At 38.1% G+C, this 66,425-nt stretch overlaps 1 protein-coding gene and 1 pseudogene across 1 annotated transcript; one reads left to right on the plus strand and one right to left on the minus strand.

Moving 5' to 3' along the window:
- Positions 1-37,668: 37,668 nt before the first annotated feature.
- Positions 37,669-38,475, plus strand: LOC132304983 (uncharacterized). Its single transcript, XM_059802677.1, has one exon. The coding sequence runs from the start codon at positions 37,669-37,671 to the stop codon at positions 38,473-38,475; it is 807 nt and encodes a 268-aa protein (XP_059658660.1).
- A 12,426-nt stretch (positions 38,476-50,901) lies between these two features.
- LOC132305808 (small nucleolar RNA R71) lies at positions 50,902-50,999 on the minus strand (annotated as a pseudogene).
- Positions 51,000-66,425: the final 15,426 nt, after the last annotated feature.

Below are 66,425 nucleotides of genomic sequence, written 5' to 3' on the forward strand. Positions count from 1 at the left end.
ACCAACACAGTACCTAAAAATCCAAGTTTAAGGTTCTGGAATTTTCAAAACAGGCCCTAGGGGTATTCTGGTAATTTCCAGCAGCTGTAGGGACCCCACACGCGCCCTCACGCGCCTCCCAGAGCCTCCCCACGCGCAGCCCAACCTTCCCCACTCTCCCACGCGCCTCCACGCGCGTCTGGCATCAGCCACGCGCTCCCACGCGCGCGCACGCGCTGCCACGCGCGCACTAAGGGTGCCTTGCTGACGTGTCACTTCCTGGTTGGTTGGCTGCATCCGGACTCCGTACTCGCGTCACACCGGATCATCTCACCCTATCTTCCCTCCATCCAGCGCCCACAAATCCGGGTGTACCGCGGTATCATGGACCGCGATGCACCGGATCAATCAGACTCCACTAATGGCCAGGATGCGCGCGTACACCCTCCTATGGTGCGCCGCGTTGCACCGGATCACTCCGGTCGTCTCCCCCACTGCCGGCGACCGGAAAACTCGCCGGAAGGTCGCCGGAACTTGCAGAAAATGCCCGGAAAAATCTAGAAAATTCTAGAAAAATCCCTAAAGTCTTATTTAATTATTTTTAGCCATTATTAATTTCATAGGACATTAAATAAATATATACCATCCTATATAATTAAAATTCCATTAATTTAATAAAATAAAATAAATAATTTATCAACCTCCTAACCTTGGCTCTATGCATAAAAATAGGCTAAACAATTAATTTATTAATTCAAAGGGGAAAAGTAGATAATAACTTGCCTTTTTGGATTTAAACTAAATCCGCCGGTCTGCGCGTAGTCGGGTAAAATTGCCTACACCGGTCCAAGCTTCTTTCTCTTTCTCTTTTCCTTTCACTCTTATAAAATAGCTCTCTAGAATTTATACTTTGCTTCTAACTCCCTTTTTTTTTTTTTTTCTAAGGCAAGCTAGTTAATTTATACACAAAATATATAATATAAATATTACAAATATCTAATTTATAATAACTTCTCACCCATTTCTCATATTCCTACCTATATGGCTTTAATTCCAACCATAACCATTGATGCAATCCTATCCTAATCTCTAATTTCATCATGACTTTGGTTTAATACTATTATTATTATTATAAATATTATTATTATTATTACTAATATTATTATTAATAAACTTTTATAATAATAATTATTATTATTATATTCTTATTATTATTATTATTATTAAACTAATATAATTATTATTATTACAAAATAATACATTATATCATCATAATACTATATAACACAAATATAATACTTTAATTAACTAATAATGATTAATATAAGCATAACCAACAAATAAAATTATTATTAATAATACATGCATAATTAAATGAATAAATTTACTATTTTAACATACACAATCACTTTACATGCACAATTAAATGAACATAATATAATAATGTAGTATGCACAAATAAATAAAATTAATTAACCTAACACAAAATTAATTTAAATACATTCTTTAAAATTACGGGGTATTACATTCTCCCCCCCTAATAAAGGAATTTCGTCCCCGAAATTCACTACATACCTGTATTAAAAAGTCCTGGATACTTGGCACGGATAATATCTTCCCGTTCCCAAGTAGACTCTGTAGCATTATGATGACTCCACTGTACACGTACTAATGGAATAGTCTTTGTGCGCAGTATCTGATTCCTACGATCGAGAATACAGTAAGGTTGTTCCAAATAGGTTGCATCGGGTTGCAACTCAATCTCACCCACATCAATGTGTTGGTATCGATCTTCATCCCGTAGAAATTTTCGCAGCATAGATACATGAAAAACATTATGTACCCTATGAAGATTATCTGGTAGAGCCAGACGATAAGCTACTGCCCCAATCCGATCAGTAATCATAAAAGGACCCACAAAACGAGGCGATAACTTACCCTTTGACCCAAACCGCATTACTCCCTTCATAGGAGAAACCTTAAGCAAAACCTGATCACCAACCTTAAACTCCAAAGCACGAGTTCGACGGTCAGCATAACTTTTCTGTCTGCTTTGAGCTGTACGCATCCGATCCCTAATAATAGCGATCTTTTCTGACGTGTCCTTAATAAATTCAGGACCCAAAAAGCTGTTCTCACCAACTCCAAGCCAACAGACAGGAGACCTACACGGTCTGCCGTACAAAGCCTCAAATGGTGCCATACCAATAGTTTTCTGATAACTATTGTTATACGCAAACTCTGAAAGCGGCAAATATTCCTCCCAATTGCCCTTAAAATCAAGAACACATGCCCGCAACATGTCTTCTAAAATCTGATTAACTCGCTCAGTCTGTCCATCTGTTTGAGGATGATAAGCAGTGCTAAGATATAGTTCTGTACCCAAAGCCTGCTGAAAGCTCCTCCAAAATCCCGATATAAACTTCGGATCTCTATCTGATACGATGGACAATGGTACTCCATGAAGTTTCACCATTTCTGCAATATACAGCTTAGCATACTGTTCTGACGTAAAGTTTGAACGAACAGGCAGAAAGTGAGCGGACTTGGTCAATCTATCAACAATGACCCAAATAGAGTTGTGATTATGCTGTGAAGTAGGTAATCCCTCTATAAAGTCCATGGAAATACTTTCCCATTTCCATTCTGGTATGGGAAGTGGCTGTAACGATCCTGGCGGTCTCTGATGATCAATCTTAATCATCTGACAGGTGCTACATTTAGAGACAAAGAGAGCTATATCTCTTTTCATGCCGGCCCACCAAAACTGGCGTTTCATGTCCTGATACATCTTATCTCCCCCTGGATGTACCGAGAACTGAGAAGTGTGTGTCTCTCTCATCACAACATTTCTCAAATTGTCAGCTGAAGGCACAATTAAACGTCCCTTGTACCTCAATCCTCCATCAGTCCCTATAGAATAAAAAGGAACATCTCCGGAGGCTAACTCCGAAACCCGATCAATACACTGTTGATCTGAGAGTTGCGCTTGAATGACCTGATGAATGATAGAAGGAGTTACTACCACACATGCCATAAAAGCGTCTGCTAACTCATCAACAGTCTTCAAAGCATCCCACTCTGTTGTAAACAAAGCTGAAAGGCTGACATATGGTCGGCGGCTGAGTGCGTCTGCTACAACATTTGCTTTCCCTGGATGATACTGTATAGAGAAGTGATAGTCTTTCACGAACTCCAACCATCTGCGCTGTCTCATATTCAGTTCCCTCTGTGTGAACAAATACTGTAGACTCTTATGATCGCTAAACAATCGAAAAGTCTCCCCCAAAAGATAATGTCTCCAAATACGCAAGGCAAAAACCACTGCGGCGAGCTCTAGGTCGTGAGTCGGGTAATTAAGCTCATGAGGCTTAAGCTTCCTAGACCCATAAGAAACTGGTCGCTCTTCTTGCATCAACACACAACCCAAACCCTTCAGAGAAGCGTCGGTAAATACTAAATACTCGATTCCACTCTGAGGTGTGGCTAAGACAGGTGCAGAAGTTAACTTGCTCTTCAATTCAGCAAAAGCAGTCTGACAAGAATCATCCCATACAAATGGTACATTCTTCTTAGTCAGATGAGTAAGTGGACCCGCAATTTTGGAAAATCCCTGGATGAACCGGCGATAATACCCCGCTAATCCCAGAAAACTGCGAATCTCTGTCGGTGAGGTAGGCTGTCCCCACTCCATAACGGCCGCAACCTTGGCTGGATCTACTGCTAACCCTTCTTCTGACACTACATGTCCCAGAAATTTGACCTCTTTCTGCCAAAATTCACACTTCTCAAACTTCGCAAACAACTGATGTTCTCGAAGTGTCTGCAATACTGTGCGTAAATGTCTGGCATGGTCCTTCTCCGACTTGGAGTAAACCAGAATATCATCAATGAAAACAATGACAAACTGATCTAAGTATTCTCTGAATACTCTATTCATCAAGTCCATAAAGACAGCTGGAGCGTTCGTTAAACCGAAAGGCATAACACGAAACTCATAAGATCCGTACCTCGTGAGAAATGCTGTCTTTGGAACATCTTGTTCTCTGACTCGTAGCTGATGATAACCAGACCTCAAATCGATCTTTGAGAAGTAAGTAGCTCCCTTCAACTGATCAAACAGGTCATCAATTCTGGGCAACGGGTACTTGTTGCGAATAGTGACCTTGTTCAGTTCTCTGTAATCAATACAAAGACGAAGAGATCCATCCTTCTTCTTTACAAACAGTACTGGTGCTCCCCATGGTGAAGTACTCCTGCGAATAAATCCCTGGCTGAGCAACTGTTGAATTTGATCTTTCAACTCTCGCATCTCCACTGGTGCCATTCTGTACGGCACCTTAGCAATAGGCGTAGTGCCTGGAGCTAAATCAATAACGAAGTCTATCTCTCGACTCGGTGGCAAGCCTGGAATTTCCTGGAATACATCCTGGAATTCCTGTACTACCGGGATGCTGTCAAGAGATACCGCAGTCGCTTCCTGTGAGTCCTTCTCAAGAACGAATAAATAAGTGCTAGGCCCTCTATCAGGTTGTGGTACAACAAGAAGATACATCTCCTGTCCTGGTATAGAAAATACAATAGACTTTTCGTAACAGTTAACCTGAGCATGGTACTGAGATAACCAGTCCATCCCAAGTATAACATCATACGAATGCATATCTAACACTAACAAATTTGTAAGAAATCGAAGCCGGCCCATATCTATAAGGATATCACCGCTATACTCTCGTAAAATTGCGCCAACTCCCAATGGTGTATAAATATTAAGAGGTTGGTCACATAACTGAGTCGTCATACCAGATAAGATAACAAAAGATCTAGACACAAAAGAATGTGATGCACCAGTGTCAAACAGTATACGAGCAGTTCGACCATGTATAGAAAACATACCCTCAATAGCCTGAGGAGCCTGCGCATTATGTGGCATGAAGTTATAAACTCTGCCATGATGCAATTGCTGTGGAGGTTGTCCCGGAGGAAATGGTGGTGCTGGAAGTGCCGGAAAATTCTGAACTTGCCCACGTGGCATCGGTGGGGCCGGTAGAGGTAACGGCTGATTAGGTCTCGGCTGCCCATACTGTCCCTGTTTAGCTTTGGGACACATCTTGGCCGGATGCCCAATCTCTCTACAGTGATAACAACGTCCCGTAAAAGGACCTGCCTGCCTTCTCTGTTGATTTCCCGACCACTGTTCCTGTCCGGTCTGAGGTATCCCACCTTGTCTACCCTGATTAGGGACTCCATCCCTTTGCACATCTGGGTTTCCTTTGTTTTTCTTCCAAGGTTGATGTCCTTGAAATCTGCCCCGATCATTGGACTTGGCACCACTGCTGCTTCCTTTCTCCCCTGTCTGGTAGTCTCGGTTAGTCCGCTTATCTCCCTTGGACTTCCGGTAATCACTCCTCATCTGGCAGTGCTGTAAGGCGGCATTAACCACCTGGATATAAGTAGTATATGCCGGACTACCTAAGATCACCACTTTAATCGGCCATATCAACCCCTTCACAAAGCGGTCTCTCTTCTTTTCTTCCGTATTGACCTCCTCTGGTGCAAATAATGACAAATTTATGAACTTCTGTTCATACTCAGCCACAGTCATATCTTCCTGTTGCAGATCCAGAAATTCGGTCTTCATCGCTGATCTTACTGACATAGGAAAATACTTGCCGTCAAAGCGAGTCTGAAATTCGGCATACGTCAATCTGGTCCTCTCATCGACAGTAGTAATAGACTCCCACCACTGCAATGCATTGCCTATCAGCATAAACGTAGCCAGCATCTGTTTCTGCACTTCGGTACAGATTACCATCCGAAGATGACGCTCGCTCTCCTGTTTCCACTGATATGCTAACAGGACATCTGTGGACCCCGCAAATGTCGGTGGATTTCCCCGGATGAACGAGTGACGAACTTTGTCCCATGACATTGGCTGTGCCACTGGTTCAGGAACAGGTACTATCGGAGGAGGTTGCTGGTTTCGTAGAGCAGATGCTACTCCTGCTGCCACCGCTCGTGCAATGATATCAGCAACTTGAGGAGAAAATTCCTGATTCTCATTATGAGTTGGGGAAATACTGCGATGACGGTTCGCATTCCTTGTCCCACGCCGAGACATCCTTCTATTAAATTTAGAAAAATCTAACGTCAGTACATTATAATGGACCGACTAAAAGAATACAAAGAACCCTAATACTTAGGCTCTAATTATCAGAATACACAACGCGGAAGTATAGTAATCACAGATCCCTAAGACACTCGAACCTGGAATGCTCTGATACCAACTGTAACACCCCCACATTTTCCACGCATAAGTTGATCAGGCTTATACACGAAAAACGAGGGATATCAAAAACAATTGGCAATATACAAGCATGGAATACAAAATGATGATAATAAAAGAATTTAGACCGGAAAGGAACACTAAATAATACAACATCCATCCATCCTTTATTTAATACAGTACTTCATTACAACTTGGAAATCCTACGTCAGGGATCCCTAAATATAACCCTGAGAGTTCAACGTCAAAAGTAAATAAAAATTGAAACTGAAGTATTACATAAAACTTCTACCCTGCACTGGATCGTAAGAGTAGATGAGTTCGGATGATGGTCCCACACTGCTAACCTCAGCCTTGAAACGGATACTGACCGTATCCTGAAATAACAACAATGGTGGGTCAACCCCACGAGCAAGTCCTCTCTACTATGACCCAAATCAGAGAATCAAATAAATTAATCATTATGAATCGGATGAGTACTATATCTGTATACATCCTACGGGAAGTATCCGATGTATAACATGACCTCAACCAGAATAGACGGTGATCACTTAGACTCACACTAGGTGGTTAAGTGTCGCCTTTCCCTACCCGGGAAATCAGCTATTATACATGGTGCACGGTACTGACAACACAGACTATAACGAACTACACAGTGATAACACCTCGCAAAGTACTGATGAATATACTGAGCATATAAATTAGGCAACACATGCCAACAATATTAATAAATATACCGAGAATGTCAATTTAGGCAACACATGCCAATAATATTAATAAATATACCGAGTATGTCAATTAGGCAACACATGCCAATAATATTAATAAATATACCGAGTATGTCAATTAGGCAACACATGCCAATAATATTAAACCACATACCCCGACAGCCACACATCTGTCTATCGCAACGAATGCATAAGGTATAAATGAGTCTAAACTTATTAGTCAGCTCACATGGTTCTATATGGCAACACATCCATATAATATAAATGCGACATAATAAACAGTCCATTTATTCCCTGAAATGCACACAGCATAATAATCATGGTTTATATATCAATTAACAGTATAAACATCCCATAAGATATCATGGATAATTTATCTGACTACAACCATGGCCTTATTTAATTTTATCAGTAATGGTTGATACCATTTAATAAGATAATAACACTATTTATATTTAACAATGTCGTTAAATAAATTACATTAGTATCTGTACTGTGAACGAGCCAATAAATGCTTAGAAAAGATTAATCGGTTATAAGAATAAGTAACGGGTGTTAAAATAATAATTTCGTGGCCCGTTAAACCCGTAATTACCAACACAGTACCTAAAAATCCAAGTTTAAGGTTCTGGAATTTTCAAAACAGGCCCTAGGGGTATTCTGGTAATTTCCAGCAGCTGTAGGGACCCCACACGCGCCCTCACGCGCCTCCCAGAGCCTCCCCACGCGCAGCCCAACCTTCCCCACTCTCCCACGCGCCTCCACGCGCGTCTGGCATCAGCCACGCGCTCCCACGCGCGCGCACGCGCTGCCACGCGCGCACTAAGGGTGCCTTGCTGACGTGTCACTTCCTGGTTGGTTGGCTGCATCCGGACTCCGTACTCGCGTCACACCGGATCATCTCACCCTATCTTCCCTCCATCCAGCGCCCACAAATCCGGGTGTACCGCGGTATCATGGACCGCGATGCACCGGATCAATCAGACTCCACTAATGGCCAGGATGCGCGCGTACACCCTCCTATGGTGCGCCGCGTTGCACCGGATCACTCCGGTCGTCTCCCCCACTGCCGGCGACCGGAAAACTCGCCGGAAGGTCGCCGGAACTTGCAGAAAATGCCCGGAAAAATCTAGAAAATTCTAGAAAAATCCCTAAAGTCTTATTTAATTATTTTTAGCCATTATTAATTTCATAGGACATTAAATAAATATATACCATCCTATATAATTAAAATTCCATTAATTTAATAAAATAAAATAAATAATTTATCAACCTCCTAACCTTGGCTCTATGCATAAAAATAGGCTAAACAATTAATTTATTAATTCAAAGGGGAAAAGTAGATAATAACTTGCCTTTTTGGATTTAAACTAAATCCGCCGGTCTGCGCGTAGTCGGGTAAAATTGCCTACACCGGTCCAAGCTTCTTTCTCTTTCTCTTTTCCTTTCACTCTTATAAAATAGCTCTCTAGAATTTATACTTTGCTTCTAACTCCCTTTTTTTTTTTTTTTCTAAGGCAAGCTAGTTAATTTATACACAAAATATATAATATAAATATTACAAATATCTAATTTATAATAACTTCTCACCCATTTCTCATATTCCTACCTATATGGCTTTAATTCCAACCATAACCATTGATGCAATCCTATCCTAATCTCTAATTTCATCATGACTTTGGTTTAATACTATTATTATTATTATAAATATTATTATTATTATTACTAATATTATTATTAATAAACTTTTATAATAATAATTATTATTATTATATTCTTATTATTATTATTATTATTAAACTAATATAATTATTATTATTACAAAATAATACATTATATCATCATAATACTATATAACACAAATATAATACTTTAATTAACTAATAATGATTAATATAAGCATAACCAACAAATAAAATTATTATTAATAATACATGCATAATTAAATGAATAAATTTACTATTTTAACATACACAATCACTTTACATGCACAATTAAATGAACATAATATAATAATGTAGTATGCACAAATAAATAAAATTAATTAACCTAACACAAAATTAATTTAAATACATTCTTTAAAATTACGGGGTATTACACAAATCCTCCATTGTTGAAGCTTGAAACATGATTTTATGTGTATATATATGTGTGTATATATATTTGTATATATTTTCGATTTTTGATTCGATTTAGGAGTATGGGTCATGTTTGGGTGACTACTATTGTTGATTTGATGTGTTGTAGGGCCCACGAACACGTTCGTGTGGGCCCCATGCTTCCATCGTCACAGATCTGTGACTTCTCAGTTTTCATCGTCGCACATTTCAATCGATCGAACTTGTCTCAGATCGATCGAAGTAGTGAGATCGATCTCACTTATCTTCGATCGATCCAACCTTTGTGATCGATCTCACTTCTTTTCTGATCGATCGAGTTTTACAGATCTCATACACACACTTCATTCATCATATTTTGTATTCAAGCTATTTTATTTATGCCCAATGCCTGTGATATTCCACATTAGATGCATTCCATACTTATATTGCTTAGCATGATTCATATCATATCACCTGCATAGATTCATGTCATTTTTGTTCTGTCTATCTTATTCAACATGCATGTTTCTATTTTGTGCTTTTAATTCTTTATCGTGGCACTAACTTCCATTGCAAGTGTTTCTCTTTCTTTGCAGGCCATGACTAAGCAAAAGACTGTTGCCAATAGACAACATGGACCTCCTAGATATCAGAGACAGCAGAGGCATGTCAGGCCTAGGACAGAGGAGCCAGTACAGGCTACCCCACCTCAGTCACCTGTTCATGATGTTGAGGATAATCATATTGCTTCTACATCCCAGGCGTAGCCTATATTCACACCATCTCCCTCTCGATCTCATGCTGAGGTTGAGCATTCACCATTATCATCTCCACCACACCAGCCAGCTCAGCCAGTTCGAGAGCGTGATAGGCTTACGCCTCAATATGAGAGTATGATAGTGGACCATAAATCACTGTTTGATACAGATTTCTTCTCCAGATCGGTGCTGACCTGATCAGCTTACCATGACATTATCCAAAGGGGCCTTGTAGCTATTCTTGCCCCAGTTACTGAGCTCGTCTATCCGAGGCTAGTACGAATGTTCTTCCAGAACCTCCGACCATCTCCGCGTCATACGGCAGAGCTGATCACTTTTATCGATGGCTATCAGATCACTATCACTGTGGACACACTTTCCAGATCATACCACAGTCCACACAGATGCCCTCCGGAGCTACATGTTCTATATCCGAGGCTATACAGGCCTTTTGATGCCGACATGGCAGTTGCTTTGACAGGTCACCATGCCGATGGCGAAATTTTTGCCACCCGCACATATCTTCCAGATGACCTGTGGTTTATTGATTCCGTTCTCTTTCGGAACATTTATATGTCTGGCCACAAGATTCAAAGGAGAGGAGACTATCTGGCAGCCCTCTGTGCATTTCTATAGGATGTTGGGTATCTATTCCTGCGCTCATTTGGAGCGTGATGAGGAAGCTATATGACGACTATGTTAGCAAAAAGAAGCCCGGAAGGGCTAAGTCTCTTCCTTTTGGCCACCTCATTACCCAGATCTTGATAGATCAGCGCTATCCATTTCAACCTCAGGAGCACCCTGAGAGAGGTTCCTGTCTCTTCTTGAAGAAGGATTGGGATAAAACCTACAATGCCATTATCACGAGACTGCAGGACCATGCTGTAGTGGCTGCAGCAGAGCTCGAGGCAGAGGAGGCAAAGGCAGCCCCAGCAGCAGCAGATCCAGCAGCAGACGACACACCAGTCGATCCGGCTACCGAGCGTATGGACATAGCTTTAGAGCGACCTGCAAAGGAGGCAGAGCAGCACTCTCCAGCTAGGTCGCCAGTACACAAGCATGAGCAGACTCAGGATTCTCATTCTTCTGATTCTTCTATACCTGAGTCTCCAAATCAGACCCCTGGCTTTGGAGTACGCCTGCAGACTCTTGAGGATGCTGTTGTTGCTATACGAGCCGATCTTACAGCCCACAGAGACGATCTTACAGCCCACAGAGCTGATTTTGCTGCCTTCCGCACGGATGTCACGACTATGTTTCGAGATCTATCCAGAGATATCCGCGGAGCCCGACCTGCCCGTCCTTCCTTTTCCTCCTGATCTCTCTATCCCTTTTCTCCTATCATCTTTTATATCTGTGATATCTGCTACATTTTTGTTACTATATATATTATTTTTGCAGCCGGTCTGTTGGCTTTGATACTGGATATCCTGTACTTTATTTTTGATATATATGTGCTTTTGTTATGGATGTCATTCATCATATTCTTATATCTGTCTGTTTGACTCCATCAGGTGTATCACAGTGACTTCAGTAAGAGAGTGCTATCCAATTTTCAGGACCACCCTTATACTTCTCTCACTTCTTTATCTGTTTATCCCATTTACACTTACATGTCCACTGTGCACCGATTATCCCATTTTGTTATCTGATGAGTTTATCCAAGTGCCAATTTTCAGGACCACAGTTGATCCCAAGTTTGGGGGGGCATACCACCCACTTCGGACACTTCAAGTCCCGATCGTTCTATGTCTTAGTTGCACTGGTATACTCTATCATTTGTTCTTTTTGCACATTGAGGATATTGTGCCATTTAAGTTTGGGGAAATGGTGTTTTGCAGTGTTAGCTTTAAAATTCAAAATTTTGAGCATGACTTGTGTATTTTAGGGATATTTCTATGATTGGTCCATATCTAGTTATGATTTTGATCTTTTGAGAACTATATTGCTTAAAATTTATAAATTGCTTGACTTGAGAGTCCAATACTCCTTGTATGCCCTTTGAATGTCATTTTGGAGTAAATTTTTTGAAAGATTGATATCATGCTTGCAATTGTGGTCCACATCATCCTGACTTTGTGATTGTTTTGAGATTCATTCAAGTTTTCTACACTAGCACAGGCGTACACTAGCATTCATTTTGTGAGGTACATGCTTTGTTGATTATTGAATTGGTTGTATCCTAATTGGGCTAGTAGTGCATTGAAAGCTTTCATTCTTGATAAAGGTGGATAACGAACCCTTTTCACTAAGTACCCGGGATTCTAGCCTCATCAAGTATTGAATTTCTCGCGCCAAAAGGTGGAGGGCCCAAACTCTAGGTTAATAATTTTATTAAAAAAAAAAAAAAAAGTTGCAAAAGCAATAAAAAAGTGAGGACTTCTCCCAAAAGGTGAGAAGTGGGAAATGATTAGATGATTGTTATCTTGATTTGTAGCCTAGTTGATTTGAGCTTGTAAGTCCGTAGGGGTGTTTGAACACCTAGTGCCCTAAAGCCTTCTGGTTTGGGAGTCATTGACCTAACGCTCGACCTCATGAATCGCTAGAAAGCTTAAGAGATCAACACATTGCACTATGCTTCCATCTTTGATCCTATAAAAAAAAAAAAAGAGTGATAAGAATAAGTGCACCTAGATCAATAAAGCTTTAATAAAAGGTCCACTATTTTGTCTTGATGATCGGGACTAGATTTGTGTGCTGGTTTGAGGGTAAGGATGTGATTAATTCTTTAGTTGGCTTAGATAGCAACACACTTGATGCCGGTCCACTCAAAAAGGATTCTAGAGTTGTTTTGATTTGCATGATCATTTTCTTGATGTGTGGAGGACTATATTTGTTTGCTTGATTTTGAATTTTAGGAGATTGCTTGGAAATGTTTGAAAAATTGCATAGTTGAGGTAGTTTTCTCCCAATGCTTGTTTGCAATATTGGTGCCTCTTTTGAAAGATTGAGCTTAATGTTTGTGGGTATCATTTTTGGAAACCCTCACGAGACTTCACTCGTCCACTAGGGGTAACCTAGGGGTTTAAAAGGCTTGTTACATATGCTAAATGCAATCGTGTTCCCTACGAAAGTGGCGTTATCATTTTATTGCTTTCTAGTTATACTTGTATAGTTGTTCATTTCATTCCTTTACTTTCTAGTTCATTGCTAGGGACTAGCAATATTTAAGTTTGGGGGTGTGATGAGCGCTGAAAAGTGCGCATTTTAACCCATTAAGCTTAGGTATATTAGTACCTTTATCTATCTTACTTTACCGTTTTAGATTGATTTCGTGTTATTTCCATTTTCAGGCACTTATCCCAAAAATAAGCTAACTCAGCCAAATAAGAGCTTAAATGAAGCAATTCTGGGATTAATCAAAGAAAGGAGCAAAGTGGAGAAAGAAAGAAACAAGAAGCCAAAGGTGGGAAGCAACAATTTTCGATCGATCAGAGATGAAGGTTCGATTGATCCAATATGGATCGATCTCAGCATTTCAAGATAGATCCAAACCTTGACCCAAAGCAGAAAGCCCAAAGTTCAATCAATCCAACCCCATACTTCGATTGATCGAACACCTTGTCCTCATCCAAATGATTGATCTTATCTATTTGTACCACCCCACCAACCACTTTTGTCCTTTTCCCAAAAATATCTCCGAAATATCTCAGATTTGTTCTTATCCAAAAAGCAGAGCCGAATTAGATCGATCCAGCCTTAGTTCGATAGATCTCAGCCAAGTTCGATTGATCCAAGTCCAAGGTTCAATCGATCAAACTTCCTCCAGAGCGAAAAAGTTAAATTCCCAGCTCATTGAAAGTTGTTCTTATCCAATCATTGGGGAATATTTTGTGCACGACCCTAGCTCATTTTGTGTGTCACTTGACCTACCTATATATAGAATATGATACACTTTTTGAGAGGAGATAACATTTTTGGGTAGAGGCAACTTTAGAGGCTATTCTTAGGGGAGAAGAAAAGAGGAGGAGGCTAGAGACACCATTGGAGGCCTTTCATCTTCCAAGGAGCAGATTTCTTCCATGGAGCTTGCCCTTGAGGGTTGGAGGAGCATCACCATGAGTGGCTAGACATCCTCTTGGGGCTAGAGTTAGCCCCAAGCATGCTTTCTTTACCTTAATCTTGTGTATTATTGAGGGATTAGTATTCTAATATATATTTTGACACTATGATATACATAGATCTTGGTTATTCAATGATTTATGTGGTTTAATGCTTTTAATTGATCATTTCCCCTCTGTTGACCTTAAGGACTCCATCCAAGGACAATCTAAAGGTTTTGATGATAACAAACCATTAATGATACTTAAGGACTAATGTTTACATTGAGTGTTATAGATTATTCACATTCAAAGGATGACCTCGATGAAGATCATAAAGACCATTCCAAGAATTCTATTACTTAAGATCACATCTATGGAAAGCAAAAGAGACAAAAGGAAAATGAAGTTGCAAAAAAGCAAATGCAAAGTCCATCCAAAGATAACTTGAACTACAACGAGCAAGAAAGCAACTCAAAGAAAGGAAGAAGCGAGTCTACCTAAAAGCCTACACGATCATGGACAAAGCATGAAGAAAGGGGTGATAGGATAGTGAGTGCTTAGGATTCAATGTCAAAGTATTTATGAATCCATTTGAAGCTCATCTCTATAGGACCATGCATATTATATCATCATTCATATGGTCCTATATCTATTAGCAATAGACTATGCAATTCATTCATATATTACACATGAAGTCATTGCTAAAGAGTGAGTTAGTTCAAGCTTGCATAAGCTTTGAAAGAACTCATCACTTGTGCTAGAAATGCTAAGACCATGCACATCAATCTTATAATTCATATTGGTCAACAATTAAGGCATAAGAAGCCTTCATTACTATGAGTTGGTAACGGACATTAGGACCCCAGAATGGGCGTCATGAAAAACTGTGTTTTTGCCTAAGTGTGAAAAATGGATTTTTGAAATAATGATTATTTCAAAATAATTTTTCCCGGTAATAACTCTTTATACTTAAACTATCCTAAACTGATTTTATCAGAATTTTTAACCAAGTCTACATTGGTCTACATAAGGATTCAATTTTACCAAAACAGTCGGAAATCCAAATTTGTACTAAAACTGAATTTCTACATTTTGATTTAGTTGGATTTCCATTTTCTAGTATTTTTTATTGAATCCAAATGGGGGGTACTTCCTTATTTACATTGTAAACACAAGGGTGTTTTATTTCGGTCGACCGAACCTTGCCCAGATCTGAATCAAACGGCTATTTCCTCTCGGGCGGTGTGTATAACAGATCTATTTTTTGAATTGGCTGCTAAAACTCTATAAATAGAGTAAGGGGACTTTGGGATTAGTTGTTGCTACCATTGAGAAACATTATATAGCATCCAAAGAGCTTTTGTTATTCATTTTATATCATACTCTCTCATCCCATATCATTCATAGAGTATTGAGCTTCAATATATTCATTTATACTCTAGAGTGAGCTGAAAGTTGTGAGCTTCGATTTGCATATCTATCTTTGAGAGATATACTTGTATGCAACAAATTTGATTTTCATTTGTAAGGGCTGGTGTGGCCCAAGAAAGAAGAAGCAAGCTAGCTTCAATTTGTAAGGGTTGGTGTGACCCAAAAGAAGACTAAGAGAGGTTGTCTCTTAGCAAGTTGAAGCAAGGTGTTGCTACATGTAAAGGTTTGCTCTCCACCCGTAAGGAGAAGCCATAATGGATTGGGAAGTCTCAAGAGAGGTCTTGAGTCACGGAGTAGGAGTTTCCGAACCTCGCTAAAATTGACTTGCGAGTGTTTACAATCTCTCTTCCCTTATCTCCTTTATATTTATGCTATTAATTGTTTATGTTTATATCTTGATCATAGCATAATTGTTAGAAGGTAATGGTAGAATTTGCAAATCCGAAAAATGGGCCATTGTTTGCCGAAGACTCTATTCACCCCCTTCTAGAGTCTATACTTGGGCAATAACCTCTATTCATATGTCTATGTATGCTAGAGTAGATGTTCATATGCTTGTCTCTAGATTTTGTGTTATTGATGCATGTCTATGTGTATTAATGCTATAGATCTAGAGATTGTCAAGATATAATGCTTAATGGAATGCTCTTGTGATTTTCTTGATGGTTCATACTTATTCCTTGATGGATTGTGCCTCTTCCTTAGTTTAATTTCATGCTAGTAGTGTAGTTGTAGTGTAGTGTTAAATGGGAGGACAATCCATGCTTGTTGTTTGATGTTCCATGCTTTTGAATGCAAGTAGCATATATCTTTAACCTTGTGGTGTATTTGGATTGTGAGCTTAATGAAAGGATTAATGACTTGTTTTGATTTATTGTGCCTTTCACATGTTGTTTAGACAATATATGCTTCATTGCTTGATATATTGTGCCTTTCACATGATGTTTAGACAATACATGCTTAATTGGTCATCCTTGCTTATTGAACCAACCAAACACACACACACCAATATTGTAACACACACAATTTCCCTCATTAGTCACTTGTCAATGGTATAGAAATGCATTGCTTGGTGGTGATCTCTAAACCCCAAGATCTCTCTCTCTTTTACTTATTCTTTATTGTATTCATTACTTAGTTTAATTTAGTTGCTCTCTAGTTTAAACAACCAACCAACTATTGTTTAATCATTCGACCTATTAGCCCTAATAGCGATTTCATAACCAATACGACATCAATCCCTTGGGACAATCCCTACTCGCCCTAACTATATTTTTAGTGAAGGTAGTAGAGGCTTTTATAAATGTAAAACTTGGCCCTCGCCTAAATTGCGCACTCAACAAGCTTGGTGGCGACCGACGACGCACCCGGCCATGTTACTTGATTCCAAAACTAGGTAGCAACAGCCTGCACCATTCCCTCAATAACCAGCAACTCCTCCTCCAAAATGTACTTGGCAACACCCTATACGATGACGCCATAACTTATTTTGCTTACTCAATAAAATCAATTTAATATAGGACACCATACTGGTAGTATTTCCTTCATGGATAAGATCAAAATCTCCTTCATACTCCATCAAAATGGTCACCTTATGCATTTTGACAAATGAACAAACAATTAATTATCATGAATGTTGTTGTATTCATTCGAAAAGCAGAGATATATTAAAAGAAATTCAAGCTTGTCTTTGTTGATGCAAAAAAGAGCTTAGTTCACAAGTTCATAATTATTTGTGTTTAGCAAATATTCATTAGGTTAAGACAATTTTTAGGTCTATTAATATAATTTTTCCTATTGTATGTTCATCTATACTTAAACCGGAATATTTGTTATTATGGCAGTACCTGTGAAAGATGATGAGTTTCATGAAGAGTGTGAATTGTGTTTACCTACTTTCATTCCAAGCAGCGCCTAAGTCACCCACTCTCAAAATCTTCATTATAAATACACCATTGACATCAATTATCTCCTTCTTCAACATTGGCAGCCTTATACAACTCCTCTCGAACTCTATTCCTCGGATGATCCAATAGTTGCACAAGGAACTCAGAACGCATTGGCTTGGACTGTACCTGCAATATAAAAAAATGTTACTGCCAAACAATAGTACAACTTGTACCTTACATATTTTACACATACATATAAATAATAATGATAACACTACTTACACAAAATTTATCATTGAAGTTAGTGCCATTCCAGAACTGCATGTACCTTATAACCATCACACCACAAGTATTCCTGATATGCAAACAGTATTTAAGTGATGTACTCGGCAAGGGATAGTATTAGATTTAAGATACGGTGAAAGAAAAAATAATTATGCACTTGTATTGAAATATATGTTTACATACGGATCATCCTGCCGAGGGATTTTATGGTCTGTCTTTGTTATGTAAGCTGGCCAGTTCTCTTCCCCCAGGGCAACCGCAACAAACTTATTATGTCATACACATCAACCTGAAGTAAGTATGCATTTTTCATAAACAAAACTTTAACAAATCGGGTTGATTTCATTAGATAGATGTCTACCACACAATCCCCAAATGCTTTATATCTGTGCGGTCGTCTGATTCCACATAGGTAGTCCACTACTTTGTTGGGCCGGTTGATAACGAGTAGAAACCAATGTTTGTCAATGATTCCAGGGAAGCATAACTATACAGTAATGAATATAAAGTTAGGGACAACAAAACATATTGGACAAAAATAGGACGATTCATTCATTCGTACTTAAAACATCTTCACATTACTGTAATGCACAACAAATTACTGTAAAATCATAAAACTAACCAACTCGGAATCCTTGAACACTGTCGAATCTTGAAGCTTACATACTCGTTTGTATTGTTCCCATACTTTTTTTATCAAAGGCATGCGCTCCTCTGCAGTGTTATATTTAATAACATTGTGTTGATTCATACACTGAACAACGCAACTATCAAAATAGTAGTGTCGCAGCTTCGCTCCTTGCTCTTCGTTCAATAGCATTACCCAGAATTTGACCATCTAAATTCAGAAATGAAACTGTCATAGGTTCATCATATCATAATCCTAAAAATACATATCAAAGAATTGAAAAAGCACGCACCAAGTTCGAGATCCAGTTCGGGTGAAATAACTCGTGTATGTCCGTTGATAAGCGCCGAATATTGCATATTCAAGCGCCCTAAATTGCATTAGTTAAGTCCATTATTTGATTTTACTATGTAGAATATCTTCATTTATGCATTTTTGTTTATTTTCAGGTTCATTGGCTTAAAAGAAGTAAGAATGATGTTTTGTTGAAATTTTGAATGCAAAGGCACAATGCTGAAGCTTGGCAGCAGTGGAACCTGACTTTTGTCGCCATTTTCGACCTAGCAAACTCAAGAAATGGACTTCCATCATAACATGAAATATTTAGAGCTCTGAATTAGCTTTCTAAATCTTTGAACGGTTTGTCATTCGGAGCTCAGAGCAGAGAGTTATGGCCTTGTTACCAGAGGTGCGCAGAACTGCCTGGCAGCAATGAAATTCTGCCTTGATCTTCATTTTCGACCAACCATCCTTGAGAATTGGATCTCTACCAAAACATGAAGTATTTTAAGCTCTGAATTAGCTCTCCAAATCTTCAAACATTTTGTCATTCGGAGTTTAGATCACAAAGTTATGGCCATTTCATCAAAGTAGGTCTGGGCGGAGCAAGTGAAGCATAGAGCTTTTTACACTAAATTCGAGTGCTCGAGGCCTTGATTCGAGTGCTCGAATTTTGGGCAGATTGTTGTTCGGGAATAGCCCATTTCAGCCACTTGCACTCTACATTTACCAACTTTGGATTTCCCTATTGAGGAGGTGGTTGAGGATGTCTTTTGGGGGAGAAAGAGAGGCCTTATCTATAAAAGAGAAGAGAAGGGAGGCCACACAAATTCATTAATCTACATTTTTGCTAGATTCGTGGAGAGAGAAAGAGGAGCAAGAGAAGGAGAGTTCTTGGAGTTCTTGAAGGCAACAATGGAGTCTTCTTCTTCTTCTTCCATTTTTGTATCCATGGATAACTAAACCTCCATCTAGGGAGGTGATGAAACTCCTTCTTGTAAGCATGTCTAGTTTTTTATTTATTTTGGGGAATGAAATGTGTATTTGACTAGTTCCATAATCTAGAGCATGTTACATAATGTAATGGATGTTTTAATGTTCTAAAGATCATGTTGCATTAAATACTCTTGTCTTAGATGATTTAATCTCATGGTTGTATGGCTTGTAGTTTCATAGTGACAATGGAGCTAAGACTATGAAATGGTTTTAATGGCATGATTTTGAGTAGCTTGTTAATTCATTGCTTAAGAATTTCTTTTGATGGATTAACCTTGTGACTTGTTATCATGTGCTCTCATCAATTGATTACTTGTTTGATAATCTCTAGCTTAGTGAGCATGTTGAGGATTGCACCATAGTTTAGGTAATTTAAGCATGTGGAGCTTTGATAGGTTGTTCTTAAATTTTAATTAATTGAATTTCTTGAAGATGTTATAGTAATCATGAATTGCTATTCATCAATGTCATTTCTACATTAATTCCCCAAATTAATCACATAATTAGCTTGTGTAAAGGTTTGGAGTGGATTCACTTCCCTAGACTTCCTTCTCTATATCTTTTCTTTTAATCTCCTTTAATTTATTGTTTTATGCATTCTGAATTTGTAGTTTAGTGACAAACAAAACAAACCCTCTATGAACACCCCTTATCACTCTAAAATGACTCTAGACACTTAGGTTGCCATAGATTAGTGCAGTCCCAGTGGTTCGACTTACCCGACCAATAGCCTTATTTTACAATGATTTGTGCTATTGCGAAGGTTGATGTTTGATTGACCAACCGATCATCCGTCCGATTAAGATGCATATCGTACATGGAAACCAGAATTTCACTACAAAATGTACATCATTCTTACAAATTAGTATACGTTTTGTAATACAATTGGTTTTAGTAAATAATAAGACCCAAAGGACAATACAATGAACAACAATATATAGACTTAGGAAATTCAGAAATGTAGGTTACACTTACCCTTTATCTTGATCACCACCTCGCACAGCAGCATAACTCAATAATTTCTTCTGCTTTGGAGTCAATTGAATTTTCTTAGTATCCCTCGATACCCATGGAGAGAACATGTATGCTGCGGGGTTTCTGCTCCTGCTACCTCTTCTGACTTCTCTCACTGCATCCTTCCCTTTACCATGTAAAGTTTGGGACGAAATATCAATGACTGGACAACTGGGAGTTATATGTGCTGCTCCTACGTTCTCCTCCAAAGCCATGGCCACAGCGTCATTCAACTCTGTCCTCTCATCCTCATTCAGTATGTCATTGCTACTGGGAGTAAAGTGGGCATGATCTGTACCACAAAATTCTAGTGCCTCACCTGCGTCAACAGGAGCGTCAAATGTTTCCCTCCCATCTTCATTTTCAGAATTTTGTGCCGCATCTTTGTCCTCCACGGACGCTCCCCTATCTGCTGTACAAACAATCGGTTTTCCTCCGGCCCCTTTCACTTTTTCCTCACCAATCTCTCCATTTTCTCCACCTTCCTCTTCAATGTTTTCCTGTTTTCTACTTTTCTTTCCATTTCGTTGCGAATTTCTTTAACGCAATGCTGCATACAAAATTTTAAGGATTAAACACTAATCAATTGCATATTCAGAATTTCATTCATACTCATTAACCGTAAAGTAATATATCGTTACCTCAACCTCACTTTCCGAACAACTACCATTGTCTTTTTCACCTCCACACCACGACGATGACGGACAGTGGGACACATTCACCTTGAGAGGAATTAACTGTTCCATATAAATATTTCGAACCAAATGTACGTAAGCAAGGAAACGGTGTCATATATAACATAAATTGGGAACTTTCAAATACTTGTAAAATTTAGTGCCATACCTCACCCATTCCAAAACCTCCCATTTTCAACTCCCATTTGAAGCGTTCCCGTACTAGGGTTGTGTCCCAAAACTGAAGACTGCTTATTTCGCCCGTGCTGGGATAACAGGGGTATTCCACTTTACACCTCATCAGATAAAGAAACTGATTTAAAAAGTACCGACTTTAATCAGTAATGATTCATAGTAATGACATAAATTATAAAGTTAATTGCAAATTATAAGTAACTTATGTTATTTACCTGCAAGAAGAGCACGCATCCGATATACTCGTGCTTCATTTTTCCACCTCCTTTAGATTTACCCAAGTGAGCCACCAAAGTTTCAAGCACGTAGGTACACCAGTTGTACGACTTGATTTCATTGACATTATCCACTGCCTTTAATTCTTTCACATGCGCACTATAACGCCCATTGGGCTTTAGAAAAGCCGCACATGCAAAAAGAACAAAAGCTCTTTTGAAATCATCGCCAGGCTCACATTGTTGTACCCTTTCCATCAGATCATTTACATGCAGCCCACTTCGATATGCACCTTCAGTTACCCAATCGGCTTTAAAAAGCTGACATGTAGGAACGTCCTTAATTCCAGCGGGTAAGCCAAAGATTTTCTGGACATCAACAGCATTTATTGGCAGATATTGATTATCTTCAAGTTGAATGCGCCATTTCTTGATGTCCAAATGCCCAATTATATAATCAAAGAGTGAGGTAGACAAATGGTCACATTTTAGGTTCAGCAAATTGCCAAAACCTATATCTGTCACATCCTTCCTCTTTTCGTCTCCAAGTGTACATACCGTGTTAATAAATTTGGAGAGTGAGCATTTGTTCCACCCACTTTTCACCTTGTATTGAACCTGCAACTTCCCAATAAATTTAACATCACATTACAAATTTCATTTTACTAGCAGTAAGGAACCATCAATTGTATTCTTTTATACTTCATATTATGTTATGAAAATAATAACAAATTATATTAAAAATTTAATCAAACTCTCCAACTTACCTTTTCCTTCTTCTTTTTGTTCACTAGTAACCCTCCACGGCTTTTGAACTCCGAATCACGCAAACTTTTTTCGTCATAATATGGACGCTTCTCCACCATAGTCATACCATTCCATGCTTCCTTGCATTTCAATTCGGATATTTTTTTATCCCCACCCTTCACTAGCCCATGGACTTGTTCACACTCCTTCATGAAAGCAGCCCTCATACACACAATATCATATAAAATATCAGTAAATCAACATTAGCATTTCAATTCAATAGATATACTTCACAACTTATTTCACAACTTATTTGACAACTTATTTCACAACTTATCATTTCAAAGATAAACATGTTGCATCAAATATTTACTAAACTTTCAGACAACTGAAAATTATTTCCAAAGGTTTGATTAAACGTCGGAGAAGAGGAAGCTACAGTGACAAAGTTATTAACATTTCAATTCAATAGATATGCTTGACAACTTATTTCACAACTTATCATTTCAAAGATAAACATGTTGCATCAAATATTTACTAAACTTTCAGACAACTGAAAATTATATTTGCTCAACAGAGGACCATAATTGATACAAATGCTATTCTTAACATTAATACTAAAATGAATGTATACTTACTTGAACAATAGATAAACTCTTCCTCCACGACGCATATTATTGACTGATGGGCTACTGCTTGGCTGCGCATCATAATTCTCTTCGTCCGCCCGAACATTATAATCTTCATCACGAGTACAACTACGAGTACGAGTAGGACTAGATGATTTAGGGGGGGGGGGGGAGGTGTACAACCCGCAGAAGAAGATTGATTCCGCATCCTTTGCATCATACATTAAAGGGTAGGAGAAGGAGGCGGATCAACAACATTGTCCGTTTTTTTTTTTTTTCCGTATAGGTAATTTTTTTCGTAAAGGACCTTTCTTGCAAGCTATCGACTTCTTGCGACCCATTTCTAAATCAATCTTTAAAGCGCAGCGAAGCACACTCTATTATGCATAAATAACCTTTCCACCAATTGTCAGTCAACAAAATTTTAAGAAAATTCCCCCAAATTTTAAATATATGCAAGTATAAATACATAGTATAATATATACATACACTAACATATACACTAACAATGTCAATAGACATGAGAAGATGCCCGCTTTCAAATCCAAATCACTGTTACAACTAACAACAACAGAAGGTTGTGGTAAAAAAAATCTGAATTCGTTCTCCTTCACTCTTTTATTAATATATATATATATATATATATATATATATATATATATATCTAATTTACTCAACAGGTTAATTTTTACTTCATTGTTTATTTGTTTCATAACTTTTCCCACTCGTGTAACTGACAATGATGAAATGTGGGAGCATTACTTTGTGGGAAATCATGGGAAGGTCTTCGCCTTATTTTCAAAAACATTACAACCATGTTCAGTTATTTATAATTAACAATCATAACTCTCAATACAAACTTACATTTCATACAATGAAAAATTTATTCTAACATATTAAATTGGAAGTGTAAAACCTCCATTTCTTATTATACAAAATATCCCAAATATATTGTAGTATTTATCACGATTAAAACACTACATTACAGGAATATAATGGGAATTTTATTCTAACATCTTAAATTGGAAGTTTAAAACATAACATATAATATAGAATATAACAACTTTTTCACAATTTATTAATATAATTTTCACAATTTCTGATTCAATTTTTTACAATTTCTGATTCAATTTTTCACAATTTAATAACACTTCAAGAATAACCAAACAAAACTAATGAAACACAATGTCATACGATTCACAAATTCACTTACAAAACCAGTACACTGTAGCTTCGTCTTCCTCAGCCTTAAATCAACCACACGACACTGCACCTTCCTCTTCCCCGCCGTTTAATCAAACCTTTCCAAACAAATTGTAATTTTGGAAAGTAGAAAATTAACGAAAGCTGGGACAATGTAAGAAAGACCAATTTATTTCTTTCTATATTTTAGGAGAGAAGAACAAAGAAGATTCAGAACAGGCACTATACCTTCGTCACTGTAGCTTCCTCTTCTCCGACGTTCAATCGAATTACCTTGTAAATTTGGAAAGACAAATCGGGAGAGAAAAACAAGAAAGAAAATTACATATTTCGAAGAGGCGATTCGTCACTGTTGGAAAGAAATTGTAAATTTGGAAACAAGGAACATAAATTGGGCGAGCAGAATAAGAAAGAATATTAGAAGAAGTGGCGCGGATAAATTCAAAGTCCTCCAATCGCCCTTCAATCGCTCCTCAATCGTATTTTCTAAGTCCTCCTTCCGACCTAGAAAATGAAGGATAATTTGGTATATTTTTGAATGTCAAGGATATTTCAGTAAATTCCCCCAAATTTTAAATATATACAAGTATAAATACACAGTATGATATATACATACACTAACATATACAGTAACATATACACTACATACACTACAGTAATCACTAAGGTAACTTTTTGTGGGCCAAATTTTTTTAATTGACGTGGCCCAATCTGGGCCACACATCCGAACCGGCGGGAACAGGAATAGGAGAGGATTCCGTCCCCCCTCTTATCTCATTCACCTTTCATTAAATAAGTATATAATATAACAAAATTAAATAAAAATTCAAAACCCATTCCTTATTCTCTTCCATTTCACTGCTGCCCGCTTCCTTCATCACAAATATAATATATATATAAAAATACATATATTATATAATAAAACTAAAATAAATTTCAAAACCCACTAGTTTTTAATAAATAAATAATTTAGATAGTCTAAAAATCATAAAATAGTTAAATTAAAATTTCAAAAATTTAGGTTATCACAATCTAACTGAATACTCAAGTCATACCTACAACCATGACTACCATCCAACACAATGGAATGTTCACATCGATTTCATCTAAGTTGTGTGCCCGTAGCTCGCTCAGTATGGTAGCCTTCTGGTGCCACCTGCACACGCTCACACACACCCGCCCATAAGACCACAAAACAAAGAAATCAAATAGAACAGGCCACCAAGCCCAAGAGGTTACTCCTCGTCCTGGCTCAACACAATCTGTGACCAACACTCTATGGTCACCAAACAACATCACCCTTAGCTTCTGCCTTCCTCACTGGAAATCATAACAAAAGGTGTAACCTACTCATTTCGTCGCCAACTCAAGATCAACCTCCACTTTTACTCCCAAAACAACAATCCAAGAAACAATTCGCAATCTTAAACATTAACAAACTTCTAAATAAAAATCCAAATCCAAACCTTGCTCAATCCGCATAATACCTGAACCTCACAAGTTATACACTACATACCACCTCACGTCCTGTGACATCTAATCAACTTTGCTTACGTGAAAGGATCCCATGACTCACACGCCATACCCTATTAATCCATTATCCTAAGAATCCACTCACTACACTAAGGAAACACAACACAAACTCTTGCCTGTGCAAAGAAATGAGGACTTCCGTCCCGGAAGACACCTAAGATCAAATCCTTTCACCATTGTCGGTCTTTAGGAAAAAGACTCCTAATGGAACGACGCGTTCAAATCAAACCAGACTCAAAAGATCGTGCTATGTACATCACCCATGCTCACAATGCTGATACCTTCCCTAGTTATAGGTGATAACTTGCAGAACTAATACAACATAGAAGCGCGCATGCAAAACAATTGCATACTGAAACCATAACACTTACTCATGGATCATCTAAGTCAGTACTACACACATATAACATATATACATGTAATCAAGTAAGCAAATAAGCAAGTTTGCAAGTGAGCATGCTTTTCAAAACTGTAAACACATAAGCAACTAAACAAGTGTACTTCTCAAAACGATAAACACTTTAACATGCAACACATCCAAATTTATTCAAGTCCTACTTAGGTCAACCCTACCCGTTGTCCTTAGGTTTTCGAACCTAAAGCCTGATACCATTCTGTAACGACCCAGATCCACTGGATCCAGATCATTAATCGGGTCCTTATCCGACCCAAAATCATCCAAGAGTAATACGGTTCTTTCACATTAAATTAATGTATTAAAGTCCAACAAGGACGAAATGGTCATTTATCACAATTCCATTGGTTTAAGACTCCAAGGGTATAATGGCCAATTACTCGTAGTATAAAATAATTAAGATAAGGTTCCCGGGTAATATAGTCATTTCTGTGGTTAAAATATAATTATTGAATTTTATTGGGTCATAAAATAAATATTCACAACATTAAATAGGTGTTAAAGAGTAATTATCTTGGAAACTAAACAAAAAATGTATATAACAGGAACCGGTCGACGTATGCTTATTACACGTTAACTAGTTTGGGTCACGCACAGTGACATAGCTCACTGCCAGGATACCGGTCGACATGTGGGAAGCTACACGTCGACTGGTTTGGAATGTGTACAGTAAAAAGACTCATTGTCAAGATACCAGTTGACGTGTGGGATGCTACACGTCGACTAGTTCAGGTCATTCAGTTAACGTATGGAACTATACGTCGACTGGTTCTGGGTAATTCCTCACTCAACTCCCACTGTCCAATGACAACCAATATACACCAACATTTGGTAATTAACCACCCACGCCATTACACTCACGTACCAATTTAAATACATTTCAACACTTAATACAATAACAACAACGTTGTTAACATAATTTGCCACACGTCACTTAAATACACAAAAGGATTTAAAGTGAATAAAACTTAATTACATTACCTCAATGGCCATATATATAAAATGAACCCAATACACCAATTGATGCAAAATAATACATTTTTTAAGTTAGCACTTTACAAGGTTAGACCCAAATACAAAAGATAGCAAAAGAGGTATATTTCTACTCCAAGCTAAGGCTGGGGTGGATTACTGTCCGCTACTTCCTTTTCGTAACTTGAAAAAAGTTAAATATAAAGGGGTGAGCAATTGCTCAGTAGGCAGCACTTAAGACACGTTTCTTGTATCCCCGTGAATCCAACCAAAGAATAAAGCAATGGGAATGGGGATCATACAATGTCGGGATAAAACCATATAACAATCAATCTCAAGTATACACAATATGATGCGAATGGGAGTGCAATGCATTTTGATGTCGCTCCCCATTTCAACATTCAAAACCATCTCTTTCAACTGTTAATATAACCCGCCCGTTGGTGACCCCGCAGCGACACGAGAGAAGGATTGGCTAGTGTCCCTGACCCTTGGTACCCCCGCGGCGTCATTTTGGGCCTAGCTAGCCCAACCACGCTAGGGCAATCTCCTTAGTTCCCTCTAGACTATATTAACACTCCGGCCCTTTGGTACCCCCGCGGCGACCGAGTTTTCTTAAAACCGATTTATCAAAACACTTTTCCAAAATTTCCCATTTTTCATTTCAAAACAATTCTTTCCATTTCTTACCCAATGCAAATGCATAGATGCATCAATGTCATGTCCATGTTCATCATTTCACAATTAGCTCAAGTTTGTCTAACAAAGCATGATTCACAAGATTTACTAAAGAATTTACAACATGTCTCCATATAATAAACATATAACATTTTAAGCATTCGAAAGTCAACACATAGGCATGCTCTTCACATAATTCATTTAAAACATATAGTCCCACAATCAATAATATACACAACAACTGAACAATTGGCTAAAGACTACCCAAATTAAGCATGCTAAACAACCATTTATGAGAAGTTAACTCACAAAAGAACAAGAACTTAATGGATTAAGAACCCCGACCTCAAGTTTGCACAAAACCCTCAAAATGGGTCTCTAATTTCGAAATTCCTATGCAGCACCAAATCTGAAATTGCTGGTATGGATTTGAAGGTCTCGTCGTGGGCTTCGATTTGCCGCAAACGGCTTCCAAAAACTCCAAGTATCGAAGATGGAATCTAAACTTAAAGTTTGGTACAAAAATGAAAAAGAAAAATGAAGAAGGGAAGAAAGGGTTACGGGAGAATGAGAGATTTTAGAGACCAAAATGTGGTCTCAAGGCCTTAAGTGGTCTAGTGGCGGGTCCTGCTTATTTTCTTTTCTTTTCTCTTTTTCTTTTGTCTCCATTATACACCACACACACATAAAAATGCACAATTAACATGCAATCAATACATAAAATAATTATAATGCAAATGGACCCGACTAAAATCCCGTACGCAAAACGTGGAAAGACTAAATTGCCCTCGCATCAACGAAATTCCGGAAAAACGAAAATGCTTAAAATTGGAAACATCACACTTTTTCTTCATCAACTCTTTCCTCATGAAAGTTAGCTTGTTTTTTAGGATTATACCAACCGTCTTTTTCATTATGTCCATATTTTTCACAAAAGGAACACTGAGGGATATTGGGATTCTTATTTTTGTACCAACAATCCTGTTCAATATGACCTTTCTTCCTACAATGCAAACAAATAGGGTTTCACCATTACCTTTATTGAATTGTCTCCCTTTTCCATTGAATTGATTCCCTCATTTGCCTTGAAATCCATAGTTTTTCCCTTTTCCATTTGAGCCTATTTTAAACTCCAATTTTGTTTGTAAAGCCTGCTCCACTTGACTTTCTGTAGACCTGTTTAATCTTTCTTCATGCATTTTTAGTGATCCCATCAATTGAGTAAAAGACAACTTAGATAAATCTTTTGACTCCTCAATTGCAGTTATGACACTATTGAATTTAGGAGTTAGACTTCTCAAAACTTTTTCAATGATTTTTTGATCGTTCAAATTTTCACTAAGAGATTTTGCTTGATTAACAATAGAAGTAACTCTAATTAGGTAAGCATGAATTGTCTCAGAACTTTTCATCATCAATGTTTCAAACTCACGACGGAGAGTCTGTAATCTTAAAGTAATTACCTGACTCGATCCTTCGTACTCATTTTGAAGTAACTCACATGCTTCCTTGGATGTTTTGGCTCCCATTATTCTTAGAAAAATAGTGTTGTCTAACCCTTGTTGGATATAGGACAATGCCTTGGCATCTTTCTTCTTGTTTTCTTTCAATGCTGTTCTTTGTGCAGCAGTAACTCTCTCTCCCTGATTATCATTTTCTGCATAACCACTCTCAACCAGTTCCCACAAATCAAGAGAAATAAAAATTGTTTTCATTTTAATACCCCAAAACTGGTAATTTTCACCTTTGAAAGTAGAAACAAATGGATGAGAGTTGTTATTACCTGTTGCAGCCGTCGTTTTTTTACCTCAACTTTTTTCACGCTTTTGTGTAATCTCGGCTGATTGTCAATTGCTCTGATACCACTGTTAGCCTTTTTGGCTAGTGATGAACCAACACGTACAACAAGAACAGGAAGGAAAATATACGTGAAAGGAAATAATCACGTAAATTATATTAATTTTGTTTTTGGATACCAATATGATTACAATCACTTTCTTTAAATAGGCAGTTAGTACGCGTAATGTGATCTGAATGATAACAATCATCATTCAAACTCTAACAACCTAAACCTATCAATCATTTTATTTTAATTTCAAAACTCTAACCGTCAAGATAACATTGACGATATTAATAAAGTTAAATTTGAATTAACTTCCAACATAAACAAGTCTTGGCAAAGAAAAAGAGTCTGAAAACCATGATGAAGAAGGTATCTTTTCTTCGATCTTTTAATTTTTATCTTTCTGCATCTCACAGGTTGTGTGGTTTGGGAAGGGGGAATCTCATGTGGGTATTTTTTAAATTTCAAATTGTGAAGGATGTGAATTATTCTATCTAAATTATTTGGATAATGTTTTAAAATATATTTTCTTTTTGGGTGAAAGCATGTACAAAGCTATATGAGCATACATCTAGAGACAAAGGAAGGGAAATTTTTTATAAAAAGTCCTTAGATTGTGCTAGAAATTTGATCACCTATTTAGCAGCGAAAAAACAGAAAGAAGATATTTGGTCACATAGATTTTACTGCAATTTAAGAGGTTTTCCTCTTTTTTTATTTACTCTGTTTTTTTTCTAATACTTTTCATTTGTGTATTACCAAAAAAAAAATACACGCATAAGTGTTACAATTAGAATTGAAGATCTGGGCTGCTGGACCCTTAATTTGGGGTCATATTAAAAATATTACTATTTCTGAAGAAACTATAATTAGATAAGACAATTAGTTAAATTCAAATGAATGGTGGTTTTTACATGGTTTTGGGTGGAATTGAGGTCTAAAATTCTGAATTAAAGGAATAGAAAGAGGTGGATTCCTTCAATGTGAATTTTACTATCTGAATCATGTTGCGACCATTTCTTTGTGTCAAAATGATCACATGGGTAACCCCATTTTTTCTAGTTTCTAACATATGATTTTCCACCTTATTAGTAGAATTTAGGTTGGCAAATTTCGTGCCTAAATGTTGAGTTTGTAATATATTTTTAGTTTGAATTTAAAAAGTTAGTGTCAAGTTAGTTGCTCAATTTATCAACTACTATTTAAAAAAGATAACATACAGGGAATGCATGCATCATATGCATTCACACTAGATTGTTGAGTAAACATATATGTGTTAGATTAATTAGTGTGCAAGTTCAACACAGGGATTCACTTTTAACATAAAATTTTCATTTTAAATTGCATCGTAAATGCTAGCCTTGATGTTAAGTTCCCAAAATGTGATTTTTACCACCAGAATCATGTTGCGACCATTTCTTTGTGTCAAACTTTATATATTATGAAAAAAAGACCACATGGATAACCACATTTTTTCTAGTTTCTATCATATGATTTTCCACCTTATTAGGACAGTAGAATTTAGGTTGGCAAATTTCATGTCTAAATTTTGAGTTTGAATTTAAAAAGTTAATATATTTTTAGACACACACACACACACACACACACATATATATATATATATATATATATATATATACAGGGAATGCATGCATCATATACGTTCATCATACACACTAGATTGGTGAGTAAACATATATGTGTTACATTAACTAGTGTGCAAGTTCAACACAGGGATTCAACTGACTAAAGATCAAAGTGTTTGGGACAAGGATCTAGAGAAGCAGATATATGTTGATGGAGCGGACTGAGGGCCTAGAGATTCTAGTGGAGAGTGTGGCTACAGTCTTTGTCCGGAGGTTCTAGGGTTTCGAAACTGTTGACTAGTTGCAACCTTTTTCTCATATAATAGATTTGATCAGTATGAACTTCGTCCCGTGATTTTTTCCCTTGAATTTTTCACCTAAAAATCTCACTATCTATTGTGTTTTTCTGTTTAATATTGCATGTTTGACTGTTATGTAATATACTTATTTGGTGAATCTGATTAATTTTATTTTTATTTTTATTTTTTAGTGTTCACTTTTGGGACTGGCTAGTAGTTGTCAATTTGGAAGTGGAAGCAAGCTCACAAACTCATCTGACTGAAGTAAAAAGGTGGCGGCTCCAATCCTTTGGGTTCTCTCTTGCTAATGCCAAGAAAACATAATGGTCTTCAATTGATGTGCTGCTATTTATCTGGGGATACTAAAATTGGAAGTTTCATACATGATTTATTATTTGTACTATAATGTGTTAGACTTTATTTTCTTCCATTTTCTTTGATTGTGTACATACAAAATACGAGTCCAAAGGCAAGGTAAGAAATGGTTTAGCTAATGGAGAGAGTAACTCTCCCATTCTTTTGGAACCAGTAATGAGTAAACCAGGTCAAACCAAAACCAATCAATATCTGAACGGAACTCATTCAAAGTTCTCCTAGAATAGTTTCTGGTGCAAAATGAAAGTTATAGGGGATATGTGTGTGTGTGTGTGTGTGAGTAATTCAAATGAGAAATATAAATATCTGATAGAATTCGATTCATTTTAGTAATGACCCATCCGAACCACAATTGAACAGTTGGAGGGAGGAGGAGGCTTGAAGATACACCATATAAAGCTCTTAAAATCTCCACCATTACAACAACTTATTTTTGCTATGCTGCCATCATAAGTAGCTGTTTGCTCCATATGTAATGACTAGTGCCTTACTGAGAAAATCTAGTATACAGAGCTGTATAATAAAGGAAAGCCCAAGGAGGGTCTGGAGGACATGTGCTAATATGATTATATACTTCCGCCGTATTAAACAGACTATCACTATTAAATATAAATCCCTGATGTCACTGTAAAAGCTGATTGTAGAGAGATGCCTGAGAAATTCAATAAGTCGTCGAAGGAGAATAACGTTGAAGTGCCACAAATTATAGCTTCCATATCTTTTCAAATATGATAGCATTCTGTACAACTGATTTCCAATCTATATCAATCCAGCACTTCCAATATTGGACACAACCCCCGCCTATCCAAAAGAAGTAGAAATTAAAATTTTGAAAAACAATTACCCGTATAAGAAAGAGTAAATCCAAAACCATACAGAAACCAGTGGCTGGAAAAGACACACTATTGAAAGGACAATGCCTCTACTTCCATTAATAATTAACAAGAGATGCTCTAGAGGCACACCAAATTGCAAATTGAGGTCAACAATGAAAAAACACGTTACAAGTTCATCAAAAATCTACAATATTTATTTATTTTTTATTTTTTTCAATACATACTTATTTACTGAAAAAAAAAAACTACAATATTTGAGAATTATTAACGATTCCCTGTCTGGAAGGCGCTCGATGTGTCCAATTGCAGATACTAGCAAGAATCAGCAACATAGATCAGTTCATGTCAGCTAGGAAAACAACTATGTGGGGCATCAGGGTCCAACCATGAGTTGTAGAGCACACCCAACTCCTAAATATAAGCTCAAAGTATACACCTCCAACGTCAAGTATTATTACTTTCTAAGAGGCTAACAAACAATACAACTTTGGCTAATTGGTTCAAAGCATCAAACAACAGTCACATTCAGAAAGGGAAAGGCAATAGAACTGATTCAATTCAATAAGTTCAATCCATGATAATGCAAATTCTATGAACAAAGAAATTCAGGGTTGAAAAGGATCAATCAGTTTGTCAATAGAAGGTGAAAATATTATCAGTCATCCAATTTCCCAATACCAACAGTTCAACACTCATGGACACACTGTTATGCTTATCCTAGTCACTACTATTTAGAACAGAATATGTTCAAAATGACATGGACTATAGAATACAATTAGCATTAGCATACTAATGGAAAAATATCCAAGAAGAGCTTCAAAAGTGTACATCTAAAAGCAATCGATTTTGGGCATATAGCAAAATCGTATTTTGGTAATAAGGTATGCTAAATTTCACACCAGTGAACTCCTATGAAGGATTCATCCATTAATACCAAAAAATCTATACTCAATACATCAACTCAAAATGTGTGTGCGGGTGGGCGTAAATATAGCATAAATGATTTATTTTCTCAATTAAGGTAATTTGTAAGGAAAAGTAATTTATATTTAAGTATTGAACATGTACAAGGCTTTAAGGAAAGAGGCATCCCTCCCCTGAACAAGAAGGAAGAAGAAATTTTTTTTTTTTCGGAAGGTAAGGAAGAAGATAAATTCCTGCACATGTACTAGTAGGGACTTCAGATATAATAACTACGATTGAATTTTTGAGCACTTACAAGGCTGATCATATACAAATCTGAGGATATACAAGACTCGGACATAATAAGTACTGAACGTAATGACATCAAATGAGATGGCTTGCATCCACATATGCCATCAAATTTTGCAACCATAGAACCATGTAAGTCTGCAACGAGAAGATGCCTAGCGTCCAAGTATGCCATGAAAGAAGAAAATTCCTTGCATCAACTGATACTATAAAGCATGACATCTGCAAGAATGAACTGATACAACCTGCCAACATGGTCTACAATTAACTCAACTTGGTTTCCATCAATCGCAATGTCATCTGAAAGCATGAAGTGATACTACTAAGCGACATTACAAATTGAACAATCCTGAAAAGTGCCGAACCTGATACATTGAACAATCATAGACTAGGATGTTTAAGAGAATTACCTGGAGAGAAATCGAAGAGTAGTGAGAGGCAATAGGAAAAGAAATAAAGAAGAACAATATCAAAATATCGTGTCACTTATGGTTGAAGTGCAACATCAATAACATAATTCCCATTCCTCACCAAGAATCCTTATGACCCTTCATTTTGATAGGAAATCAAAATAAGGAAGAACCAATGGCACACATTTATCCCCTACTATGACTCACATAATCCCCTTTTCTCAGTGAATACCAGTGGCTTACATTTATCAACCTCAATTCTGAATTCCAATAATCAAGTCTTAATTTCAAGAGAGCATAAATAACAACCTCAGTTCTCTATCTAAAGGAGCACAATCTCAAGTCTTAATAAGAAACATGCCAAATGTATTCAATAAACGAAGTTTACACACAATCAAGAATTCACTTTACATTGGAATACATTTTACACACAATCAAGCCCCCTTTTCCACTAGACTTGCTTACACTTGTATACTACTTGACTCAATCTTGTATATTTATTTAACTCATAAACTGGATCATCATTCACATATAGGAAAATGGGTCTCTAAGAAACCTCTGAATCTCGCCACTGAGAACAAGAACCAAAGAGTTGTTCTCTATAATTATATCCACCACTTTATTCTAATTAATGTTAGTGACGATGGTATTGCAAGTTCAGTATGAAATTAAAAACCCATCGAGTTTGTTTTTAGAAAAGAAGGATCCTAAAGTTAAGTAGTTAACACAGTGGAGAGAGAGAGAGAGTTTGTTTTGGCTTTTTTCCCCGGTGATTGGTGGAGATTTTGTTCTCCATTCACATATCATTTTCAATTCAGGACGTGAAAAAGGGTTTCATTTCCCCAAGGTAATTGTGGGATGTAACATGAGCCTTCACTTTATTTAATTCATAAACTGGACCGTCATGGATGTTTCCTCACACTTCTGGATGAAATGAGCAAAAAAAAAAAAAAAAAAAAAACCTAGGACCATCACTCACATATTTTTAGATTACCAGCAAAATTGATTTATTATATACAGAAAATTAAGAAAATTATATATGAACATTTGCAGAGCCCCTAATAAAGGATAGCTTCCACAATTTGGAGTATAACAAAATCAAAGCAATCAAGGAAAACCTTAATCTGGATGAGAGCATAGTTAGATGTACGAAATCAAAGCAATCAAGGAAAACCCTAATCCGGAATATGACAAAAGTAAATCAAGCCCAACCAAATCCATAAAAACTCTCATTCACAACCAAATCCATCCAACCAAAGCAAAGCAAGCAAACCTCAACCCAAATCAAACATATATTTTCTTTTCTCTTTTCTCATTTCTCTTTTAAAAAAATACAATTTTTCAAGACTTGCCATTTTCGCATAAATGAAAGTAAGGTAAAAAATGAAAACTACAGCTTTACCAAACTAGCCATAAATGAATTGTAAATTTCCAATGAGTATAACAATTATAATATATATTATTCTTATTAAATTGTTGAATGTAAAGCAAAAACACGTCCACATATTCCCCCACTTGCTAATTTCTTGCTCAAATGAAACAAATAATGATTAAACTATTAGTTGTTGCAATCTTAAAATTTTACACGGCTGAGTATAATCATAAGATTCTAGTGTTATTAGTTCAAATAATAATAGCGATTAGTGTCACCATTTTTAACAATCTCAATCAACAACCAACATAATTAATTTACTACAAGGCCACTCATGAGTAGGTGAGAAAGCTAATTAGTGGTAGTGAGAAAGCCATCCAGTATTCGTCGAAGATTTTAAGAAACTACTCTCTACAAATCAACAAAAGCAGAGGGAGAGTGGATTTCATTTTAGCGGCAAAGTATACTTGAAAAAACAAATTCAACTAAATGGACTGGTTGCGTTGGTTAACTATAGCATGTTAATTTTTTAATATATAATATTGACTCAATAATTAATGGGCACGTTTGATTATGGCCATATAAATCAATCCAGCCAATGCTATACATTTTGTTTCTTTTTGAAAATTACAGTAAATTTGCAAAAGCTATTCCAACTCGCCTGAAAATGGAATTTGTTGGAATATTATATATATATAATTAATTTTAAAAAGACTATCTTGAAGCATATATGATCAAAATAATATGTTCAAAAAAGTTAGGATTTAATTGAATAAAGGAGATGCAAATTTATTTGAAGAGAAAAATAAAATAAAAAATAAAAACCAAAGGTTGTGCAGCCTAGCGATATATCGTCTACCTCCCAAAAGGGGATAATTAGGATTCAAGTTCCCGTAAGAACAAATGGTTATGTGAGTTTTTAGCCAATGAAAAAAAAAAAAAAAATTAAAAAATTGAAAGGAAGAAGAAGAGTAAGCAGGGAAAAGAAAGAAAGAATATTTAATATATATATATATATATATATATATATATATATATATATATATATATATTAGGGGGCACTATGTAATTTTTTATAAATTATATACACATATATATACAACAACTTTAGTGGGATATAAGGTTCACAGTCATGGTACCAGTCATTGTCGTGGTGTAACAAAGTCAGACCTTATTGGCATTACGTAACGGAATCGGTTATTGGTAGTCGTGGTTTTTTTTTTCGATCTCACACAAAGGGTAAAAAATGCACTAATCCATCCACTTCGAATATGGCCAGTAGTTTACTCGCTCGATTTTGGAGCTTAGCAAGTACAAGATCTGGGGTTCGAGTCCTACTGAGTGTTGTTTGTGATTAGCCTCCGCTATCCCTGCAGTGACTTACCCGGCCCAGCTGGGGAGGCGCCCAGGCCGAGGCGAATTTCAGCCTCAACAGTTGGCGCCGTTTGTGAGAACGACAATTCCCTTATACTAATACTCAGTTGGATAGATACGTTTGCGATCCGGTATGGTCACCGAAGGAACACTGTTACAGGGATCTGGTCAAAAGGAAGAGTTGGGTGAAAACCTAGACATCCCAAATGACCAGGAGCGGCTTGCAGCGTTGGAACAACAGGTCCACACTCTGAATCAGGGTATGGACCAGTTGATCCAGCAAAATGTAGCAATCCTGCAACACTTTGTTCCACCGGTTCAACAGAACTTGCCACAACAAGATTTCTCGAACCTGAACAGAGGTAATGGGAATACTGAGGAACAGGATAATCATCCTCCTCGACATGAGACCGAAGTGGAACAAAGCCAGGTAGGGAAACAACATAGAGAAGTGATCCACCCATCTCTTCCCCGGAGTTCCCGACCTCATGAAAACACAACTGTCGTTGAAAAGACAGAGGAGATTTCCCATGCTGACCCAGAGATACAAGATCTCAAGGCAAAGATGGACGATGTGATGCAGGCCATAAAGGGAAAAGGTATTGCAGCCATAGATAGTTTGGTGTAGAAGACCAACTTGCCGTTCAGCCCCTCAATTATGAAGTGCCCTTTACCAAGCAAATTTAGAATGCCCTCAATTGAGAGTTTCGCCGGAACTAAAGATCCCATCGACCACTTGGAGACTTTTCAAGCGCTAATGCACCTGCACGCAATGCCAGATGAAATCATGTGCAGGGCTTTCCCAACAACTCTCAAAGGATCAGCACGAGTGTGGTTTAACAAGCTAAAGCCAGGGACCATCGAAACCTTTGAAGAATTGAGTAAACGTTTCATAGGACACTTCATTGCTGGCCAGAAGCATAGAAGGCCGGCTACCTACCTTCTTACTGTAAAGCAGCAGAAAGGAGAGTCACTGCGAGACTATATTGGTTGTTTCAATACGGAAATGTTGCAGGTGGAGGAAGCGGATGGCAAGGTGGCCTTAGCCGCCTTTATGGGAGGACTCCAAACCTCAAGATTCCTCTTCTCTTTATCAGAAGAACCTCCTACCAATATGGCCGAGCTACTGGTTCGAGCTAAAAAACATATGAATGCTGAAGATGCAATGATGGCAAGAAAGGGGAAAGAAGGAGATGATAAGAAGGCAGACAAGAAAAGGCTGGCTCTGACAACCAAAGATGAAAAGGAAACCAAGTATAAGAAACCCATGATCAACCAGAATGAAAGGGCATCTTGCTATAAGAGCACGGAGAAATATACAAATTACACCCCTTTAAATATGCCGATAGATCAAGTTTTTCTACAGATCCAGGATGAACCATATCTGAAGTGGCCACCAAAGTTGAAGTCAGACCCGGCGAGGAGACCTCGTGATAAGTACTGTAGGTTTCATAAAGACCATGGGCATGCCACGAAGGATTGCTTCGACCTCTAGGATCAGATTGAGACTTTGATCCGAAGGGGGCACATACGAAAGTTTATTATGGGGAATGACAGAACCAATGTTAATCCACTAAGAGTAGGCCGAGATAACCGTCTCCCTGATTAACAACTAATGGGAGAAATCAGGGTCATAGCTGGGGGATGTACAGGTGGTGGAGAATCAAGCTCAGCCCGTAAGGCCTATGCCAGGAGAATGCGAAACTCATCTGAAGTTTGTGAAGTTGGAATACAGAATCCACACTGAAAAATGCCATGTCTAGGTGATCCTGCTATCACATTCTCAGATGAAGATATTGAGGACGTGAAACAACCCCATGACAACCCTCTTGATGTCACTATGATGATCGCTAATTATACTACTCGACGGATCTTGGTGGATAATGGAAGTTTAGCTAATATCATTTTCCTTGATGCATTCAGCAAAATGAATATTGGTAAGGAGAAACTCAGACCTACCAGATCACCATTGGTGGGATTCACGGGAGATAAGGTCTACCCTCTAGGACCGGTCATTCTTCCTGTCACTACAGGAACCAGCCCGAAACAAGTTACTGTTATGGTAGACTTCTTGGTGGTGGATTGCCCATCTGCTTACAATGTTATCCTAGGAAGAACTACCTTAAACTCGATGAGGGCGATCATTTCGACTTATCACCTCTTGATGCGTTTCCCTACAGAGCATGGCATAGGTGAATTAAGAGGAGATCAGACCACTGCCAGAGAATGTTATGTTGCGTCTTTCAGAGAAAAGAAGCAGCAAGAGGCTTTGGTTGTTAAAGAAATTAAAGAATAGGAACAGGATCGAGCCAAGCCAATTGAGGACCTGGTGGAGATATGCTTAAATGACAGTGACGTGACAAAAAAGGTGAAGATAGGGTCTCTACTCCCCTTAGACTTCATGAATACTCTTGTACAGTTCCTCAGACAGAATCAAGATGTGTTCGCATGGTCACATGAAGACATGCTTGGTATTGATCCAGCTACGATCAAGCATCGATTAAACACGGATCCCATAGTCAAACCTATCAGGCAAAAACGAAGAACATTTGCTGCGGAAAGGAACATGGCTATATCAAAGGAGGTGAACAAGCTTCTGAAAGCTGATTTCATCCAAGAGGTTAGTTATCCCGACTGGTTGGCCAATGTTGTTTTGGTGAAAAAGGCCAATGGAAAATGGAGGTTGTACGTAGACTTTACCGATTTAAATAAGGCGTGCCCTAAAGATAGCTTCCCTCTGCCAAGAATCGACATGTTAGTAGAAGGAACGGCGGGCTATAAGCTGCTTAGTTTTATGGATGCATATTCAGGATATGACCAAATCTTAATGCACCCACCAGTTAGAGAAAAGACCTCTTTTGTCACGGACAGAGGTTTGTACTGCTACAAGGTGATGTCTTTTGGGCTAAAAAATGCTGGTGCAACATACCAGCGGCTAGTCAACTTGATGTTCAAGAATCAAATCGGAAGGAATATGGAGGTATATGTGGATGATATGTTGGTAAAAAGCTTGAAAGCTCAAGACCACCTAGCTGATCTACAGGAGACATTCCAAGTCCTCAGGAAACACCAAATGAAACTCAACCCAGACAAATGTGCCTTTGGTGTTTCCTCAGGGAAATTCCTTGGTTACATGGTAAGCAGGAGAGGGATAGAGGCCAACCCCGAGAAAATCCAAGCAATTCTCAACATGCGGTCTCCAGCATCGACTAAGGAACTTTAAAGATTGACAGGAAGAATCGCCGCTCTGAACAAGTTGATTTCCAGGGCAACAGATAGATGCCTGCCTTTCTTTCGTGTGCTCAGGAAAGCTTTTTCGTGGACACCTGAGTGTGAGCAAGCTTTCACAGAGCTGAAAGAGTATCTCACTTCACCACCTTTACTATCACGGGCAATGCAAGGAGAGCAGTTGTATTTGTACTTGGCGGTTTCTCCATCGGCAGTAAGTTCAGCCTTAGTCCACGAAGAGGATGGAATCCAGAAGCCAGTATATTATACTAGCCGGGCATTCAGAGGGGCAGAAGAGAGGTACCCAAGGATAGAAAAGTTGGCCCTTGCCCTAGTTGTCTCTGCAAGGAAACTCAGGCTTTACTTCCAAACGCATACCATAGTAGTATTGACAGACCAGCCACTTAGGCAGGTCATCCGCAAACCTGATACTTCAAGGCGACTCATAAAGTGGTCGGTAGAACTTGGAGAGTTTGATATCCAATACAAACCCAGAACGGCCTTAAAAGCTCAGGTACTAGCAGATGTTATAGCAGAATTCACACCAGAAGATGGGCACGAGTATGATGTAGATAAACAAGAAGAAACTGAATCTACTTGGATAATGTATGTGGATGGATCGGTCAACGCCCGTGCGAGTGGGGCGGGGCTAGTACTTGTTTCCCCAGAGGGGGAATACATCAAATATGCCCTCAGATTTGGGTTTAAAGCAACCAACAATGAAGCGGAATATGAAGCTCTCCTAGCAGGCCTCAGGATGGCTAAAGCCCTAGAATTGAGCGACTAATAGCGTATACTGATTCTCAATTAATAACTGGACAAGTCCAGGGGGAATATGAAGCAAAGGATGAGAAGATGAAAACCTATCTACATAAGATAGAAGATATCAAAGGCTTCTTTAAGAAGTTCTCCATTCATCAGATTCCCAGAGAAGATAATGGTCAAGCAGACGCCTTAGCCCGACTAGCAACCGCAGAGGAGGATAAAGATATACATGTGGAACATTTGGATGAGCCTAGCACAGTTTGGGATTGGCCACATAGAATACACCAGGTGATCCAAGGCATGGAATGGGCAAAACCCATTATCAGGTACATAGAGAACGAAGAGCTACCCCAAGATCGCATGGAAACACGAAAGATCAGGATGCGTGCAGCAAAATATTCCCTCATTGATGGGGTTCTCTACAAGAAGGGATTTTATTTACCCTACTTACGTTGTGTTTCCATTGATGAAGCAAACTACATTTTAAAAGACATACATGAAGGCCTTTGTGGGAACCATGCTGGGGCAGGTCATTAGCACATAAGGCTATCCGACAAGGATACTTTTGGCCTACTATGAAGAAAGATGCACTTGATTTGGTGAGAAAATATGACAAGTGCCAGAGATTCGCCAATGTCCGAAAACGACCCGCAGAAGAGTTAACCCCTCTTACAGGGCCGTGGCCTTTTGCCCAGTGGGGAACGGATCTCATCGGTCCTTTACCACCAATGAATGGACAAACTAAATACGCAATTGTGGCTATTGATTACTTCACCAAATGGGTGGAAGCTGAACCATTAGCTAGTATTGGAGCAAATGAGGTAAAGAAGTTTTTCTGGAAGACAATAATCTACAGGTTCGGAGCACCAAGGGTGATTGTGACAGATAATGGGAAGCAGTTTGAAAGTGAGAAGTTCCTTGATTTTTGTAATGAGCTTGGAATTAAGGTTCATTTTTCTTCCCCTGCCCATCCCTAAGCCAATGGGCAAGTTGAGGTCACAAATCGGACAATACTGAAGATGATCAAGACCCGTCTAGAAAAAGCCAAGGGTTTGTGGCCTGAACAAATGCCCAGAGTCTTATGGGCCTATCGCACTACTGTGAGAACCCCTACAGGGGAGACCCCTTTTGGGTTAGCTTTTAGAAGTGAAGCAGCAATCCCAGTAGAATCCAAAGTTGCCACCTTCAGAACCAAGTATTTTGAACCTCAACAGAACGGGATGGAGCTACGGGTAAACTTAGACCTGATAGAAGAAAAAAAAGAGCAGGCCTAACTTAAGGTTGCAGCTTACCAACGAATGGTATCCAAGTACTACAATGCCCGAGTCAAGCTAAGGAGGTTCGAGCCAAGAGACCTGGTGCTTCACGAGGTTACCCCGGCTACTAAGGAAAAGGGGGAAGGAAAGTTAGCTCCCAACTGGGAAGGTCCCTATCGAGTAACCCAGTGCAATAGACCGGGGACGTATTGGTTAGAGACACTGGGTGGAAGCCAACTTCCTCACGCGTGGAATGCAGAACATTGGAGGAAGTATTACCAATAGGTACTTATGCCAGGCTATTATCTCACTTTTAAAGTGATAGCATGTTTTTAGCTTTAATAAAGCGGACTAGTGTTTAATGAATGCTGGTGATCGACTATCGAATATTATTTTCGATAAGTTTTTAATAAAATAGTTATTCGTTGTTATTTCACGTGTTTCTACTGCTGACGACATTACTATTGAATTTAATAAGTTATGAAAGGACTAGTAATATGTTAAGTCCATTTCTGTATTAAAAGAGATGACTAACATTTCCTTATTAAAGGACGAGCTGAGTGAAGCTCGAAAAAACAAGTTCCTTCAGGAGAAGGACAGGCTGAGTGAAGCCTGAAAAAGTATTTGGATATTTCTTTAAACAAAGATGTGTTCAATATCATAAAGAGAGAGCCTAATCAATAGAAAAGGAAATTCGGTGTAAGGACATAATAAATATGGTGCAACATCATGTCAAAAGCAATACAACTATTTGCTGAATTAAGAGATATTCTGAAAAAGTTTTAAAGGATCGACATACTAAAAAGCAAAATACCTAACATATATGGGATTACTACTACAGAGCTCAATCTTCCTCTTCGCTCCCGTCCAGAATATCATACATGGAAAAATCTATATCCGGACGATCTTTGCTGACAAGAGCTTTGAACCGGTCAAAACCATCACAGCAAGCCTTGCCTACGAGCACCTTGAACTCATTAGAATTTTTAAATCTCTCCACAGCAGCTAACCTTTCAAGTTCCAGCTTATCAGAGTATTCTTTGGTAAGTTTTACTTTCTCATCTTGAAAGCTCAATTTGGCATTAGCCAAGTCAACTTCTTTATTTTTAAGTTTTGAAGTAACATCTTCGTATTTAGCTTTGAGGGAAGCTATCTCTAGGGAAAGTTTCTCGTATTCATTTACAATGGCAACAGAGTAGGTAGTGCCCTATCAATCAAAAAATAAATAAATAATAAATAGTTAAAAGAAAAGGATGCACATGACAAGAGTAAAGTCATACCTGGCTAACTAGATGAAGAAAGTTCCGTGAAAGTTCAGATGCGGGCAAGTTCTGTAATTTGACCACGTCATCCTTTACCACCATTTTATGTAACTTATCATATACGACATTAGCTTTATCAAGAGTTGATTCCCCTTGGGAAAAGGTTTGGTTGGTGGAAGTCGATACCGAGCCAAAACTCTCGAAACTCGAAGGAACCCCACCAAATTTGCCGAAACCTAAAGACGTAGGAGTAGGACCTAATAACACTCCAGAGCTTGAAGATTTACCATGACTTTCCTCTCCTACCCTTCGTAATTTTTTGGAAGCAGGAGTAGAGGGAAGATTACATGACCGGACTTGGGCCAGAAGCTTTTTACTAAGTTTCATGCCTACACCACAAGTAAAAAAGTGATAAGGAAAAATGCAAAATTAATGTTACTTAGTAAGTTTATATATGGGTACCTTCGTTTTTCTTACCTTTCTCTAAATAGGTGGGAGTTGTGATTGAGCTAGTAGCTCGTACATACAATTCTAGAGCTTCCTCCATCATAAGATCACTAAAGGTCTTCACTGGGTGAGCAAGGGCGTTACCAACATATTCTTTTTCTTGGGCTGAGAGAGCTAGTTTCTCCTTAAAGTCTAAAAAATGGAGTTGTAAGTCGCAATTCTCTAATTTTTTTTTTTTTTTTTAAAAAAAAGAAGTTCAAAAATTACTGTTCCCTTGGGAACAGTGGGGGGGCAAAAAAAAAACAAAAAAGTTCAAAAATTACTGTTCATGGAACAGTATCCCGCGGTACTGTTCCCTCGGGAACAGTGCCGGGGGCAAAATGATAATAATAATAATTTATGCGTACTGTTCACATGAACAGTACCACGGGAATAGTACCGGCGGTACTGTTCACAGGGTTTTAAAAAAAAAAAAAAAAAATGTTTTGCGAGTACTGTTCACAGGTTAAAATAATAATAATAATAATAATAAATATATTGCGAGTACTGTTCACATGAATAGTACCCGTGAGAATAGTACCTGCGGGTACTATTCACAGGTAAAATATATATATATATATATATTGCGAGTACTGTTCACATGAATAGTACCCACGGGAATAGTACCCATGGGTACTGTTCACAGGTTAAAAATAATAATAATAAAAATAATAATAATAATAAATTGTATATATATACATACATTGTTATATATTGTACCAACAGGGTGTGAATTACTCCAAACACTGGGAAAATTCCCGTATGCACCGGAAATAAAAAAGAAACAACTCTTCCAACCTTTATTATTTTTTGGAGCTGCAACAATGAGGAATATCTTCCTTAATCGACACTGAAAGTACCAAAAGTTATCCTTTTTCTTCTTGGGATAATAAAAATTCAAGAATTGATTTACGGTTAGACGACCATTGCCACACCTTCCCCAAACAATCAAACAGCCTATAATAATTCTCCAGGCATTAGGGGCAATTTGAGAAGGAGCTATCTTTAGATAAGAAAGAATTTCTTCTACAAATGGATGAATCGAAAAACGCAAGCCCGCAGCAAAAGTTGACTCGAAAAAGCATACCTCGCCCAAACGGATAGAAGAACATCTATCTTCTGGGTTGGGTTTGTGAAGGTGAATGGATGGAGGAATGGAATATTTAAATCTACAAGTCTGTAAATTCTCATCCTTAATTAAAGATTCTCCTTCACGTGGAGGTTGCTTGAAAAAAGCAGTCCTTGGTCTTGAGGAGTAATCAGCACCAGCTTCGTCAGCATAATCAAGATCAAGTTCATCAACACTTTCAGAGGTTGAGTTTTCAGATGAAGATTCACTATTCAAGTTATTTTCCTGTACAAACATGATAAAATAGTGGATATCGCGAAAATATCTAAACCACTTAGGAATTACACCGATAACCCGGTAGAAACGACTTGACCCAATTACGTATCTACAACGATCCACAAAAAACTCACAGTTAGGATCCAGTTTAAAGGATTTCAGACAAAAAAGAAAAAGGAGGTAAACAAATAAATAAATATATATTTATTTATAGGAAAGTAACAATGAAGTTCTTGTAAAGGAGTCCTACTACAATATGAAAGGGCTTGTAGTAAAAAGGAAACAAATAAAATATACAAAGTATTTCCTTGGTCCAAAACGTACCCGGAAATAGGGGGCAACTGATAGGGAAAAATAACCCTAACCTACCTTGACCTAACGACAGAGGTAATTAAGTATTGACTCGCCAGACCTCTTCAACCCTCGGGCGATAATATCTCGTTATCAAGGATAACCATTTCTATTAGATATAAATGATGGAAAATCGTATGGATTTGTCATAGGGTAAGTTCAAATCTTATCAAGGATAAGATATCCACGGGATAAGCTCCATGGGCTAAGGACGATGAAATTCCCTTATCAAGAATAAGGGAAGTGACTATAAATACGAAGACGACTCGGGAATAAGGTACACAAAAAATATCTCCTACTAGAGAGATTACGATAAAAAATTCTTTCTCTAAATCCTACTAACTTGATCATCGGAGGGTCAACGACCGGCACCACACCGATGTTTGACTTTGCCATCCTTATTTTGCAGAAAATGGTGTCATACCAGGCCGCGGCGAATTTCAGCCTCAACAATATATATATATATATAATTTAGTAGATTTGGTCTTCCACAATCTTACTACTAAAAATAAATATAAAAAAAAAGTAGTTCATTTCCATCTCGACTGATCAGGTGGTTGGGTACTCAATAGATTCTTTTCTTGCAGGTAGGTTCCACCAAGACGACAGAAAGAAATGGATAATGCGACTCTATTCGACAACATGTTTTGATTACGCTTTCCCATGCCGTTGAAGTAGCGAGCAAGGGGATCAACTCAAGGTAACAAAAGAGGGGGCAAGTTTTCCTCCTTCCTCTCTCTAGTGCTAAGCAAAAGGATCGGTTCAAGGTAACACACACATCGTTTAAGTTGGGAGTGCAATTCGAAAGCAAAATTTCAAGAACGAACTTCTTAAATCGGCTCAAGATAACACACGTACTATTCAAGTCAGGAGTGCAATTCGAAAACGAAATTTCAAGAACTTACTTCTTAAATCTTTACCAACACTGAGATGCCCTAGGAGAAAATAGTGCCTTGTACCATGATTGAGTTACTTAACTTGCTTTTAATTATCGAAAAAATTAAATTATTAATTTCTTTTAGATCACATGGACCATTAATTTTTTGATGAATTATAAAGTTTGAAGAATTGGTGCCAATTCATGGGCCAGTTTGGGCTTGGGCCAGTTCCAAGCCATTAGGTCTATGTGGACACACCAGCCGGCCTAGGGTTTTAAGATGTAAATGCCAAAAGACCCTTAATTAGTAGTTACTTCAAAACTTAGCAGTTAACTTTCTGGTTATAAAAAAATTAAAAACACTTTTAGCAATTTAATCATTAATGTAACTTGCACAATGTTTGACAAGCCTTAAATCTTCATATACATGGAATAGTGGCCATGAACATAAGCCCTGTAGGTTGCACCAATACCATTAGATGCCCAGAACATGTAAATAAGAAAGTGGAAAAGGCTGGTGGTTTCGCTAGCGCGTCGGTGGTTAATGTGAACCATGGTGATTGCCATTTGCAAAACAGAATTGCTAAGATTAGTGAGAGGAGAAGCAGAAAGAGAAGATATATATTAATAGTGGTGGGTGTGGATGGTAATGGTATGAGTTTGAGGAGTAGCTGCTGGTTTTAAGGTTTTATATACTAGTGAATGTGGATGGGTCTGGGCTCTGAGCAATTGCCCTAAAATTTACCAAGAACCAGTTATGCCTATAAACGCGGATTCTTTTCCAACTACTACTTTTTTAAAATAATAATAATAATAATACTCCGAGTAAAATTTTGGAGGTTGACCAGAAATTTCTTGGGATTCTGGGAAGTAGATGGAAAATGCAGGGCGTGTCCTTTTCTCTCTCGGATTTTTGTAAAAAAAAAAAAAAAAAAAGAAGAAGAAGAAGAAGAAGAAGCAACAGTAGGCCTTTTTTCACCCAGATACGGAAACAATGTTTATGAACTACTCCAATTAGACTGTTTTTCCTTTATATATGTTTATTATATTATTTATTTATTTTTTTGGTAGGAAATAGATTGTGCATTTCCTTCTTTTTATTCCACGGGATAGAAGAGAAGAGTCCCTTAAGGGTCCGTTTGCACCAATATAAAAAAATTAAAAACACTTTTAGCAGTTTAATCTAACTTGCATAATGTTTGACAAGTCTTAAATCTTAATGAAAGATGTATACATGCACATATACTGATGAGCGCTGAAAAGTGCGCAATTAAACCCCTTAAGCTCGAGTATTTTAGAACCTTTATCTATCTTATTTTCCCGTCTTAGACTAATTTTATGTTATTTCCTTTTTCAGGCGTTTATCCCAAAAATAAGTTAATTCAACCAAATAAGAGCTTAAAAGAAGTTATCTAAAGTTAAATGGAATAAATGAGCAAATTGGAAGCAGAATGAAGCAAAGTGTGAAAAATCGGCATGTTCAATCGATCTCAACATCACTTCGATCGATCAGAGCAAGATCGATCTGGACACTTCAAGATGGTTCCAAGCCCTTGTCCTTATCCAAAAGATTTCACAATGTTCGATCGATCCAACTTCTCTTCGATCGATCAAAAATATTCGATCTTATCCACACCTACCACCCCACCTACCACTTTTGTCTCTTTCCTAAAATATTTCATAGATTTGTCTTTATTCAAAAAGGCGCCGCCAAGGATAGATCGATCTCTGCAGCATTCGATGGATCTCACCAATGTTCGATCGATCTCAACACAGTTCGATCGATCGAACCTGCTCAAGTCCGAAAAAAAAAAAAAAATTTCAGCTCATTAAAAGTTGGCTCGTGGTGCAATAATTGCAAAACCCTAGTGTACGAATCCAAACCATTGGGTGTGACACTTGAGCCTCTTGCATAAGGATTTTGAGTCATTTTAAGAGAATAATCTTGATATCTTCAATACACATTCATATCATCTATCTTGGAGAAGAGACTAGAGATTAGAGAGCTTTTGCACATCTTTGGGAGTTCTTTCATTCTTCTAGGGTTTTCATCAAGAAGGAGGTCATTCATATCATGGAGATAGCCCTTGAGGGTTGGATGACTACTTCAATAAGTGGCTAGACATCTACTTTGGGCTAGAGTAGCCCTTAAGTTTGCTTCCTAGACTTAGTGCTTTGTATATTTTTGGGGATTTACTTGTAACAAATGTTTTGATCTTGGATTTATATATATATCTTGTGGTTTCTACTTGATATGTATGGATTAATGCTTCCAATTGATTATCTATTTCTACTCATATATCTATGTATGCTAGAATGGATGATTCATGTGCTTTTCTCTAGATTTAATGGAATTTATGCATATCTATGTGTATGGATGAAGCTAATTTAGTGATGATCAAAATATAGTGCTTAATTGAACACTCTTACAATTTATTTGATGGTTCACACTTGTTTCTTGATGGATTGTGCCACACTTTTAGCTTACTTAGTTTAATTTCCATGTGTTTAGTGTAGTTGCTTTAGATTCATGGATAGGTGGACCATCTATTCTTGTTCCTTGGTGTTCCATACTTGTGAGTGCAAAGGGTGTATGCCTCTAGATAGTTGTGTGTGCATAAATTGTGCTTTCATTGAATGGATTGTGGTTTCATTAGATAGGTTGTGCTTTCCATTTGAATTGGCTAGATAATTTATTCGTATTTGTCATCCATGCCTAGTTTCAATTAATATCACACACACACACAAGATACAATTCTATTTCCCCATTGATATACAATTGCTAGTGTCTAGTGAAGTCAAGCTTAGTGGTGAGGTCTAGTACCCCAAGTCCTCTCCTCCATATCTTTTTCTCTTTTTTCTAAATCGTTACTTTTACTTGCTTTAATTTCAATTGCATTGTAGTTTAATCAACCAAACAAACTAACTTTTTGATCATTCGACCTACTAACCCTATATATTGTTTTCATTGCAAATACGCCCACAATCCCTTGGGATGATCCCTACTCATCCTAGCTATATTTTTAGTTAGGGGATGTAGTGGCATTTATAAATTTAAAACTTGGCCAATTGCACATACACACTATCTTTTGCACATCTTTAGACGTTGGTGCGACGATAACACCAAGTTTTTGGCGCCATTGCCAGGGATGAATTGGCAACGCCGTATTTCTTCGGAAACAAATAAGAATTAGTACTCTTTTGATCATGTCTTTACTTTATTTTATTTTTGTTACTTATTGTGTTTGTTCTTATTTCATTAGGTGAATTGAGCAAGGAAATCGAGCAAAGGAAGCAAGGAAGTCAAGTGAAGCTAAGCAAAAGCAAAAAGGGATTAAAATCTAAAAAGTTGCAAAGCATAGCAAGGCTTAAAATTTAAAAATCGAATTGAAGTTACTTAAGGACCCTTTGTGAGATCTTTCTAACTCAATCTCTAGTTAAATCGCCGGCCCGTGTGGTGGCATGTTTTTACTTTCCTAGATAGATTGTGAGCCCGCAAAGAGGCAATTTACTTTTCTTTGCATATTATTCAAACATGGGAGTATGGGATCGTCATATGTGGAGATTAGTTGATTGATTTGTTGTGGGGGTGAAGTGATTGTTATTTGCTTGCTATTTGTTTTGCTAGTGCATGCATAGTCGTTGGTTATTGAACCCTACTCTCGTCCCTTCTAATTTGCATCTTGAATCAATTGTTCGTAATCCTAGGGGAAGAAGTAATTATCATCACTTCATTTCATCAATGGAGGAGCAACATGAGGACCGTGTGGAGGACCTTGGTTGAGTAGACCAACAAGGTATCCTCTACCCTAATGTGCATCATGATAATAATTAAGTACCATTAGGCATGCCAAGACCATTCATTCCACCACAACAACAAGGCCAAGTTCCATTGGGAATGACTCGGCCAATTTATGATCCACAACCTCCCATTATGCAAGGCAACCAAGGTGTTCGAGTAGCACCACCGATTGTAAATCTACCTATTGCTTTAAGAGACCATTATGTGCCCAATGAATACAATGCACCCACATGCATTCAACTGCCCCCATTTAGAGCACATCATTATGAAATTAAACCACAAACTATTCAAATGCTTTCTAACTATCATGGACTTCCAAGTGAAGAACCTTATAAGCATTTGGATGAGTTTCTTGAAGTGTGTTCCACCGTGAGATACACAAACATGCCAGAAGAAGTTTCAAGGCTTAAACTCTTTCTTTTTACCCTTAAAGATAAGGTAAAATATTGGTTCAACAATCTTAGACCTTTTTCGATAACTTCTTAGGCAGAAATGCAACAAGAGTTCTTGAAGAAGTACTACCTGGTTTCTAAGACCAATGCCACGAGAACTTCCATTCGTGAATTTTCTCAAAGGGTTGGGGAAATGTTTCATGAGGCATGGGAAAGGTTTAATGAATTGCTTAGGAAGTGCCCACATCATGACATACCTAAGTGGCAACTAATTTAATATTTCTTTGAAAGTTTACCGGATAGTCACAAGGGTATGGTTGATGCATCTATGGTTGGCTCTTATCTTATCAAGCATAAGGATGATGTGTGGTGTGTTTATAAAAGCATGAGTGAAAATTCAATACATAGATCCTTATCTTCTAAAAATGGTAGAAACTTAGGTGGAAGGAAGAATGTCGACTTATATCAAGTTGATAATTCCAATGACATAGCTGCCGAGATGAAATCCTTATCTCAAAGATTTGATTAATTATTGATCAATCAAAATTCGGCGAATCAAATGTCTTCCTCCCTTAATCATGATCATCATACATCTAATGAATCTTGTATAACTTGTTCAAGTGTCTTGCATTTTACTTCCAATTGTCCTTATAGACATGTGCCAAGCGAGCATCATGAGCAAGTCAATGCGACATTTGTCAACCAAGGGAATAATCCCTATGGCACTCATTACAATTCAAGTTGGAGGAACCATCCAAACTTCTCTTGGAAAAGCAAAGGGGGAGGCTTAAAGCCTCCCCAAGGTGGTTTTTAAGGAAAGTATATTTCACCTCCAATGCAAAGCCAAGGTTCCCAAGGTTTTAGATCATTATTTCAATCGCATGGTAATCAATTCTCTAATTCTCATTTTCCTAACCAATCATCATATTCTCAAATTCTAGGAGTCCCGCTTTTGAAGAAAAAGTGTTGACCGCTCTAGGCACTCTAGAGACGAACACTCAATTGTTTCATTCTCATTCTCAATCCATTGCTAAGCTAGCTAGTATGTTGAATGCTAGAGAGAAAGGGAACATGCCTCTAAATGCCCCACCAAAGCAACAATGTGTTGTGGAGACTCATTCCTCTTCGGAAGATCACACAATCGAACATGTTAATGCCCTCACAACCTTGAGAAGTGGGAGAATTATGAACAACCAAGTGAGTATGTCCAATGAAGAAAGTGAACCGGTGCAACCAAAAGTTGAAACCTGTCCCGTTTCACATTTTATTCTTCCTTTATTGTATATGTATGATCATGTTGAAAAAGTTGTCAAAAATGATTTGAAAGATGAATTGCAAAATGATTTTAAAAATTCTTGTGTTGAAAATGTTTCAAAGAAAGATTTTGAAAAAGCTTTTGAGCCTAAAGCTCCATTTCCGGATGCCTTGAAAGGATCAATTTCTATTGAAAAGCAAAAGACTAAAACCAATGAAATCATTGATGCGTTTAGGCAAGTGAAGATTAATCTTCCACTCTTGGATGCAATTAAGCAAATTCCTTCTTATGCCAAAATTTTGAAAGTTCTTTGCACCCAAAAGAGGAAGAACAAAAGCCAAGCACCAAGGAAAGTAGTGTTAACCAAGCAAGTGAGCTCCCTTTTACAACATAACACTCTCCCAAAATTCAAAGACCCCGGTTCACCTATTACATCTTGCATTATTAGTGACCATGTCATTAATCAGGCTCTTCTAGACTTAGGAGCAAGTGTCAACCTTCTTCCATATTCGGTATATGTTAAATTGGGTTTGGAAGACTTAAAACCGACTTCGGTAGTTTTACAACTTGCCGATCGATCCATCAAAAAGCCCCGGGGTATCATTGAGGATGTTTTGATTAAGATTGATAAATTTTTCTTCCCCGTTGATTTCGTTGTCATTGACACGGAACCGGTCCCAAATCCAAAGAGCCAAATTCTCGTTATCCTTGGCCGTCCCTTCTTGGCAACCGCGAATGCCAACATCAATTGTAGGACGGGAATAATGAAAATCTCATTTGGCCACATGAAAGTGAAGTTGAATATCTTTAATCTAACCCCGAATTCAATGGACAAACATGAAGAAGTGTGTGTTGTAAAAAGCTGTCTTGAAAATGAACTTGATAAAATTGAGTTTTTGCTTGGAAGTGGAAGTTCTAAGAGTTCATCTTCAAACTTGAATTCAAGAATTGTTGTTTCAAAACCAAGTGTTGAAAGGGTATGGAAGCCCAAAAGTTGCCTTTATAAAAGACCGTCAATGTTTTTTGAATCAAATCCAACAAGTTCTCTAGAGAACCATTTGTTGGGTGGGGTTTAAAGTGTTTTTCACCCCGTCAAGAAGGAGATGCATAACAAGATATTTGATCCGGGCTGAAAGAGCCCAATGTCTTACTTGAGATGTTAAAGACTAACAATACTTCGTAGGGTTTACAACCCTATTCCTTCCTCATTTCTATTTTATCTTTCATTTCTTGGGTCGTCTAGATATATTCTGGGTTCATACACATTGTTGGGGATTTTGGTTGAGAATGCCTGCACTTTCAGCATTGAACTTAGCATTTTTGTGTCTGTTTGATCGATCTCAAAAGAGGTTCAATTGATCGAACTTCATACCTGCATCATACCTGCATATTCCACCTCTCTGTCCTATCGTGCGAATCTATTCTAGATCGATCTGAAATTCCAAGATCGATCCAACTTCTTCTTGGATCGTTCTTCAGTTCTAACACTTAGAAATTTTTTGAACCTTGCATAAAACAGCTCTATGTCTAATCGTTCGAATTTGTCTGCAGGTTTTCACCTGTTCGATCGATCAAAGTATCTTCCAAATCGATCTTGGATTGATCGATTTGTGTTCCTTTATTGACTTTGACTTTAACTTTAACTGCATTTTGATTTTTAATGTTTATTTTGTTTTTATTTTCAAAAACCTCAAAAAGAGTTTTATTTTTACTTTTATTTTATTTTTCCAAAAATCCAAAAATATTTGGAATTTTGAATTTTTAATTCTTAAATATTCAAAATTTTAAAAAATATGTTTTACAAGGTTAGATCGATTTGAGTTCTTTTCAAATCGATCTATGTTCGATCGATCGTAGATTCTTCCAGATCAATCGAACAGGGCAGAGATCATTTTAAAAAAAAAGAAACCCTAGGGTCATTATTTCTATTTGGGCATCAATCTAAACCCTCATCACCTCCCACCACTATAACCCACCTTCCCAACCTTCGGCAAGTTTCCCGAGTGATGAGCGCTGAAAAGTACACTTTTAAACCCCTTAAACTTGAGTATTCTAAGACCTTTATCTATCTTATTTTCCCGTTTTAGACTAATTTCATGTTATTACCGTTTTTAGGTGTTTATCCCGAAAATAAGCTAATTCAGCCAAATAAGAGCTTAATTGAAGCAATTCTGGGATTAATCAAAGAAATGAGCAAAGCGGAGCAAAAAAAGAGCAAAAAGGAAAAAGGGCGACATTCAGCATTTTTTGATCGATCGAAGATCAAGGTTCGATCGATTCAACATTTATCGATCTCTGCCCTTCAAGATAGATCCGAACCATGATTTTCCCTATACAGAAATTCCAAAGTTTGATCAATCCAACTCTCTTCTCTGATCGATCGAACACCTTTGTCCTCACCCAAATGATTGATCTTATTAATTTATACCACCCAACCAACCACTTTTATCCTTTTCCCAAAATATTTCCAAAATATCTCAGATTTGTTCTTATCCAAAAAGGCGCCGCCATCCTTGATCGATCTAGCCTAAGTTCGATAGATCTCAGCCAAGTTCGATCGATCCAACTCCAAGGTTCAATCGATCGAACTTCCTTCAGTGCGAAAAAGTTAAATTGCCAGCTCATAAAAAGTTGTCATCTATCCAATCATTGGGAGAATATTGGAGTGTGTGCCAGATCATTTTGGCGCTATATTTTTGACTTAATGGCTAAGAAAATGACCTTTTATATAAAGGGAAGTGACCCATTTTGTAAAGGAGCTTTTATCATTTTATTTCTACATTGTAATTTTATATTTTCTCTCTAGCAAAATTAGAGATTAGGGTTAGAAGAAAAGGGGGAAGTAGAGGCACATCTCAAGAACACATCTCTAGATCCACTCTCTCTCCATCTCTAAAGCTTCAAAGAAGAAGAAGAAGAAGAGGAAGAAGAAGATGGAGCCATATTTAGAGCTTGATTTCAAGATCACATCTACCTCCTCCATGATTGGCTAGATCTACACTTAGGGCTTGGATGAGCCCTAAGACTTGTGTAATCTAAACCCTTGTATTTCTATTTTTGGGGATTTATATATATATTGTTGTGATTATTGTTCTAGCCTTGTGAATTTCATGAATCTTGGTATATTTCCATGATTTATGTGGTTTAATGCTTCTAATTCATCATTTCCCCTCTATCCATATGTCTATGTATGCTAGAGTAGATGTTCATGTGCTTGTCTCTATTTCTTGTATTATTAATGCATGTCTATGTGTATTAATGCTATAAATTTAGAGATTGTCAAGACATAGTGTTTAATGGAATGCTTTTGCTATTTTCTTGATGGTTCATACTTATTCCTTGATGGATTGTGCCTCTCCTTTAGTTTATTTTCATGCTAGTAGTGTAGTTGTAGTGTCGTGTTAAATGGGAGGACAATCCATGCTTGTTGTTTGATGTTCCATGCTTTTGAATGCAAGTAGCATATGTCTCTAACCTTGTGGTGTATTTGGATTGTGAGCTTAATGAAAGGATTAATGGCTTGTTTTGATCTATTGTACCTTTCACATGTTGTTTAGATAATATATGCTTCATTAATTAGATATATTGTGCCTTTCACATGATGTTTAGACAATACATGCTTAATTGGTCATCCTTACTAATTGAATCAACCAATTACACACACACACACACCAATATTGGCTAGACATGGTTTTTTATTGAATGGGCTTGTCAATTAATTTGATGGTTTATATTTGTGCTTGATGGGTTGTTCTACAATTTAATTCATGTTTGTAGGTAGGTAGACAATCTCTGCTTGTTTAGATACTCCATGGCTTATTATTGCAAATTCCATGATTCTCTAGATTGATGTGTGCTACAATTGTTACTAGTTTGATGGGTCATGCTTAAACTAGATGGGTTGTGCTACACTTAGTTTAGGTAAGATAATTCATGCCTAAATTAGATGGTCCATGCTTAATATTGCAATTGGTAGTCGCATTTTGTTCACAACAATGTATTCCCCATTAATGGAAAGCAAGTGGTTAATTACATGAGCTTAGTGGTGATTCTAACACCCTAAGTCCTCTCTTTTCATCTCTTAAATCCCTATCTCTACTTAGTTTTATTTTACTTTTATTTTAATTAATTGTTTTCTAGATTAATTAACCAATCTCTCTCTTTTGCAATCATTTGGTACATTAGAGTCAAAGTTAAATTCCAATACGTATAATCCCTTGGGACGATCCCTACTCACTCTTTCTACGTTAGTAGTAGTGTTGGTAGTGGTTTTTATAAATTTAAATTTGACCCAAAAGGCTTTTCTTGAACCACACATTCACTACATCAATTTGGCGTTCACGAGCGGCACCCATCACCGAGCTTTGAAATCTCATCTCCACCTCTCGATCTCATCTCATCTCCTTCGAATCCACTTCTCTCATTCGGCTTGGTGAGTTCTAAGTCTTATTTCCATTTTCGAGCTTCAATCTTGATATTTTCCATGTTTCCATGCTAGATTTGAGCTTCTAAGTTGGATTTGTGCCATAGTTGATGATTTTCAAGCATGTGTATATATATGTATATATTTGTTATCAATTTCAATTTAGGGGGTCACGTGCCTATTCAAGTGACCATTCTTGTGTTGTTGAGGTGTAGAAAGGCCCACGAGCTTGGTCGGGAGGCCCCCGTGCCATCCATGTCACAGATCTGTGACTTTTCAAAATTTTCACATTAGTTCGATCGATCGAAGCATTCTCTGATCGATCAGAGAAAGATCGATCGAACTTAATCCTGATCGATCTGAGAGAGATCGATCTCATTCAAGTCATGATTGATCGAACCTCACAGATTTGCATATGCACACTTCACACACCATCCATAGTGTTCATGCTAGTTTCTTGATGCCCAATGCCTGTGTTTTCCACATTTGATGCATTCCATACTTATACTGTTTAGCATGTTTCACTTAGTCACTGATTATTTGGCTGCGTCATCACTTGCATAGATTCATGTCCATTATTCTGAGTTGTCTATCTGACTTGACATACATGTTTCTATATACTGTACTTCAATTTTTGATTTTTATCTGTTACTAACTTCTATTGCAAGTGTTTCTTTTTCTGTTTTGTAAGCCATGGCATGGGTTAAGACAGTTGCCCATCGACAGTATGAGCGGAGAGTGAGACCACGTATAGATGAGGAGGCAAAACCTTCACATGCTTTAGATCCAGCTCCAAAGCATGTTGAGCAGGATGAGTAGGTTGAGCAGGCTAACCAGCATGAGCACTTAAAGCAGTATGAGGAGCCAGCTCTGGCTCAATCTAACCATTATGCCTCTTCCACTTCTGCATCTTCCTCATCCCTTTCTGATGAGGCTAAGTATACATCTTTTCCTTCTCCATCACCAGCACAGCCAGGCCAGATTAGTGATAGGCCTCTCCCCAGATACTCATGCCTTTCAATGGCGCATAAGTCAGTTTTTGATATTGATTTCTTCTTCCGGTTAGTCTTGACCAGAGTAGCATTCGACAAGATTGAGCAACGCAACATTTCAGCCATTTTAGCGCCAATTACTTATCTTGTTTTCCCACAGCTTGTTCAGATGTTTTCCCAGAACCTCCGGCCGACCCCGGGTAATCTATTAGAGCTGCAGACCACCATTGATGGCTAACCCATCCACATCACCGTTGATACATTAGCCAGATCTTCTCGGTGCCCTCATGTCTGCCTTCCCGACGTTTATTATCCTATCTTGAGGAAGACTTCTGACGCAGACATGGTTGTTACACTGATAGGCCACTATACAGATGGCGATACATTCGCAATACGGACTTATTTGCCTGATGATCTCTGGTTCTTCGATTAGGTCTTATACCGAAACGTATTTATGGCGGCCATAAGATCCAGAGGCATTCAGACTTTTTGGCTGCTTTATACGAATTATATACAGGCCATTGGGTATCTATTTCGGCACTCTACTGGAGTGTCATAATGAAGTTTTATACAGACTACGTCAGCAAGCCTAGGCCCAAGTGGACCAAGTTTCTTCCATTTGTGCACCATATCACTCAGATCCTCCGAGACCAGTGCTACCCTTTCCATCCACAGGAGCATCCAGAGTTAGGAGCCTGCAACTTTCTCAAGAAAGTTTAGAACAAGAACTACAACGCTCTTATCAAGAGCTTAGAGCAGGACACTATTTTAGCAGCTGAGGAGGCGGAGCTTGCAGAGATGGAGGCAGCACCAGTGCCAGCAGAGTATGATCCAGCAGACCCACCGGTAGCTGTGGATATGCACATGGATATTGATCTAGAGCAGGAGCCTCCAGCAGAGGAGCTATCACATCACTCTCCGGCAGGGTTGGCACTTCATTTCCAGGAGCAGGGTCAGGATGTACCACAGTTTCATGATCCAGTCATCCCTGACGCTTCAGCACAAACACTCGCCTTAGGAGAGCGTATCCAAGCATTGGAGGATACAGTAGTCTCCCTCAGAGCAGATATTTTAACTCTCCACTCAGATGTCTTAGCTGCACTGCGTGACATATCGAGAGATATCCAGGGATCATGCCCCGCTCGCCCAACCTCCTCAGCCTGATCTCTCTATCTCTTTCCTCTCATCATTTTATATATGTTATGCCTATTATTTTGATACTATTATGATATATTTTTGCGGCCAGCTTGTTGGCCAAACACTGTGATCCTAATCCTTCTAAGGTTGGTAGGCCACGAAAATGGAGGGAAAATGGAAGGACGTAGGGTAGATAAGGGCTTGAGCTTTATTTTTTAGATATCTCTCATTTTTTGGAAGGTTTTTAGAGAAAGAAAGTAAAGTTCTTGAGGTTAGGTGTATTTTGGGTCCTCTAAGCGCGAAAATTGAGGGGGTTGTCATCTCTTCTCCTTCCTCTCTTGCATCCATGAGCAACTAACTCCCTATCCTAGGGAGGTGATGAAGCTATTCTTTGTAAGCATGCTATAATCTTGTTTTGATTTGGGGAATGAAATATGTATGTAATCTTTTCATATTCTAGAGACTTACACATGTTGTAAATGTTCTTCAATTCAATAAATGATGATGTTAAATGTATTATCTTGTCTTAGATTGTATATTTTCATGATTATAGGGCTTACAACTCCATAATGAGAATGGAGATGAGAATATGAAATGATTTTAATGGCATGTTGTATGGAATGTTTGATAGTCCAAGCTTAGGGCCTCCCTTTTTATGGATTATCCTTAACTTTTGACTTCATGTGCACTTACCACACAAATTGAGGACTTTGATAGTTCATAGCTTAGGAAGGATATTTCATGTTATACCCTAGTTTAGATAGATGAATTATGCCCACCTTTGATGAATTATACTTAATTCTTGAATGTGTGAACTTCTTGAAGATATTGTAGTTGTCTTACACTTCTACATATCATGGTTACATGTATATTTTGTCCCCCAAGTTATTTGCAAGCTAGCATGTTTACATAGTTGGTGGTGAATTCACTTCCCTAGCCCTCTCTACATAAGTTCCTCTCATCTTAGATTCCTTTCATTTATTGTTTTATGCACATTCTAATTTTAGTTACTCAGTGACAAACCAACAAACCTCTATTTACCCTTTTATCATTCTAGAAGTGATTCTAAGTTTCTTAGTTGCCATAACCTTGCTGTCCTAGTGGTTCGACTTACCCGACCAATAACCTTATTTTACAATGATTTGTGCTATTGCAAAAGTTGCTGTATAATTGACACGACCGATCAATTTTTGGCGCCGTTGCCGGGGATTGCAAACGGTTTAGCAACCGAGGTTCTAGGGCTAACTTTGGTTTGATTGTTAATATTGTGATTTGTGAATATTTCTTGTGTGGTTTTGATCATTGTGGAATTTTAGGTGTTTGTGAGATTCTAGGGACTTGAAGCTCGCTAAGGGAATGCTAGCAAATTTGTAAGTCTAGAGGACTCTTGGTAAGTCTTCGACCTCCTAGTTTCAAGAGTTATTAATATCTTGCATGTGTTTATAATTTAGTGATAGTTAAGTAGCGAAGCCCTTGTCGAGGCTATTTTATTGTTTATTTTCAATTGCAAAGTATCGGTCCTTGTCGTGGCCATTTAATTTCTGTCTTGATAATTGAGGAGAAAGGGAACATCGTATGTGGAGTTGATGATGATGAATTATTGTGTTAATTATAATATGTGTTGTTGATGTTTGGCCATAGATCACTTTCCCTACCCTCAATTGACTCGCCAATTGATATAAATTCACTTGAAAGGACTCTTAGAAGAAACTTTAGGGAATCTACTCATATAAGAGAACTTGAAATTGAATTTAATACAATGGCCGATAATGAAGAAAATTTGGGGAATGATGGGATTAATAATGATAGGGCCGAAATTCCAAACGTGGTTCCCATGACTCTTCGGGACCACTTCATCTCTACCACTTATGCTTCTCCTTCTTGCATAGTGATGCCAAATATTGAGGCCGCTCAATATGAAATCAAATCTAGCATAATTCATATACTTTCATCCTTCCATGGCTTCGATAATGAGGATCCTTATAAGCATCTTGATGAATTCCTCAAAATTTGCTCTACCAACAAAATGAGGGGTTTTTTGAGAATGCACTTCATCTTCGTCTCTTTCCATTCTCCTTGAAAGATAGGGCAAAGTATTGGTTAAACTCCCTCGTTGCAAACTCCATTACTTCATGGGCCCAATTGTAACAAGAATTTCTCAAGAAGTACTATCCAGTGAGTAAAACTAATCAAATGAGGCGCTCTATTCTTAGTTTTCTCAAATTGATGGAGAACAACTCCATGAGACTTGGGAAAGATTACAAGATCTTCTTAGTAAATGTCCGCACCATCTAATTCCAAAATGGCAATTAGTGCAAGCCTTCTATGATGGTTTAACCGAACCACATAGACTCATGGTTGACTCTTCTTGTGGAGGGATGTTCATGTCTAAGAATGCGGATAAGGCTTGGACCTTACTAGAGAATTTGAGTGAAAATTCACTTCAACATACTTCTCGTAGGGCTCTGACCTCAACCAATGCAAACAGCACCAATCTTTGTCAACCAAAAACAATGAGGGAAGAATCTTCTCAAGTGGATGCCATAGCTCATAAATTTTATTAGTTGATGGCACCACATCTCTCCCCCTCTTTGTCTCAAAATTCGGCAAGTACGGTATGTGCATCTTGTACTAGTCAATTCCATCTCTCGGAGGATTGCCCCACACCAGAGTAATTTCCCAATCTCAATCAAGAGCAAGCAAATGCTATGTTCTCAAAGCCCGGAAATAATCCATATTCCAATACTTACAATCCGGGTTGAAGAGATCATTCGAATTTTTCGTGGCGGCAACAAGTCCCACAAAATTCTCAATTACAAAATCAAGGGCACCAAAATCAGCCCTTTTCTCAATTCCAAAATAGGCAATTTCAGGCCTCGTCAAGTTACTGTCCTTCATTCAATCCAAATGTCTCTAATCAACCCCTTGTGTTTCAAACTAATGAAATCGTGGCTAAAAGCAAGCAAATGATGGAATCTTTGAATAAGCAAATAATCTATTCCAACAAGCAACTCTTGACATCTTTGCAGCACACTCTTCAAGTGGTTCATTCTCATACTCAATCTATAGCTAAACTTGAGAACCAAGTGGGACAAATAGCTAACTCTATGAACCAATTGCTCCAAAAGGACAAGGGTAAGCTTCCCACTCAACCATTTGAGAATCCTAGAGGGATGCATGTGATTGACGGAACCCCTCCTCCGAGTGAGCCGAGTCATGAGTATGTTCAATCAATCACCACCCTTAGGAGTGGTAGAGTTGTTGACAACAAGGTTGATGAAAATAAGGATGACAAAAATTCTCCTTTGAAAAATCCAAATCTTAGCTCTTCTAATCCAAAGTTCATTCATGAAAATCCCAAGCTTGTCACCCCAAATGTGAAAACTTGCGCCCGCTAACATGCCAGTGTCCTCAAAGGAGCGCGGGCGCCCGCTACATTCCCGCGGGTGCCCGTCATTCTTGCCAGTGTGCTCAGCGAGCCCACGGGGCCCCACTGTGTCTCGCAAGCCCCCGCGAAAACCAACAGTGCTCCTCGTCGCCTCGCGGGCGCCCGCGGAGGCCCACCGCTGCTCTTAAATGGGCGTCCAAGCCCATTTCGCTTCTATAAAACTCCTCCTCTCTTTCTCTCTCGTCGCCCCACGCCCCTCAAACCCTCTCAATCTCTTGCTCTCCTACCAATCTTACCCATCCCCATCCACTTCATCTCTCTCTCAATCCATCATCCTTCCCTTTTCCATCTCAATCTTGCCTTCAACTCTTCTCTTCTCAACCACAAGAGGGCTTTGTTCTACCATTGGGTAAATTCTCTATTTTTTTTTATTTTCTCTTTTCTTCAATTTCATGATCAATGGAGGTTGGGAATCTTCTGTTGGACGATTGGTGCTTGTTGGATGGTGATTGCATGTCATTTACAGGTTGAAAATTTTAGGTTTTCAAGTTTCTAACCCCATTTTGCATCTCTTCCCTTTCTTACTGCACACCAGGTGTTCGTAAAAAGGTTTGACCCATTTTTCTCCCATCCAATGGCTTCTAGAATGACCTCCAAGCGTGCTAGATCATCTGTGGGCCCTTCTAATGTGCTTCTAACTCCAAATTGGGCGGAATGGCCAATTGTCCCCGAAGCACAATTCAACATTGCCAATAATTTTGAACAAAATCCAGAAACCGCATGGTCAGTCCGCGAATTGCGAGCACGTGGCCTTGCATTGCTTTTCAAACCACCCGTGCATGGTCTGTCTGTTCTATGCCAACATATTCTATTCTTGTGCGGAACCAAAGGTCATCAAAACCACCATTGATGACGAGGCTTTTGACTTTACCATTGATGACCTCGCTATAGCTATGGACTGCCCATTGGCATCTCCCATGGATGGGGCGGGCTTGCCTCTTTATATTGCTCCTCCGGACATGACCTTGTCCGACATTGTGGGGGAGATTTGCCATGGCCAATTCACAGGCAATCGGACTACAAGTACTAATAAATCCTTGTTGCCATGCTGACTGTGGTTTCTAAATTTGGTTCTGGCCAAAAATGTTCTTCCCGTGCCAGGCCACTCCGAGCGAAAGGGGGCTTTTCTGTAAGCCCTCTACGCCGCTGAGACAAACTGTTAGTTTTGCGTCCCACAGCATGTTTGGGACCAAATTATCAAATTTTACAATAAATTAATTCTAGTAAGGTCCTGCGCTGCTACCAATTGGGCATTTTCATTTCCTTATCTTATCACCCGGCTCCTTAAAAATGCCGGACTCAGGGCACACCGTGGTAAGAAAAAAGAAAAAAGTTTTTTTGACTTCAACCTTGGGGTTTAGAAGTCTAGCACTGTGCAGCTCAAGACGTCCCGTCAGGCCCGCATTGGGGGCGAGTTGGATTGGGATGCTCTGGCACCCCCTGTGGCTCCTTCTCTGTCTGTTCATGATGCCCCCGCGGCTCCAGCAGCCCCAGTTGCTCCGCCGTTGGATGTCATGACCCGAGCTGACTATCTTGCCCTCACTGCTCGTCTTGATGCTTTCGACATCCGTTTTGGCAACACAGAGGGCGCCATTCAGAAAACTCAAGAGAGCCAGGAGGTTTTGCAGGCTATGCTCCAGACTTTGCTTGACCGAGCACCCGGCGTATCTGGCGCTTCCTCCTCCACTCTGATGATGGAGTGATTTGATGCTTCTCTTTTTTATTTCCCTTTCAGTAGTACTTTTTAGACTTATTTTGGGCCGCGATTGGCAATTGCTTTCTATCTTTTTTTGAACTTACAACTACATCGTTTTTGCTACTTTGCATGGATTATAGTTTTTACTTAATTAAATTGCAGTTAGTTTCATTCATTTTTGAATTCATATGCTTCTTGCTGTGTATAGATGCTTTTGACAGGTTTTTGTATCCAAGATTAGGGGAATGCTCCTGGAATTCACGAACTGGCCTATTTTTGCACCGCCACTCCATTCCTCCTCAACTTGGTACTATTGTTCTTGGCACTCTCCATTTTTATTTTTATTTTTCTTATCCATTGTCTTCTCACATTGAGGACAATGTGACATTCAAGTTTAGGGGTGCACGTGCTTACATTCTTATGATTTTTGTTCATTTTTTATGCATGTTATCTAATAAAATCATGTTGTTAGGAACAATGATAGTGTAATTTGGAACTTTTGGAATTGAAACATGTGTTTAATACTTTGCATATAGAAGCCAAGAGATTTTTGAAAATAAAGAATTTTTTTTGAAATAAGCATGTTGATTCATATCGGTCTGTATAAGTACTTCAATTAGATTTTGGCAGGACTTCATACTCTTTTATGCTTCACTTTGCACATAGGAAACCTAATTGTGAGGTATGTAACCCAATTGACCTTGACTAGGACTCAGTTGATCTGAATTGATGACCCTAATGAATGGATACCCTTGGCAGTAAAAAAAAAATTGACCAGTTTGAGTTCATAACCTTTCCAACTCGAGTTATTAAGCCCTAGGAGTTTTTTACACTTAGCACCCTAAAACCATCTGGTTTGGGAGTTGTTGGCCCAATACTTGCTACATGGGTTGGTTAGAAAGCTTAAAGGACTTAGAAATTGCACGGTCATTCAAAAATAAATAAATATGGTTCGTCAAAGTTCGTAGCCTTTCCAATTCGAGTTATTAAGCCCTAGGAGTGTCTCTACACTTAGCACCCTAAAACCATTTGGTTTGGGAGTTATTGGCCCAACACTTGCTACATGGGTTGGTTAGAAAGCTTAAAGGATTTTGACATTGCACGACCATAGTAGGTGATCTTTTGAGTTGATCAATAAAATCGTCATTAAGCAACAAAGTTGTTTTGTGAATAAAGTTATGTGACGGCCCAAGTTTTTCAACCCAGTGCATCAGTGATGAACCGAAAGATGACCCGATAACGGATCTAAAATATGGAAGCAAAAGATAAAACAACAGTCTCTAGAGATACAACATGGCTCTAAGACACCATTATGACCCTCAACGAGGTCACGGAACCCAAAGGAATCAAATGCGGAGCAACGTTTTCAAAAATGAACAAGAATGAACCTAAGGACAAAAATGTCATTTCTAGCTTAAAATTGGGTGCCACCGAGTACACCATTGAAAAGACAACGAAAAATTAATGAATTTAGACTCAAGAATCACTTGATTCAGAGTCCGGATGAAGAAGATATGACTAACGGAAGAAGAAGGGGCAAAACGGTCAAAAAGTGCCAACCCAAGAACATCTAACCGGTTAAGAGATCTTTCTAACCGGTTAGAAGGCCAAAAATAGTGACAAAAACGTTGTCCACACCCATCTAACCGTTTAGATAGCCCCTTCTAACCGGTTAGATGTGAAGAGGGCAGTAAGGTGCAACCCAAAAACCTGGCAGCAGGGGTTTTTCAGGAAAAAATTGGGATTTTGAGGCCCTAGATGACATTTTCTGGAAAAACACAAAGAAGAAACCCCTCTCAAAATTGAGTTTTCTACATGACTTTTGAGAAAAATTGAAAAATACGCACTATAAAATTCCTAAAATGACCTCCCAAGAAAACTGGTCCAGAGGGTCCAAAAAGCTGCTAAATGGAAAACAGAAAACTGAACTTCATGAACGATTTCCGGTACCAAGATGACATTTTCCGGAAAAACACGAAGAAGAAACCCCCCCTAAAATCACATTTTATATTCAACCATATGAAGAACGGAATTTATTTCCCAAATAAAATTCCCAAAATACCCTTAGGTCAGATTATGCAACAAAAGTGTAAAATGAGTCCGTAGGAGGCTCATTTCACCAAAGAAGAATCTTTGCCTGGAAATGACCATGCACGCAAATGTAACTTACCTAATAAGATGTGCTACAATGGTCCATGGCTCAAAAATATGGCTAACACAAAATATGACCCCCCAACGGCCAAAATGCCAAAAACGAAGTTTGGAATGAAAACTTGGAATTCAAAATCATGAAATGGTTTCAAAATGCTGTTTGGCCCTTGGCCACACTTCATACATGATGAATGAATGCTAATGGAAAAAATTTCATATACAATGCACACTCCGGCGCAAAATAGCATAGTAAAACGCATGAATTTCATATAATCTCTTTAAAGGCAAAAATCAACATCCATGACATAAATGTGATTCCAAAAGAAGTTTGGCCCTTGGCCTCATGTCATATATATAAAATGAGAATCAAAAGTGTGCTTAGGCACACATTACAAGTTTAGAATCAAATATACACATTTGACAAATAAGACTACAACTGGCATTCCGAGCCAACCTTCACAAAAATGGAAGTCTTCAAGTCCACAAGTCATCCAAGCATAATGGGAGTCTCAACTTTAATTCTTGTACCTGAAATATGCCCCAGTATCGTAGGGGTTAGTAACATAAAGCTACTCGTAG

Source organism: Cornus florida, unplaced genomic scaffold, assembly GCF_030987335.1.
Source record: "Cornus florida cultivar Cherokee Brave unplaced genomic scaffold, ASM3098733v1 CherokeeBrave_3.0.0_Hap2_Chr04, whole genome shotgun sequence".
NCBI classification, from domain to species: Eukaryota; Viridiplantae; Streptophyta; class Magnoliopsida; order Cornales; family Cornaceae; genus Cornus; species Cornus florida.

Bases quoted from the DNA above. Each gene is read 5' to 3' on its own strand.
- LOC132304983 (XM_059802677.1), top strand. From the start codon at position 37,669: ATGCCCTCAATTGAGAGTTTCGCCGGAACTAAAGATCCCATCGACCAC.